Genomic DNA, 71,263 nt, shown 5'->3' on the forward strand with positions numbered 1-71,263 from the left:
TATGAACACTTACAGATCCAGAGCGGCAGACATAAACATTATCAGTGAGCTGACTAATCTTGTCCGAAGCACGGTTTGCCACATACATTCCTGCGAATTAAGACCAGGCAACAACACATATTACGTTAAGGTAATAATCCAGCGCGCAAAACAAATCAATGCTTGCTTCATTCAATTCAAGCATAAGCATTAAGACTTTGCAGCACTTAGGGAGGCATGGCGTCCAGTAACTCAGTAAGAAGGTACTAACAATTGAAAATGATACAAGGCATGGCTGGAGGCATGGTGTCCCTTTGCACATGTGCAGGTACAAACCATCCTCATCCAAAATCGTGTTTTCTGTTCTGATTTGCTATGCTAATGTGGTTTCAGGCTTGCCCAATATGTGATACTGTGTTTTGCAGCTCACCAATGGACCAATGCCTAATCTCCCCGAGGTACTAAATACTAATTTCTTCCACCCTCTCGATTCTACCTATGTGCTCTGTCAGACTGTTAAAACCCTTGGCCTTCGGTACAACTCAAACATGAGATGCAGTCTTAACCCTCCACCTAACACAGATCTTTCATGTGTTTTCTGAATAATAGAAGTATCAAGCATTTGGTTTACTGGTTGTAATTGCTGTTTTAGGTTGATGTTTCACTGGACTCGGTGAAGGAGTTGAGCAGAGTAACATCTGAGTGAAAATTTTGACGGGGCGCGTTTTGGTTGTGCTCTCAGGTATTTTCCACACATAAAACTTGAAGTGTAGTTGTTCGCGTATTCCCCCATTTTCTTCTTGCCGCTTGAGAAAACCAAACGATGCCTACAAATACACAGAGTTTTGCATCTCATAGTAAGTCCATCTCATGCACCCATGCTTCTGTTACACGGAAAAACACTTTTATCAGGTTGTCCAGCGTTTTAATTAGCATGTGTGTAACTGTGGATACCTGATACTCTAATATCCTTTCGACCAGGTTATTTTGCGAGGGTTGTGTGCACTGAACCCCATTTCTCTGGACCAAGGTGTTCTTCTGGCCCTTTTCCAGCAACTGACATGCGACATAGCCAACTACATATCCCTGAAGCTTCAATGGATACAAAAGGTTTACAGAATCTTCGCACGTAGTATTTGGATTGTATCTCCACTGCTTAATGTTTGATTAGCTGGTACTCCTTGATTGTGCAGTTCTCTTAAATATTTTGGACCACTAAGCATTTTGGGAAACTCTAGTGGTTGTATATGCACAATATATCTGACAACATAAGTATGAAAAATTGAATAAATTGTATAATTTCAGGTAATTTGTGTGTCATACTTAACCACAGATGCTGCTTTGGGTTGTCGTTTTAGTTGTTCAAAAAAATTCAAACAATTTGTTGATAATTCCGACAATTGCACAAACCGGTCATTCCCAGGTTCAGTATATTTTTAGCAGAATAATGTACTTGACTAGATGCTACTAGCATAAATCATTTAATTTTATTGATCTTCTAGATGAGCTTTTGCAAAACCATGTATCTGTTTGTAGGAAAAATAAGTCCAACATGAAGATAATATTTTCAAGTATTCTGCATTTGTTTTATTTTCCTGCTAATTGATATCAAGGTGAAGGACAGATACATCACTCTGGATTATCTACATAAATCAGCAGCACTTGCTTTTCAAATTGGCGAATCATGCCTTGTCTATTTCCTTGTCCATTACTCAACATTTCAAAATGCTTGAAGGTTTTAGTATACTCAGTGCCCTTTTATAGAGTTGCAATGAAATTCCTGTTAGATGTTAATGTCCTTTAGGAATTGTACATTGAACTACTGATGCATTATCATGCAGGTCATTCATCTTGGTGCACAATTATACAAAGATCAGTGGCAAAACGCGAGCTGCAAAACTGGTAATGTAATGCTAGAATCAAGTTTCACTTATATATTTCAAAGTGATTCCATGATTTTGTTTTCTGTGTACTATGGCTGTGTTGTAACACATACCCTGAGATTTCAAGTGTGCGAGCAGTTGGTTTGAGTAACAAATTAGTATTATTTTCATGTCTATCCATTGAAATATAGTATGGTTTCCTTGATACCATTGACAGATTATCTGTCCTTGTATCACTTCTACTTGCATTTGCTCTACTCGCAATGAAAAAACGGCTTCTGGTTGTACTAATTTTGTTTAGAGAAATAGCAGTTTTATTATTTTAGAGAAATAGCACTTGGAGAGCTCTCGCCTGCTGAGCTAGATGGTGGCGCCCCTACACCTAAAAGGCGCATCTGCCCTCTAACAGTGGTGTTAGATAGGTTACTCCCGTCGACTGCAAACACGGACGATTTCCCCTGATCTCGCAGCTAGATTACCAAGGGGGGGAATACTGAATCAGGAGAGGCGTCACACAAAACATTGCAACCACAGCAGCTACATCCCTCGGTTTTTTCCCCGCGATCTACTAGCCAAATCGGAGGCGCGACGCGCCGTCTCCGACACAGACCTAACCGCTACTGCATCCACGGGATAACCAAAGCGAATCAAGAGGGGGGGCGTACCGGTGCTGGTCCTGGAGTCGGCGGCGAGGACGACGCCGCCGGCGTAGCAGACCCCGACGATGGTGGTGCCCATCCGGTGCTCGCCGTCGGTGGGCGCGTCGGCGGAGGAGGGGCCGCCCATGAGCGGGGAGGCGGCGGACATCGGCGACAGCGGCTTCCGCGGCGAGCGAGATGCGGAGCGGCGGCCTCAAGAAAGAAAGGAAGGAAGGAAGAGGAGGCAAGACGCGTCGGGGGTTCACTTCGCCACTTCGGGGCCGAGGTGTCTGTCTGGGTCGGAGTCGGTCCGGTCCGGGTCGGGTCGCGGTGCGGCTCAGCGGGCAGGCGTTCCCAGTCCGGCTACAACCAAACCTCTCCGCGGTGCGGCTGGACCCAATCAATCGACGGGCGCGTCTGCAATCCAACTCGATTATGTTTTCTTCCTCCTCCATTTATTAATTAAGAAAAAAATGAGCTGTCCCTGCAAACAAATACTCCCCGAGCAAGCGATTTCGATTTCGCTATAAAACAACTACCGACCAAACCAACATCGCAAAAGGCCGTTAGAACTGAGAAGGCACATGAAGACCCATTCGTCGCCCGTGTCGACGACAGTGCATCTCGATTTTAAAAAAAACATTGTTGTTGTTGTTGTTGTTGCCACAGAAGTCTTACAACACCACCGACATGACAACCCCATCACCCCACACACCCACTGCTCCCTCCAACCGGTGTCCATTACAAGAACGATACCTCCAAGGAGGAGCATGACACCGGAATGCCGCCATCTTCCGATCCTGAGTGAAAAGTATTGTTCATCAAGTATTTCCTTCTCTGGTTGCAATCCAGGAGTTACCCTTCCCCTTTGCAACTGCCAATCGCCGCTTCCCTCTACATCGATGGTCTGGTGGGAGGCGTACGTCCCCCTTTTCTTCCTCTCCAATGCCTGCTTCTCCACCCTGTTTCGACGGTGCCCCTGCTCGGTGCTCCAACACCCAGCGCCAAGGCTTCCAACAGCAAGCCGGCCGGATGGCCAGCGTTCTATTGTTGGGGAAGCAAGTGCTGACCACTTCGCCGCTGCCTGACTGTAGCTCCCATCATAGCGATTTTAAATCACGGAAAGGAATGACCAGTGTACGTAGGCTCATGTTTTAATAAAAGGGCCGTATGCATTGTTCCGATGCAGAGACCGGGGTAAACCCTCTTTTCAAAAAAAAAACGTAGGCTCATGTGTTTGGTTCACTGCAGCCAAGAAAGAATGCGACGAGGAATAAGTCAGTAAGGATATATACCACCAGGCCAAGGATTTCACAGAGACTCACGAGTGTGCACCACACAGTTCAAGAATCATTTCTGGAACTGCATGCGTCTGCCGGGCAGAACCACGTTTGCATGGCTGTGCGTAGTGGTAGAAGACTGCCTGAACCGAACACATCTTTTGCTTCAAAGGAGGCTGATTTACAAAACTAAGGTTTTTTTTTTGAAAAGGGGGGCTCCCCGGCCTCTGCATCAGAACGATGCATACGGCCACCTTTATAAAAATTAAATAAGTTCAACAAGGTCTTGCAGTCTTGAAAAAGTAAGTGAAAGCTCACAAAGAGTCAATAAAAACGGCCACAAAAGCCACAACCGGCTCGCACAAAAAAGATAGGAAAACTAATTGCCTATCCTATTACATGACCGCTATCCAAACCGGTTGAATATATCCCGTGCTACCATCTCCCACCGGATAGATCCAGTAACCAAACGCTCCATGGCCTCCGTTGGAGTGAGTAGCGACCACATACGGATCAAAGCAGTGGCCCGGAAGATAACCTGCAAAAAATGAATATTTGATGTTCTGTTAAAGCCGAAATCATTTCTGCAATCCCACACAGCCCATAATAAAGCACATACTCCTATGCGAATATGGCACGCCGTTTCAAACTCTATCCCGTTAAGCCACGTTCCAAATAACGAGCTGACAGAGCTCGGAGGAGTAATATTAAAAGCTATGTGCACTGTCCACCATAGAACCTTAGCCAACGGGCAATCCAGAAAGAGGTGTTTGATAGTTTCATCCCGATAATAAAAGCTACACCTAGTAGGTCATGTCCAGTTACGCTTTACCAGATTGTCTTTAGTTAAGATGACTTGTTTATGTACAAACCACAAAACGCTTTGATTTTCAACGGAACCTTGACTTTCCAGACATATTTGGAACTAGGAATGGAGCTAGAATTGATAACATCAAGATACATTGATTTAACTGTGAACTATCCAGTCCTAGTAAGGTTCCAGCGCAACTGATCGGATTGTTGAGACAGCTGAATCTCCATCAGTCTACTCACTAAATGAATCCATGCTTCCCAACGATTGCCAACTAGCGTCCTTCTGAATTGAATATTAAGGGGGACGGACTGGAGTATTGTTGCAACGTAAGCCTCGCGTCGTTGAACAATACTATAAAGAGACAGGTATTGAAGCGTAATAAGGGGTGCCTCTCCTAGACAAATATCCTCCCAGAATCGCGTGCTAGCGCCATTTCCGACAATAAACTTTGTCCTATTGAAAAATGCCGCTTTAACTCTCATGAGCCCTTTTTAAAAAGGCGAATGCAGCGGCATCGCTGTCACCTGGGACAATGTGTTGGATTGGAGATACTTACTACGGAGAATCTGCACCCATGTGGCCTCAGTCTCAACAGATAACTTATACATCCACTTATTAAGAAGACATATGTTCTTAACTTCAAGGTTTTCAATCCCAAGACCCCCTCGGTCTTTTGGTCGACAAATGATATTCCATGTTTGGCACCAGCTCGACTAATAGTACAGTGTCTAACAGAAATAGGGAAAATAATAGCAAGAGTACTGAGAAACTAATTGCAGATCCATCACTCGTTGGGCAAGATTCGCATGTAAACAATTGTACAGCAAGTCGGAATTTAGTGGCATCCTAATTTAGTATAGGCTCATCATAATAAAATGCACTACATTGTCTTAAACATGAAGTGGCCGATACCGATAGCAAGGTAGCAATGTGTGAATAAATGGCTAACCTCAATATCAGTAGAATGATCCAATGGTCTCATTTATCCCGTACTTATTCAGTGGTATGATGATCCTGACACCCAAACTAGCCGGGTAGACTACCAGGTCGCGATAAAATGAAGATAACCCAAATATGAATGCAAAACTTTGGTCCTGACAAAAATGAACTAGCTAGGACCTGCATAGAGAAACAAGATAGATGGTGATTGCATCACAGATTTCGTGATTTTCATTTAGGTAAATAAAAAATAGAAACACTCAAAAAGCACTAGCTGATAATTATGGTGGTTTTCATGAGTTGTGAGAACACATGGGGTGTGGAGAAACATATCTCAAATAATGCTTTAGTAGAACTATTTCCACTACTGTTAAGAAGAAAATGGAAATATGATACTGCAGGAACATAAATGGAAGTTTGTTTTCTGGTGACTAGTATAAGTGGAAGTTGATATGATTTACACTATACCGGAGTAAAGGCTCCAGTTTATCGGAAATTGGCAATGGCTCCTAGGTGCATATGCACCTATTGTCTAAATACACATTCTGAAAAGTTGAAAAATTCCGAACAAAAATCTGGCGTGTATATTCGGACATTCTATGCGCGTGCACAAAGTTTTCGGTGAAAAACAAGGTTTTTTGTGGCTTGTGTAAAAAAGACAATTTCTGATGCTTCACTACAACTATTCATTTCACATTTCTTTATCCTTTTTACACAAGCCACAAAAAACGTCGTTTTTCACCGAAACTTTGTGCATGCACATAGAATGTCCGGATATACCCGCGGGTTTTTTGTTCCAAATTTTTTAACTTTTTAAAATGTGTATTTAGACAATGGGTGCATATGCACCTAGGAGCCCCCAGTTTATATATATTATGCATTTACCAGATTTATGTACAGGAAGGAAGAAGGTGACCACAAGGTCGGCATGCCATGCAAGTACGTGTCTATGCTCCACAAGGCTAGAAGAATGGACAAGGGCCAAGGCAAATGCCTGCAGCATAGTAGATGGAAAGCAAACACTGCAAGAAAAGGGCGAGGTGGGGAAAAAAGCAAAGAAATATATTTGTGTTACCTTGGATCAGCCTAATTGATTTTTGGGATGGTTCCCGCTAACCCCCTGCACTGCTGTTTTAGCTCCTCATTGTTGCAGAGCCAGACGTCTAGCTGTTGCAGTGATTGGGGAGGCCATCCTCGGGCAGCGACCGGACGCACGGACATGAGCGGACCTCTAATCGTTTGAGGCTGGTCAGCTACATCGAAAACTCGAGCTCCTGGAGGGAGGCGAGGAGGTAAAGGGCGCCCTCTTGCTCCTTGGTGAAGCACTTCATCTTTTGGTTCCCATAAAGATGCAGGCGGGTGAGAGAGGAAGACAGGAAGCTGTTAGGTTGATCTCCTCCGTGTGGGCCCAACGGCCCACCGGACCCTTAGATCCGCGCCCTGATCGGGGGCGCCCAACCCTCAATATGGTTGGTGGGCCCCTGTGACCCGCGCTATATAAACAGAGGTGGGGTCCAGGGCACGAGTTACGAGGTTAATCGCTGCCACAAACCCCACCTACAATCCCTACCGATCTAGGGTTAGCGTGGTGCTCACGGGAAGCTCCACCACCGCCACCATCCACTCTCTGCCATCACCGGCCACCGTCACCATGACCGGCACCGGGAGTTCCTCGCAAGGCAAGGCAGAAGGTAGGTTTACCGGATCTAATCTAACCTAGTGATCCAGAGGATTTATCAATGGTATCAGAGCCATGCTAGGCTATGATTTTCGGTGCAAAGTATAAACAGAGAAAGAAAAAAGATCCCTTCCCCCAAAGAACCCTAAAAGAACAATAGGGGCAAAGGGCAAAGAAATCGCGCCGCCGCAAGGCCGCGCCGTTCCTCTCGATTCAGACGCGCATTGGCAAGCCGAGGCATCCGGAAGAAGAACCACCGGAGCTAGCAATTGCTCGCCGAAAAAGGAAGAAAAAAAGGGGAGGGGGTTAGCACCGCAGCCAAATCCCTCGACGGCGGCGCGCTCACCGCTAGGGAGGACACGCGACCGGCGAGGAGGATGACCACGGCACGATATGGCCGCGCTCCTCTTCCACTCGCTGAAAAGGAAAGGGGGAGCCTCGATGCTCTTCTCTGTCTCTCTCTCTCTCGCGCGGAAACGGAGCGGGGAGGGGGAGGCGGAAGGGGCTGGCTAAAAGGACGCCACCCTGGCTCGCTCTCCGCCCTTGCTCGCCGCGCGGGCGTGGCTCACGGAGCCAATACCGAGCGAGCGGGCGAGAGAGGAGCGAGCGGCAAGAGCAGCGCGTAGACAGGAGGGAAGAGGAGGCTCGCGCGGTGCGGTCGTTTTTGACGCCGTCGCCGGCGGCCGGACGTAGCCTCGCCGGTGGCTGGGGGCGCAGCCCCTTGTTTCCGCCGTCAACGTGAGAGAGACAGGGGTGACGCGAAAAGAAAGAGAAGCTAGGGTTCGGGATCGGGGGCTCTCCCCAGTTTTGATCCAACGAGAAGGGCGTCGGACCGTCCGATCTGATCGGACGGCCACGAGAGAAACCCTAGCAGCAGACCGGGCCAAGTGGGCCGAAAGTGGCCTCGCGGCTGGGCTCTGGCCGCTGGCGGGCGCTGGGCCGGGCCGTGCTCGGCTAGGAGCGACGCGCTGCTGACGCACAGAGCGCGTGCGAGCAGGCCGCGGGCCAGCTGCAGTTCTTTCAGTATTTTATTTTTTGTCCTTTTTTGGGGCAAATTTTCTATAGTTTCTCTATGCAAATTTCATCCAAGGAAAATTTGTTTAGACTTTCGAAAAGTAAAATAAAATGTTCTGAAAAGTCAACAGAAATTTTTTATGAAAGTGAAATAGAAAATTTTCAGAAAAAGATATATTCATGAATTTATAAAGAAAATAATAAAGTTCATGATTTTTTATTTAGTCAAAAAAAAGTTTCTGTAAAAAGTAAAAAGTTCATGAATTTTTATTCATGCTTTCACTAATAGTGCTCTTTTACAAAGAAAATAAAAGTTTAGATAGAATTGTGTTTTTTAAGAGCATGTTAAAGTGAATAGCATGTTAAAGTAAATACTTTAATGAATATGATTATGTTATTTTTATGACCAACGTTGTTAATAACATGATCATGTTTTATCATTGAAATTTAAAGGTGCTCTTTTTTAAAACTGAATAAAGCTAAAGTAAAAGATTAAATTGTTGCTTCTCTAATGCATTTTTGAACCAACTGGTTAAAATTGCTTAGCGAGTAAAAGAGTACAGAATTGTTTTTGAATAGAATATTGTAAAGTTTCCGCTGCAAAGTAAAAGTTTTATCCTCCAATTAAATTGGAACCAACGGGAAAATTTAATTGGAAGAAATGTTCTTAGCAATGTTTTTCCCCTGTGGGTGAAATAAGATGTAGATAGTTTCCACTATGACAAAAGAAAGATATTTGTTTTAAAGTTAAAATGTGGTATTGTTATTTTCTGACCAACGTTGATGATAACAATGCTATAATTCTATGAGTCTTATGTTCAAAGTTTAAATCTCTGATAAATTTTGTATCAAAATGGTCAATTTTCAGAGAACGTATAAAGATCAAGAAATGCTCTTGAACTAGAGAATTGTATGTTTCTTGTTCCCGCTACAATAAAGTTGATGGTGATGATTAATTCTTAGCAAAGTTGTTTAATAGAAATACTATTATCACATTGTTTATGAGTTATATGCATTATTTCCATTTCCGCCCAACGGTGATATGGATTTAATGTATAAGGATGATGTTTATTCCAATTCTGCCACAATGGTGATTTAGAATATAAAAGAAAGGTTCAAAAGTTTAATGTGTATTTCTTTTAACCAGACCAACGTAGGGTTATTTTTTACGCCCATTATTGTTGATTATTGGCTAAGTTTTCTCAGACTGAAAGTTTTGCATGCTTTCATTCGTGAAAGCGAATGACTGGGTACTTGTGACCCAAAAGATGACCAAGAAAGGTCATAACATGAGGGAGTATGTTCTCTCTAAAGAGTGGCATAAAAAGAAAAGAGATAGATCATTGAGAGTCTTGGTTGATGAATGTCTTTCATGTACTCTCTATGAAGAAGTTTTTTCAGTCAACATGATTTGAGATGAAACAAGCAACATGCGTGTTTAATTTGACCAATGTCAGATCAAGCATGTCAAAGAGCATTCGGATTTATTCCTAAATTTGATGATTGAATATGCAGTCAAAAGAGCCAATTCTGGCATTTATGTTCCCTTACAGGGAATTACCCGCATGGCGGGAAAAGATGATTATGATAAAACCTGCATGGCGGGAAAAGTTTGGGAAAATACCTGCGTAACGGGGTAAAGCTGACATAATATTATGTCAAAAATCCTGTATGGCGGGAGAAATTTGGCAAGAGAAAGATATGATAACTCACGTGCTTTTAATGTATCCCACTCTGGGAGAAAATAATGGAGTAGCCGAAAGGCGCAACCATACACTTATGGATATGGTACGCAGCATGATGAGTTATTCCAACTTGCCATTGGGATTATGGATGGAGGTGCTTAAAACCGCCATTCACATTCTCAATAGAGTACCAAGCAAGTCGGTGCCCAAAACATCGTACGAGCTATGGACAGGAAGGATGCCCTCCCTACAACACTTCAGTGTGTGGGGGTGCTCTGCTGAGGCCAAAATGTTTAATCCAAACATTGCAAAGTTAGATCCCAAAACAGTGAGTTGCCACTTCATTGGTTATCGAGACAGATCAAAGGGTTTTCGTTTCTACTGCCCAGACAAATATACAAAGTTTGTAGAAACGAGACATGCAGTCTTCTTAGAGGACGAAATGATGAGGGGGAGCTTGGTAGCTCGGAAAATTGATCTTGAGGAGAAGAGGGTGCATGCACCTAATCCGATGATTCAGGAGCCATTTTTCTCACTACCAGTTGCAACTCTACCCATGACAACCTTGGGGGTAGACCCGGAACCTGTCCGTCAGGAGCCGACTGAACCCGTTGTTGAGCATGAAAGGGAGGTGCAACAGCAAATTTTAGAAGAAGTGCCAGAAGTTGAGGCACAGAACATGCCAGAAACTGAGGCCCTTAGAAGGTCTACAAGACCAAGAAAGTCAGCTATTTCTACTGGCTTTAAAGTTTATAACATAGAAATGGTTCATATGGAAAAAGATCCCACCTCATATGAAGAAGCCATGAGAAGCCCTCATTCATCGATGTGGATGAAGGCAATGGAAGACGAGATGAAATCGATGAGTTCCAAAGATGTTTGGGGAGGAAATTCCTAAAGGAGCCAAAACAGTAGGCTGTAAATGGGTCTACAAAATTAAGTATGACTCTAAAGGGAATATAGAAAAGTATAAAGCATGACTCGTGGCAAAAGGATTTACACAAAGAGAAGGGATAGATTACAATGAGACATTTTCTCCAGTCTCATGTAAGGATTCCTTCAGAATCATAATGGCATTAGTTGCTCATTTTGATTTAGAACTACATCAAATGGATGTTAAGACGGAATTTCTGAATGGTGATTTAAAAGAAAATGTCTACATGAAATAGCCTAAGGGTTTTATCATGGAAGGCAAGGAAAATATGAGATGCCGCCTGAAGAAATCCATTTATGGATTAAGAAAAGCCTCTCGGCAGTGGTATCTAAAGTTTAATCAAACGATTAAAAGTTTTGAATTTAAAGAAAATATTGAGGATAATTGCATTTATGCAAAGTTTAAAAATGGGAAATATATTTTCCTAATCTTGTATGTGGATGATATCCTGCTTGCTAGTAGTGATGTTAGTCTACTACAAGAAACAAAGAAATACTTATCCTCAAATTTTGACATAACAGATCTTGGTGAAGCATCATATGTTTTGGGCATAGAAATTCACCGAGATAGGAACAGTGGAGTCTTAGGACTATCGCAGAAAGCATATTTAGAAAAGGTTCTTAAAAAGTATAACATGCATGCGAGTAAAGCCACACCTGCTCCTATAGTCAAGGGCAATAGTTTTGGGAAATTCCAATGTCCCAAGAACCAGTACGAGATCGATCAAATGAAAGCAGTACCATATGCTTCGGCAGTTGGCAGCTTACAGTATGCACAAGTGTGCACTCGCCCTGACTTAGCTTTTATCACCGGGGTACTCGGTAGATATCAAGAGAATCTAGGCATGGAGCACTGGAAGATGGTAAAGAAAGCATTGCGTTATGCGCAAGGCACGAAGGACTACATGCTAATATACAGGAGAAGTGAATCCCTAGAGATAAAAGGGTATTCAGACGCAGATTTTGCGGGGGACAGAGATGATAGAAAATCCACGTCAGGATACGTCTTCACTCTCGCTGGGGGAGCTATTTCGTGGAAAAGCTCCAAACAGTCAATAGTTGCACCATCCACGATGTATGCAGAATTCATAGCATGCTTCGAAGCCACGGGGCAGGCGATATGGCTAAAGGAATTTATACCCGACTTGAAAGTGGTAGATTGTATTCACAAACCACTAAAGATGTACTATGACAACTAGCCCGCGGTATTCTATGCTCACAACAACAAGTCGAGTAATGCTGCCAAAACAATAGAAATAAAGTATTATGTTGTGAAAGATAAAATCCAGGATCACACTATAAGACTCGAGCATATAAGGACAAAGGATATGCTTGCGGATCCGCTAACGAAAGGCTTACCACCCAATGTGTTCAAGGAACACTTAGCCGGCATGGGTTTAAGGGAAAGCCTTATGATTCCTGGATAGGCCCAAAAGGAACATAATTTGTTTCTGAACAAAACGTATGTTGTAGCTATATGATTCTATCGGCAATTAAGCTGTGATGATGAAACATGCTCTATGTACCAATATGTGATGAAACAAATAAACTAGAAAGTATAAGGTTAAAAGTAAAGTTGAGATCAAGGGGGAGAATGTTAGGTTGATCTCCTCCGTGTGGGCCCAACGGCCCACCGGGCCCTTAGATCCGCGCCCTGATCGGGGGCGCCCAACCCTCAATATGGTTGGTGGGCCCCTGTGACCCGCGCTATATAAACAGAAGTGGGGCCCAGGGCACGAGTTACGAGGTTAATCGCTGCCACAAACCCACCTACAATCCCTACCGATCTAGGGTTAGCGTGGTGCTCACGGGAAGCTCCACCACCGCCACCATCCACTCTCTGCCATCACCGGCCACCGTCACCATGACCGGCACCGGGAGTTCCTCGCAAGGCAAGGCAGAAGGTAGGTTTACCGGATCTAATCTAACCTAGTGATCCAGAGGATTTATCAGAAGCTGCAGATGGGCGCAGCAAGGAGTCCCATGGCCTCATTCGTACAAAGCTCCTGCAGTTTGGATGAATTCGGGGAGGAAGCGAGCAGCTCATGCCCTTCTCCTCCTCCATCCTGCAGCACCCGCCTGGGATTGGGATCCCATCCAACAAAGAATCTAGGGCTGCCATAGACGAGTAACTCCCTGAGCTGTCCCCCGGCGGCAAGGAGAGGCCCTAGACCCTTGCAGCTTTGATCCTCTCCACAGTTCTCCAATACTAATCGGGTGAGAGAGGTGAGGTTTGAGAGCGGCTCCAGTGTCCCCATACCTTCCACACCGGAGATAATAAGGTATTGCAGAGAGGGCGGGAAAAGGAAGCAGCAAGGAGAGGAAAACGAGCCGGCGGATAGCATCAGCTGCTCAAGACCTGCCAGGTTATTGAACGCTAACACCTGATCTAACACCTGTAGATCACCCTTTCCAACAACCTCCAATCCTACCCTGTAGGATGATTTTGAGTACTCAAGCTTCTCCAGTAGATTTACGCCTCGTATTTTTACAGAATGAAGAGTTTCAGTCCAGGGGATATGAGCCACTGACAAGAATTCCGGACAGTTCTCTATCTGAAGCTCTTGCAATTTGGGAAACCAATCAATGTTCCGGTCTTGATCTAGTGGGTACACAATGCGGTTTGAAAATGGCAACTCCAAGAGTTTAGGGCAGTCTCTAATAACCAGTACTTGCAAAAGAGGAAACATATGATGAACATCCTCTGATGGTATTGGTACCCACTTCTCAAAATTTGCCAATCCAACAAGTTCAAGCCTTCTTAGCCCACAAAAGGTTTGCTCTATAACAAACACCTTCATTGCCGCAATATGCTTCAATATTAATGTATGAAGATCCCACATCTTCCCAAAAGAAGGGAGACACTGCCAAGAAACGCCGACGAGATGAAGAGATTGAAGAGCTTCAACAGTGAGCTTATCACCCAGCCATGTTGGACAAGAAGGGCATCCATGCTGTGACGCCCTTGATTCAATCGTACACTAATCATACACGCAAATGTGTACGACCAAGATCAAGGACTCATGGGAAGATATCACAACACAACTCTAGACACAATTTAAAATAATACAAGCTTTATATTACAAGCCAGGGGCCTCGAGGGCTCGAATACATCAGCTTGAATACAAACGAGTCAGCGGAAGCAACAAAATCTGAGTACATACATGAGTTAAACAAGTTTGCCTTAAGAAGGCTAGCACAAAACAACAACGATCGAAAAGGCAAGGCCTCCTCCTGGGAGCCTCCTAACTACTCTTGGTCGTCGGCGTCCGTCACGTGGTAGTAGGCACCCTCGGGGTAGCAGTCATCGTCAAAGGTGGCATCTGGCTCCTGGACTCCACCATCTGGTTGCAACAACCAGAAAGAAGAAAGAAGGGGGAAAAGGGGGAGCAAAGCAACCGTGAGTACTCATCCAAAGTACTCGCAAGCAAGGATCTACACTACATATGCAACATTATCAAAGGAAGGCTGTATATGTGGACTGGGCTGCAGAAATGCCAGAATAGGGAGAAGGCCTAGTCCTATCGAAGACTAGCATCTTCTGGAAACCACCATCTTGCAGCAAACAAGAGGGAGTAGAGTAGCATAAAGTAAAGCGGTAGTAGTGTTATCAACCTCGGCCAGAGATCCTTTCTCGACTCCCTGCGAGAAAGCAATCCCAGAGCCATACTATCCAGTTATAATCACAATCAAATCCTCATCACCATCCAGTTCTCATCACAAGTATCCAGTTCTAGTTGTATCGATCGGGATACAACTCCAAGTGTCCGTTACCGTAGGACAGGCTATGCATAGATTAGTTCTTCCCTGCAGGGGTGCACCAACTTACCCACCACGCTCGATTGACTCCGGCCGGACACACTTTCCAGGGTCATGCCCGGCCTCGGCCAAACAATACGCCGCAACCCGACCTAGGCTTAATAGAGAGGCCAGCACGCCGGACTAAACCTATGCCCCCAGGGGTCATGGGCCATCTCCCCGGGAACTCCTGCACGTTGCGTGGGCGGCCGGTGAGCAGACCTAGCTACCTCCCTAAAAAGGCAGGAGCTTACCAGTCCAACCCGGCGCGCGCCGCTCCGTCGCTGACGTCTATTAAGCTTCGGCTGATGTACACGACGCAGAACGCCCATACTATGCCCACGTGCTGGTTAGTGCTATCAGGCCAGAGGCCCCTCGGATCAAATATCCAAATCGTAGTGGATTAGGAACACGCGGTAACAAGCAGAGACTCACGAAAGATGTGACCCCGTTGCCCCGTCTCGAGGACTTGCGGCAAGGGCTAAGAATGCCCGGCCACGCCTCGTAATTATCTCACGGGCACCTTCCAGGTCAACCCGTCTCCACATCACTTTCCAAGTAACAGTTGTAAAGTCCAAGTATCCGTGTGTCCAAACATCAAGAGGAAAACCCAAGGAATCACCCTCGGTGGGTTCCACTCAATGTAATCATCAAGGTGAACGTAGAGGAATCACCCTCGGTTCACACTTGAGGGGTTGCACGACAGAGTCGTATCGGAAGTGGTTAAAGAGGAAATCACCCTCGATGACCACGACCGAATAGCTACACTACAGGGTTAACATCAGAAGTGTTGTAGAGGTCTCACCCTTGGCACTCGATAGTAACCCAGTAGTGTCGAGCAACTAAGGGGAAAGTGATGTGCGGTGTCGGGGCCTGGTCTTCGATCCCGTTGATCGGGTCTTCAATGATGAAGCAGGGGCAACAAGGACAAGGTGGGGGTCACTGATGGATCACTAACCAACCTATACTAAGCAGTTTAGGATAAGTAGGTAAGGTAACAATAAGCAGGTTACAAAAGAAGGCTATGCATCAGAATAGGAGCAAACAATAACAATAGCAAAATCTAATGCAAGCATGAGAGAATGGAATGGGCGATATTGGGATGATCAAAGGGGGGGCTTGCCTGGTTGCTCTGGCAAGAAGGGGTCATTGTCGACGACGTAGTCGATCACCGGGGCATCATCGGCCTCGGGGTCTACCGGAGAGAAGAGGGGGAAGAAACAGTAAATACATAGCAAACAGAGGTAACACTAAGCATGACATGACGATACGTAGCGCTAAGCGTGCTCTAACGCGGTCCTAGACGTTATAGGTGAAGGGGGAAAACAACCGGGAAGGTGTTCCCGGTTCCGGACCTGTGTCAGACAGATGACCGGAGGAGGAAAGTTCCATGTTCAGCATGCTAGGGGCATGTGACAGATGAACGGACCGCATATTCGGATTCGTTGGATTTTTCTGAGCAACTTTCATATAGAAAACATTTTCATCCGAGTTACGGTTTAAAAGTTACGGATTTTCAAAGTTTAAACCAATTTCTGAATTATTTTAAAAGCAGAAAAGGTTTATTGCGCCAGTAGTGACGTCAGCATTGCGTCAGCTCTGCTGACCAGTCAAACTGACAGGTGGGACCCACCTGTCAGCCTCTCTGTCTAACAGAGGCTTAACTAAGCTAACAGGGTTAGTTAGGGGGCGTGGGCCCCAGCAGTCAGTGACTGGTTAGGTTAACTAATTAGTTTTATTTATAAAACCGGTTTAGTTAATCTAATTACGTGGTGGGGCCCGCACGTCAGTGTCACAGAGAAGCCCAGTCAGCATGTTGACTGGTCAAACCAGTCAACAGGGTCCCGTGGGGCCCAGCGTGAGTGACTCAGGTGATGGGGCCCACACATCCATGTTGGTGGCTACGCCGGGGAGGGCTCCGGCGACCAAGGCGACAGCGGCGCCTCGCCGGAGTTGGCCGGAGCCGCGCTACAGGGGGCCTCCGGACCTACGGCTTGGACCTAAGGGCGCGGCCCGGCAGCGCGCACACGATGGTGACGATGACTGGCGTCGGGGACGACCGAAGCATCGCCGGTGACGGAAAAGGCGGCGACGACCTTCGGGCGTGTGATGGCGAAGGCGAAGCAGCGTGCTACGGAACGAAAGGAAGGGCTGGGGAGGATCCCCGTGGTGCGGCGAGTCCAACGGGCTTGAGCCCGTGACCAAAAGGTCACCGGAGTCTCGCCGGCGACGAGCTCCGCGGCGCTGCGTTCGGGCGCACGTGGGGAAGCAGCTAGGGGGCGCGCCAAGTAGGCAAGGAGAGGGAGAAGGTAGGAGAGCTCACCGGGGAGGCACAAGGTGGCCCGGTGTAAGATTAGTAGCAGCAGCAGTTGCCGGAGACGACGGAGTTCGCCGGCGACAGAGGCGAAAGGGGGCGGCTCGATCCGCACCCCGCAGTGGATCCCGGCTCGCGCTCACAGACGGGGACGGGGTAGACGACGACGGCAGAGACGATGGGCACGATGGCGAGGCGAACGGCGCTCGATGGCCGCGAGGACGGGCGAGGCACGGTGGCGACCGCGTCGGACTCCTCTCCAGAACGAAGGAGTGGGAGAGGGAGAGGCGGAGAGGGCGAGGGGGGTTCGAGGCGTGGGTGGGGTTCGTGGGGGGAAGTGGGGATAGTGGTTAGGGTTTCTGTCGGGTGGGGGGATAAGGGGCGACGGGTGGGCCGACCTGGGGGGCGACTGGGCCGGCGGGGTTGAGGTGGGCCGAGGCCCATAGGGGGGCACGGTGGCCAGCTGGCCAGTCGGCCCAGTTGAGGGGGGGGGGGGTTTCCTTTCCTTTTTTTTTGTAAACAGCTTTTGCATTTTCTTTTCTTTTTCTTTTAGCCAATAAAGACTTTGCAAAAAATTATGCCATTGGACAAAATAATCTCAAAGAATTATTAGGCACTGCCAAAAAAGATTGTGAGGCTTTAGAAATAGTTTGCCATTTTCATAAATTAAAAAGGCATTTAATTTATTTCTTAGGCCACTGTTTGAAGTAGCTTAGGCCACTCAAACCTTTTTGCAAAAATGTTGGTTCACCACCAATATTAGTTGTGGAATATTCTGCACATGATGAACATTTTTGTTTTCATGTCTGAGCATTTTGAATTTCAGACAAAAATTTGAATTTGAATTCAACTGGAATGTGAAAGAACATGAGACAATAATGATCAGGCACATGTTTAGCAAAAAGATTAACTTAACCCCAGGGGTTACTGTAGCATCATTACACCGGGGTGTTACAACTCTCCTCCTCTAAAAGAAATTCTCGTCCCGAGAATTAAGAGGTAGAAGGGAAAAGATCGGGGTATTCAGCCCGGAGGTTATCTTCGCGTTCCCAAGTGGCTTCCTCTTTAGTATGATTCGACCATTGCACCTTGAGGAACTTAGTAACCTTCTAGCGGGTTCGACATTCAGCTTCTTCAAGAATGCAGATCGGATGCTCCTCGTATGTGAGATCATCTTGAATTTCAATCAATTCCGGATCCACTTCACGTTCCGGATCCTTGAAGCATCGACGAAGTTGCGACACATGGAAGACGTCATGAACGTGAGAGAACTGAGGTGGCAACTCCAGTTGATAAGCCACCAGTCCACGACGGGCGAGAATACGGAAGGGACCAATGTAGCGAGGAGCTAACTTTCCCTTGACTCCGAACCGATGAGTGCCTCTCAAAGGAGTGACACGCAGATAAGCTTGTTCACCAGGTTGATAAGTTGAACCCCAGTGTTTCCGGTCATAGTTGCTCTTCTGGCGGGATTGGGCCGCCTTGAGATTATCCCGGACAATGCGAACCTGCTCTTCAGCTTGTTGAATAATGTCCGGACCAATGAGTGCTCGTTCCCCAGTTTCTGACCAATTCAGAGGGGTTCGGCACTTACGTCCATAAAGCACTTCAAAGGGTGCCATCTTCAAGCTGGCTTGATAGCTGTTGTTATAAGAGAACTCCGCATAAGGGAGAGATTCTTCCCACTTCTTGCCGAAAGAAATAACACAAGCTCGAAGCATGTCTTCAAGAATTTGATTGACTCGCTCGACTTGGCCTTGGGATTGGGGATGATAAGCAGTGCTCCAGGTAATATGAGTTCCCATTGCCTCTTGGAAACTATCCCAGAACTTAGAAGTGAAAATACTGCCGCGGTCTGAACTGATCTCCTTCGGAATGCCGTGGAGTGACACAATTCGGGAGATATACAAGGTTGCCAATTGACTAGCAGTGATAGTCTCCTTGACTGGCAGAAAGTGAGCAACCTTCGAGAATTGGTCAATGACGACAAAGATAGCATCGTTACCTTTCTGAGACTTGGGAAGGCCAGTGACGAAGTCCATTTGAATCTTATCCCACTTCCATTCAGGAATCGGAAGCGGTTGCAGAAGTCCAGCCGGTTTCTGATGTTCTGCTTTGACGCGACGGCAAACGTCACATTCTTCGATATATCGGGCAATGTCTTGCTTCATTTTAGACCACCAGTACTTCTGACGGATGTCTAGATACATCTTGGTACTTCCCGGATGAATAGAGAGAGGGGTGTCATGCACTTCTTTCATCACCTTCTCTGTCATAAGCTCGAACCGGGGTACGACAATGCGATGTCTGAAGTATAAGGTTCCATCTTCACCAAGTGAGAAATCTCTGGATTTCTCTAAGGCAAGATCCTTTTTCATCAGATCAACATGAGCATCTTTGGCTTGAGCAGACTTGATTGCTTTCAGAAGAGTTGGTTCCAAAACAAGGTTATTCAGAGAACCCTGTGGAACTAGTTGAAGGTTCAGCTTGCATAGCTCTTCATAAAGGCGGGGTTGAGCTTTGTAGACCTGGTGATTATTGCAATAAGACTTTCGGCTTAGGGCATCGGCCATTACATTAGCCTTGCCAGGTGTATAAGATATACCGCAGTTGTAGTCAGCAATAGCTTCCATCCATCGCTGCTGACGGAGATTCAGATCTGGCTGAGTAAACAGGTACTTCAGACTCTGATGATCAGTGAAGATCTCACAACGATTACCGAGAAGGTATTGTCGCCATAGCTTCAATGCAAAGATAACCGCTGCAAGCTCAAGGTCATGAACCGGGTAGTTTTCTTCGTGAGGACGCACTTGACGGGAGGCATAGGCAATCACCCTGCGCTCTTGCATTAGAACACAGCCTAATCCTTGACGTGAAGCGTCACAATAGATGACAAAGTCCTTGCGAGAATCAGGGGGAGCAAGCACTGGGGCAGAAGTCAGTTTATCCTTGAGTGCCTGGAAACTTTCCTGACATTTGTCTGTCCAATCGAACTTAACGCCTTTGTGAAGCAGATTAGTCAGTGGCTTGGCGATCTTGGAGAAGTTCTCGACAAAGCGGCGACAATAGCTGGCCAGTCCGAGAAAGCTTCTGACTTGCTTGACAGTCTTTGGAGGGGTCCAGTCAAGAATAGCCTGAACGCGCTCTGGGTTGACGGCAATACCATCCTTGGAGATAACATGACCAAGGTAGGTGACTTCGGGTAACCAGAATTCACATTTGGAATACTTGGCATAAAGTTGATGCTCTCGAAGCTTCTCCAGAACAAGACGAAGATGTTCAGCATGTTCTTCTTTATTCTTCGAATATACCAGTATATCATCCAGATAGACTACGACGAACTTGTCGAGGTAATCCATGAATATATAGTTCATCAGACGAGAGAATGTAGCTGGAGCATTGGTTAAACCGAATGACATGACGGTGTACTCGTAAGAACCATAACGAGTCACAAATGCGGTCTTTGGAATATCCTCTTCACGAACACGGATCTGGTGGTAACCCAACCTCAAGTCGAGTTTAGAGAATATTGATGAACCAGCCAGTTGATCATACAGATCATTGATCCGAGGGAGGGGATATTTGTTTTGAATTGTAGCTTGGTTGATAGGACGATAGTCTTGGACCAAACGGTTCGTACCGTCCTTCTTCTTGACGAAGAGAGAAGGTGCTCCCCAAGCAGAGGAACTTGGACGAATGAAACCCTTGTGAAGAGATTTGTCGATTTCCTCCTTAAGCTCAAGGAGTTCATGAGGTGGCATCTTGTAGGGTCGTTTTGCAATAGGAACGGTGCCTGGTTTCAAGTCGATGACGAACTCGACAGCCCGGGCAGGGGGTATTCCTGGAAGTTCTTCTGGAAATACGTCTCGGAAGTCGCGGACGACTGGAATCTTTTCAATTCCCTCAAGAGGTGCCGCGTTCAACGCATTCAGCACATAAAGTCGTGCTTCAGCGTTTCGAACCAGACGAGCATTGTAGCTTACTATCTCATCTGAAGGGTGTAGAAGATGGACGGTTTTAGAGGCACAAACGATAGAAGCCGTATGTGCTTTCAACCAATCCATTCCCAGAATTAGGTCAATATTGGAAGACTTCAGAATAATGGGGGATGCAAAGAATTCCAACCCTTCGATTTCAACTGAAACGTTGTGGCTAATCATGGAGGTTTGGCATTGGCCCGCAGGGGTTTTTACCACTAGTGGAGTGTGCATCTCTTCGTATTTAATGCCATGCATGAATGCAAAATCTTCTGATACGAAAGAATGCGATGCTCCTGTATCGAATAAAACAGCAGCTGGTACTGAATTAACGAGAAGAGTACCCATCACAGTGGCAGGCTGGTCTTGAGCTTCATTCAGATCAACATGATTAGCATGCCCACGACCATAAGGTCTGGCATTGTTGTTATAGGGCTGATTGTTACGGCCATTTGAAGGTAGAGCCAGCTGGCTCTTTTTCTGAGTGCACTCTTTAGCAAGGTGGCCGGGGCGGCCACATCTGAAGCACAGACCATCATTGGGATCAGGAGCAGGAGCTTGGGATGGTATAACTCGAAGAGGCTGCCTCTCTGGTGGAGGAGGCAGACGAGGTGCAGCATAGGACTGTCTTGGCGTAGGTGCAGTTGGACGATACATGTTGTGGGGAATCCATATCCGACGCTTCTGCGCTGACGGGCCCGAAGATGGGCCAGCATCACGGCTACGCCTGAGGGATCCCTGGTGTTCCTGAAGACCAGTCTCAACCTGAATAGCCTTGTTCACCAAGGTGGCGAAGTCGGCAAAGTCATGAACGAGTAATGCTAGCTTAATATCAGGGTGAAGTCCATCACGAAACTTCTCTTGCTTATGAGCATCAGTTGCAATGTCTTCTTCAGCATAACGTGACAAGTCCAGAAATTCCCGTTGATAAGCATCTACAGTCTTGTTGCCTTGGGTGAGGTTGCGGAACTCTCGCTTCTTCCTGTCCATGGTTCCCTGAGGAATGAAACGGGCACGGAAGGCAGCTTGGAAATCCGGCCAAGTAATGACCGTTCCAGCAGGTAGGGTACGCCTGTGGCTGTCCCACCATTGAGCAGCAGGACCCTTCAGAAAGAAAGATGCGAAGGTGACATAGCTGGCAGGGGCAACACTAGCAGACTCCATTTCATATGTGATGTCGCGGAGCCAGTCATCAGCATCAAGGGGTTGAGTTGAGCTGCGGTAGATAGATGGGTTGAGGCGCATGAAGTCCTGCAGAGTTACTCGGGTTGGATGTTGATTCATGTTCGGACGAGGAAACTGAGCCATCATTCCTTCCATGAACTGGCGAGTTAACTCAAAATGTTGCCTCATTCCAGTAAAGAATTCAGCCGGTGGTGGGTCGTTGGCACCACAGCCACGACCAGCGGGTCTAACCATCCTGCTAACATGTAACAGGGGTAGTTCAGCATTGAGCATTTGCAAAGATAAGGATCATTCATGATGAAAACATGCATAATGAAGGAGGTACGATGGATTCCACTCCGTAGTCAACACAACAGGGTGTGCACTACTCAAAAAGCTATTCTAAGGAATAACTATGGCTTCATCCAACTTCGGGGTGAATGTGGTCACGGGATCCTAATGTTAGTAAATTCATTTAACCCGAGTAGAAGAGAGTTCAGAGTCCCAGAGTATAGACGAGGAGTAAAAGATCCTAATACCACCCAATGGCGACGTGGGCCCGTAAGCCACACAGCCAATGTTAGTAAAAGTTTTCAGTGACTAGACTCAACGTCGGCCAAGGAGTTGGAAAGGGGGCTACCTACAGGCAGTCGGCTCTGATACCAACTTGTGACGCCCTTGATTCAATCGTACACTAATCATACACGCAAATGTGTATGACCAAGATCAAGGACTCACAGGAAGATATCACAACACAACTCTAGACACAATTTAAAATAATACAAGCTTTATATTACAAGCCAGGGGCCTCGAGGGCTCGAATACATCAGCTTGAATACAAACGAGTCAGCGGAAGCAACAAAATCTGAGTACAGACATGAGTTAAACAAGTTTGCCTTAAGAAGGCTAGCACAAAACAACAACGATCGAAAAGGCAAGGCCTCCTGCCTGGGAGCCTCCTAACTACTCTTGGTCGTCGGCGTCCGTCACGTGGTAGTAGGCACCCTCGGGGTAGCAGTCGTCGTCAAAGGTGGCATCTGGCTCCTGGACTCCACCATCTGGTTGCAACAACCAGAAAGAAGAAAGAAGGGGGAAAAGGGGGAGCAAAGCAACCGTGAGTACTCATCCAAAGTACTCGCAAGCAAGGATCTACACTACATATGCAACATTATCAAAGGAAGGCTGTATATGTGGACTGGGCTGCAGAAATGCCAGAATAGGGAGAAGGCCTAGTCCTATCGAAGACTAGCATCTTCTGGAAACCACCATCTTGCAGCAAACAAGAGGGAGTAGAGTAGCATAAAGTAAAGCGGTAGTAGTGTTATCAACCTCGGCCAGAGATCCTTTCTCGACTCCCTGCGAGAAAGCAATCCCAGAGCCATACTATCCAGTTATAATCACAATCAAATCCTCATCACCATCCAGTTCTCATCACAAGTATCCAGTTCTAGTTGTATCGATCGGGATACAACTCCAAGTGTCTGTTACCGTAGGACAGGCTATGCATAGATTAGTTCTTCCCTGCAGGGGTGCACCAACTTACCCACCATGCTCGATTGACTCCGGCCGGACACACTTTCCAGGGTCATGCCCGGCCTCGGCCAAACAATACGCCGCAACCCGACCTAGGCTTAATAGAGAGGCCAGCACACCGGACTAAACCTATGTCCCCAGGGGTCATGGGCCATCTCCCCGGGAACTCCTGCACGTTGCGTGGGCGGCCGGTGAGCAGACCTAGCTACCTCCCTAAAAAGGCAGGAGCTTACCAGTCCAACCCGGCGCGCGCCGCTCCGTCGCTGACGTCTATTAAGCTTCGGCTGATGTACACGACGCAGAACGCCCATACTATGCCCACGTGATGGTTAGTGCTATCTGGCCAGAGGCCCCTCGGATCAAATATCCAAATCGTAGTGGATTAGGAACGCGCGGTAACAAGCAGAGACTCACGAAAGATGTGACCCCGTTGCCCCGTCTCGAGGACTTGCGGCAATGGCTAAGAATGCCCGGCCACGCCTCGTAATTATCTCACGGGCACCTTCCAGGTCAACCCGTCTCCACATCACTTTCCAAGTAACAGTTGTAAAGTCCAAGTATCCGTGTGTCCAAACATCAAGAGGAAAACCCAAGGAATCACCCTCGGTGGGTTCCACTCAATGTAATCATCAAGGTGAACGTAGAGGAATCACCCTCGGTTCACACTTGAGGGGTTGCACGACAGAGTCGTATCGGAAGTGGTTAAAGAGGAAATCACCCTCGATGACCACGACCGAATAGCTACACTACAGGGTTAACATCAGAAGTGTTGTAGAGGTCTCACCCTCGGCACTCGATAGTAACCCAGTAGTGTCGAGCAACTAAGGGGAAAGTGATGTGCGGTGTCGGGGCCTGGTCTTCGATCCCGTTGATCGGGTCTTCAATGATGAAGCAGGGGCAACAAGGACAAGGTGGGGGTCACTGATGGATCACTAACCAACCTATACTAAGCAGTTTAGGATAAGTAGGTAAGGTAACAATAAGCAGGTTACAAAAGAAGGCTATGCATCAGAATAGGAGCAAACAATAACAATAGCAAAATCTAATGCAAGCATGAGAGAATGGAATGGGCGATATCGGGATGATCAAAGGGGGGGCTTGCCTGGTTGCTCTGGCAAGAAGGGGTCGTTGTCGACGACGTAGTCGATCACCGGGGCATCAGCGGCCTCGGGGTCTACCGGAGAGAAGAGGGGGAAGAAACAGTAAATACATAGCAAACAGAGGTAACACTAAGCATGACATGACGATACGTAGCGCTAAGCGTGCTCTAACACGGTCCTAGACGTTATAGGTGAAGGGGGAAAACAACCGGGAAGGTGTTCCCGGTTCCGGACCTGTGTCAGACAGATGACCGGAGGAGGAAAGTTCCATGTTCAGCATGCTAGGGGCATGTGACAGATGAACGGACCGCATATTCGGATTCGTTGGATTTTTCTGAGCAACTTTCATATAGAAAACATTTTCATCCGAGTTACGGTTTAAAAGTTACGGATTTTCAAAGTTTAAACCAATTTTTGAATTATTTTAAAAGCAGAAAAGGTTTATTGCGCCAGTAGTGATGTCAGCATTGCGTCAGCTCTGCTGACCAGTCAAACTAACAGGTGGGACCCACCTGTCAGCCTCTCTGTCTAACAGAGGCTTAACTAAGCTAACAGGGTTAGTTAGGGGGCGTGGGCCCCAGCAGTCAGTGACTGGTTAGGTTAACTAATTAGTTTTATTTATAAAACCGGTTTAGTTAATCTAATTACGTGGTGGGGCCCGCACGTCAGTGTCACAGAGAAGCCCAGTCAGCATGTTGACTGGTCAAACCAGTCAACAGGGTCCCGTGGGGCCCAGCGTCAGTGACTCAGGTGATGGGGCCCACGCATCCATGTTGGTGGCTGCGCCGGGGAGGGCTCCGGCGACCAAGGCGACGGCAGCGCCTCGCCGGAGTTGGCCGGAGCCGCGCTACAGGGGGCCTCCGGACCTACGGCTTGGACCTAAGGGCGCGGCCCGGCACTGCGCACACGATGGTGACGATGACTGGCGTCGGGGACGACCGGAGCATCGCCGGCGACGGAAAAGGCGGCGACGACCTTCGGGCGTGTGATGGCGAAGGCGAAGCAGCGTGCTACGGAACGAAAGGAAGGGCTGGGGAGGATCCCCGTGGTGCGGCGAGTCCAACGGGCTTGAGCCCGTGACCAAAAGGTCACCGGAGTCTCGCCGGCGACGAGCTCCGCGGCGCTGCGTTCGGGCGCACGTGGGGAAGCAGCTAGGGGGCGCGCCAAGTAGGCAAGGAGAGGGAGAAGGTAGGAGAGCTCACCGGGGAGGCACAAGGTGGCCCGGTGTAAGATTAGTAGCAGCAGCAGTTGCCGGAGACGACGGAGTTCGCCGGCGACAGAGGCGAAAGGGGGCGGCTCGATCCGCACCCCGCAATGGCTCCCGGCTCGCGCTCACGGACGGGGACGGGGTAGACGACGACGGCAGAGACGATGGGCACGATGGCGAGGCGAACGACGCTCGATGGCCGCGAGGACGGGCGAGGCACGGCGGCGACCGCGTCGGACTCCTCTCCAGAACGAAGGAGTGGGAGAGGGAGAGGCGGAGAGGGCGAGGGGGGTTCGAGGCGTGGGTGGGGTTCGTGGGGGGAAGTGGGGATAGTGGTTAGGGTTTCTGTCGGGTGGGGGGATAAGGGGCGACGGGTGGGCCGACCTGGGGGGCGACTGGGCCGGCGGGGTTGAGGTGGGCCGAGGCCCATAGGGGGGCACGGTGGCCAGCTGGCCAGTCGGCCCAGTTGAGGGGGGGGGGTTCCTTTCCTTTTTTTTGTAAACAGCTTTTGCATTTTCTTTTCTTTTTCTTTTAGCCAATAAAGACTTTGCAAAAAATTATGCCATTGGACAAAATAATCTCAAAGAATTATTAGGCACTGCCAAAAAAGATTGTGAGGCTTTAGAAATAGTTTGCCATTTTCATAAATTAAAAAGGCATTTAATTTATTTCTTAGGCCACTGTTTGAAGTAGCTTAGGCCACTCAAACCTTTTTGCAAAAATGTTGGTTCACCACCAATATTAGTTGTGGAATATTCTGCACATGATGAACATTTTTGTTTTCATGTCTGAGCATTTTGAATTTCAGACAAAAATTTGAATTTGAATTCAACTGGAATGTGAAAGAACATGAGACAATAATGATCAGGCACATGTTTAGCAAAAAGATTAACTTAACCCCAGGGGTTACTGTAGCATCATTACACCGGGGTGTTACACATGCCCTCTAATAGACAACTCTTGAAGATATCTATGTGGTTCAAGGCTCTCGAGAACCACCCCTTCCACATCAGACTCGTTATTAGACCGCTCAGTATCCCAATCTAATGTTAACCTCTCCAAGTAGTTTTTTTCAATCAGTTTTGCTTTGGTTGCTTCTTCTTTGGTGTGTATATTCTCAAGGTTATACATGCCAAACTCCCTTAGTTCGGTCAAATGCTCTAGGTTCTCTGGCTCAAATCCTTCACTTTCTTTATTGACTTTAAATACCTTCAACTCTTCTAAGAGTGTAAGTTTCCCCACATTATAAATATGAGAATGAAGCTCATCACTTGGGGTATAAAAACGACGCAATTTTGCAAGGTTGCTCAAGTCTTTCGACAAATCACAACAGCCATGCCACCATCCAAGATCTAGAATCCTTAAATGATAGAACTTAGAAATGGCAAGTGGTATCTCCCTCGTATACTTTGTCCCCAGACAAAGGTACCGTAGGTGGACAAGTGCTGAATTGTTAGGTAATATGGACCCCACAAAAGACGGCATGTCAACCAAACGGATAAAGCGAAGGGCATTAGCTTCCTTGAACAAATAATCCAAAATTTGGGCAAAGCTTTCATCCATTTCTCCAAATAACATCAAAGTATGCAATTCTTTAACCTTCAATCCTGTCTTCAACTTTCTCAATTGGCTCTTAAAGCTTTCATCAGACATTGTATGATCATCATCAATGATTATAGACAAGTGAAGAATGGATGGCTTAATTTCTACTGACCCCACATTAGAATGATGTACAGTAAGACATTCATGAGACCCAACCTTTAGTGCTAAATCATGTAGCAGGTCATGCATTACATAACGCACACGGCCATTAGTTTCCTCTTCTTTGAAAAATCCATGTGTGACCAGATCATTCAAATTCATTAAACCTACATCTTCCAATGTTTGATTCTGAGTACCAGGTTGTAAAATATCTAGTCCTATCCACAAATTGATTAGCTCAGTGGTACTATACTCGTGATCTTCTGGAAATAGTGCAGAATAGAAGAAACATTGTTGTTGATGAAAAGAAAGATAGTCATAGCTAAGCTTCAGAGCAGGCATAATGTCATTGGTACCGGTCCGTCTCTCCCATTCTTTGCTTTCTAAAACTCTTCTCCAATGATGCAAATTAAGGCACTTTCTCAGTAATGTACCAACAGTTTTTGCAGCAAGAGGGGAGCCTTTCAGTTTTTCCATTATCAGTGTCAAGCAAAAAATTATGATCACTTCTAAAGGGCTCGTCAGCAAAGATAAATCTAAGGAATAACTTTCTAAATTGTTCGGATTCTAATCCTTCCAACTCTATATGATCAGTTGTTTCAACCATCTTTGCTATTATTGGAAACCGAGTTGTGAGTAGGATCATGCTACCTTTTTCTTGTGATGTTTTGAGTGGCAGCAATAACCTTTTCCAATCATCCTCGTCGCTAAACTCCCATATATCATCCAGCACAAGCAAAAACCTTTTAGATCTTAATCTCTGCTCAATCAGCTCTTCAACTCTGCCATATTTTTCCCCTTTAACATGAGGGATGTATGTTTCGATCTCTTCCAAAAGCTTATTCAAATTGAATTTGAGTGACACGCATACCCAAATAACGACTTGAAAGTGATTTCTAACTTGTTGGTTTCTATATGTGTGTTGTATCAGAGTTGTCTTCCCTATCCCCCCTGGACCGACAATCGGAAGCACGGTTAGATCCTTGCTCTGGTATTTACCCTTGGTCATGTCATGCATGATGCTATTCATGATACGGTCCCTCCCATACAGCTTTGGCTCTATGCTCTGGCCGGTGGTGATGGGACGACTCTTGGCAATATCTGGGACAGTCATACGGCCACAACTCTGCAGAACCTTGGTAACCTCTGTACGCACAGGCTGCAGTTGCTCTATGATGCGCTTCATTCTTTCAGAGACATCAACCCTATTAAACCCCGGCATTGGTGTTGCTCTCTGTGGCGCGCCGGAGTGAGTTGGCTGGCCAGAATGATCATCACGAACATGCGGCAAATATGAGCAAGGGAGGAGTTTACTGAGCTTGAGCATGCACCCGCCGTCCTCATCAACTTGATTGGTGCTCGGCGTTGAGGAAGAATTACCGTGATACCTCTGCCTACTACCACATGGCCAAATGCAACAGCTGACCTGTCGTCCGGCACCTTCCACTTCCCCAGGTTCACCAGGACAACAGGCAGCAGATGAGCACGCGGATAGACCAAGCACAGCTTTGGCAGTGTAGAGAGATAGGTTATGGGCTGTGCAATCGCAATACATTGATCGGTGCACCAGGCACGTATATATAAGTACAGAGGTGGGCCACAACCTCAACTATACAAGGAAACAGGAGGTGGGCCCTACACGCACATATACACGTACACAATATACTCAACACCCCCCCGCAGTCGAAGCGGCGCCAGTGACGCAGAGACTGGAACGGAACTCCTCAAAGGTGGAAGTCGGCAGTCCTTTCGTCATCACATCAGCGAACTGCTGAGCGGTCGGCACATGGAGAACCCGCATGCGTCCAATAGCCACCTGCTCACAAAGTGAATGTCCAGCTCGATGTGTTTAGTCCGGCGATGATGAACGGGGTTGGCGGAGAGGTACACCGCAGAGACGTTGTCGCAGTAGACAACCGTAGCCTGGGAGACATCGTGATGTAGCTCTTGAAGTAACTGTCGAAGCCAGGTGCACTCGGCGACAGCGTTGGCCACAGCTCGGTACTCAGCCTCCGCGCTAGAGCGCGAAACCGTGGGTTGTCGCTTGGACGACCACGAGACGAGAGAAGGACCGAGGTAGACGCAGTAGCCAGAGGTGGACCGACGAGTATCCGGACAGCCGGCCCAGTCTGCATCGGAGTAAGCCACCATCTCCAGAGAAGTGGACGTCGTGAGTGTCAACCCAAGGGACATCGTGCCGCGGATGTAGCGAAGGATCCGCTTCACGAGAGTCCAGTGAGAGTCACGAGGGGCGTGCATGTGGAGACACACCTGCTGAACAGCATACTGAAGATCCGGGCGGGTGAGTGTCAAGTACTGTAGAGCGCCGACAATAGACCGGTAGAATGGAGCATCCGACGCAGGCGAACCCTCGAGAGCAGAAACCTTGGCCTTCGTGTCAACAGGAGTAGCAACAGGATGGCAGTTGAGCATGCCAGCGCGCTCAAGAAGCTCATGGGCATACTTCTGTTGATGAAGAAAGAAACTGTCCGGACGCCGAACGACCTTAATGCCAAGGAAATAATGTAGAGTACCTAGGTCCTTGATAGCAAACTCGTCACGCAGCCGGAGAGTAATCTGCTGGAGAACGGCTGCAGAGGAGGCTGTCAGGATGATGTCGTCGACGTAAAGCAGCAAATATGCAGTCGTGTCACTGTGGCGATAGACAAACAGTGAGGCGTTCGAGCGAGTGACGCTGAAGCCCAGTGTCTAAAGAAACCCGGCGATCCGCTGGTACCAGGCGCGGGGGGCCTGCTTGAGCCCATAGAGAGAGCGCGACAGCAGGCACACATGGCCGGGAAATGAAGCATCGACGAAGCCGGTGGGTTGCTCACAAAACACCTGCTCCTCAAGATGGCCGTGGAGAAAGGCGTTGGAGACATCCATCTGGTGAACAGGCCAGCCGCGAGAGACGGCGAGCTGGAGGACAGTGCGGATCGTGCCCGGTTTGACAACCGGGGCGAACGTCTCCGTGAAATCAACTCCAGCGCGCTGGCGGAAACCGCGGACCACCCAGCGAGCCTTGTAGCGCTCAAGTGAACCGTCTGAGCGGGTCTTATGGCGAAAAACCCACTTGCCGGTGATGACGTTGGCACGAGGAGGCCGGGGAACCAGGGTCCAGGTGCGGTTCCGTTGGAGAGCGTCGTCGTCGTCGTTCACCACGGTGTGGAAGATGTCGCTGGAGATGGTGAGATAGAACCAACGGATGATGGTGGCGTCGAGGATCATCCACTCCTCGTGGTGGATCATGAGCGCGGAGTCCACGGTGCCGTCCACGTGGCCGTGAAGGAGGTACTCACGGAACACGAGCGAAAAGTACCGCTTCCACGCGGAGTAGGAGGCGGTGGTGTGGTCAAGCTTGACCGGGACGCGCTCATGGATGTTGAGGTCGCGGACGAGGGTGACATCGGGACCAGCGAACGGGTTGGAGACGGTGGAGGAGGAGGAGCTCATGGTGGCAGGGAGGGATGAGGCGCGGCGCGGGTTGGGAGGAGGGAGAGAGGGGCGGCGCGGGTAGGAGGCAGAAGCGGTGTTGGGCGGCGGCGGCGGCCTCGGGACAGGAGGCGGCGGCGGCGGCGAGCGGGGCGGGTGGGCGGCGGCGGCGGTTACCAGGGCGGCGGCGGCGGCCGAGGGTAGGGCAGCGGCGGTGGCGGCTGGTGACGGCAGCGGGAGGCGGCGGCGGCGGCGGCGGCGCAGAGGCGCGGCGGCGGCGGCGGCTAGGGTTAGGACCTTGCTGCGATAGATACCATGTAGAGAGATAGGTTATGGGTTGTGCAATCGCAATACATTGATCGGTGCACCAGGCACGTATATATAAGTACAGAGGTAGGCCACAACCTCAACTATACAAGGAAACGGAAGGTGGGCCCTACACGCACATATACACGTACACAATATACTCAACAGGCAGTGTGACGAGCGTTGAGGGCAAGGTCATGGAAGCATCCCTTGGCATGCTGGTCTGCAGCGTCGTACGCGTCGTGGAGCTCGTCGTGGATGCGGAAGTAGTCCAGCTCGTCCAGCAAGTCCTCGGCGGAGTGCGCCGAGCGCCCCAGCTTCCCCAGCAGATCCTCCATGGCCCGGCCGTCGATCTGCTTGCGGCTGGCGGTCTCGAGCGTGGCCTGCACGAGCAGCAGCTCCATCCTCAGGGCCTCGATGTTGAGACCCAAGCGCTTGCTGGCATCCCAAGCCTCCAGCAAGCCGTCGGCCACAGGGGCCAGCGCCTTGCCCACCACCCACTGCGCCGCGCTGAGGGCCGCGAGCATCCTCTCGTCCCCGGCGACCGTCGTCTCCGCCCACCGCCGCACGTCGTGGAGACGGTCGTCGCTGGTGAGGTGAGGGGTGTCGCTCGCCTGCCTGAGAATTGTGTTGGGTTGTGTTGCTCAGCTGAGGGCAAGAGGGTGGAGCTATGCTGCTTGGCAGGAGGGAAGATGATTACAGGAGAGGAGATATGTATCTTTGTTCGGGTTGGAGTCTCCGCCAAACCGTCCCAAAACAGATGAAATAAATTAGGGTGTAGCCAATGTAGTTGTTGCGTGTGACATGCACTTATCCTCTAATCTGATCATTTTGCCGCCCTAATGTCTGCTCTTCTGGCCCCCATGCGCCAATAGGCAGTAATAACAATGCTTGTTCTGATTCTTGCATTCATGCATCCATTTCATGGCAATTGCCAACTAGACCAGGAGCTAGCTAACCATGACAATGACAAACCAAGGTGAGATCAACATGTACCCACTCTAGAGTCTTTTTTCTTTCTTTTTTTGCATTTTCACCCACTCTAGAGTCTACGACGCACAATTAGTCGAACAAGCGTAGTTTCATACCAGTTTTGTAATAAGATGCGAATGCCGTCACCTGAATTAATTATGAATGCTCTATTGACTCTGGGATGTAGATGCATTTTGTGGAGCAACTAGATATGTTTGTACTTGCCGACCTTAGGTTGTTTAATAGTTTTAATGAAAAAAAAGAAGCCGTAGGTATGTATGTACTACCTCCGTCTTGATTTATTAGTCTTCATTGTAATCTGTGCAAATTTTTAATCATAAATCTAACTAACAAAATGTTCATGCATGTCACCAAAAAATATATCATTGAAACTATGTTCAAATACAAATCCAACGATATATTTTTTGTTGACATGCGCTAATATTTTGTCAGTTAAATTTTTTATTAAAATTTAGCACAAATTACAAAGGGGACTAATAAACCAGGATGGTGGTAGTACTAGGTAGCAACCCCAGATGGACAGGTGAAGTCGATGCCCCCAAAATCAGGTAGCCATCCAGTCGGGAATTTAAAAGATGCCAGACCGGTAATCCTTCTGAGCCCCAGGCTTAATTGCACCTGCCCTGACAAAAAAAATCAAAATAAGTAGTAGAAAAATTCTAAAAATTCCAAAAAAAATTATGTGGTGGATAATTTGATGCATGAGGTTCACTCCAAATTTCAAATCATTTATACATCTGAGTAGCTCTCGGCAAAAAAGACAAATTCAGGGTCTGAAAATGTTTACTGTTCTGATTTGTCTTTTTTGTTGAGAGTTGCTCAGATGTCTAAATAATCTAAAAATTGAAAGGGACCTCACACATTAAATTATCTACCACAAAAAAATTGATTTTTTTTTGAACTTTTTAGTATTTATTTTGAATTTTTTTCTTACCGGGTGCAGATGAGCCTGGGCATCGAAACGCCACGACAGCTTAGTTTAATGTCTAATCACTGCCGGCAAAGCATCCCATGGAGCAATGCTACAAAAACAGTGAAGAAACCGCTGCCAGTAAAGCATCCCGTGAACTGACACTAGAAAATGCTGGGCTTGTGGATGGATCAGCTACACTGACATGCATATACGCAAACTCAAGTAATAACTCAGCCTGGCAGCTAAGCCAAGAAAAAGAAGTCACATGACCCTGCATCATATGAAAACTAAGCATTAGCTGCATCTGCTAACCGTTGTTGCTTCGAATGCATTCTAACCCGAATCCTACAGCAAGCAGTTAAGGGAACGGGCATTTCAACATTGTGTAGCAGCAGAACAACACTGCAGCACACAGCACCTAGCTTGTCTGGCAACAAATTAGGAGAACACCACACAGCATCATCAACTTATGAAGTTCCATACGCTCGCAGCCTCATGCTCGGCACAAACTTCAGTTTGTCCATCCTAGCAGCGGAGTAAAATTTGCGGTCGCTTTTTTCATGCCAACGAATGGTTTCATAAAATTGTTTCGCAGGACAACTATTTCTGGTTTATTTTTTAGTAACCAACGGCAGGAACTAACAGCAAACAACAATCATGTGTACATTCAACCAGAAAACTTTGCGCCGTTCAGAAACAGCATGCTGCCGTGACTAAGTCAAGGTCTTGCTCCAAACACTTCTGACCACAACACCCCAGAGGCAAAGAGCGATGTGCTACTAGTCTAGTACAACATACATATAGCCACTGTTTTTTGCAAATGTACAACTTGAACCAGGAGACTTGTTTCTGTGGGGTTTCTCTGATTCGAATCGTCTTGGGTACGCGTAATTCTGACGCCTGCCTGCCAAAGCAGACGGATGCTACTCCTTGAACCCGAAATCGTCAAATATCCCCTGAAAGTGGAAGAGAGAACCTGTCAGTCCTTGCGGATTGCACTTTGAGCCTCGCAGGAGCAAGATCGAATAAAACGTATATATCCCAAAATCATCAGATATGCCTGTGCGCATCTTTCCCTTTTAGATAGGACAGTTGGGTGCTGAAAGAATCAAAAGCTATGCCTGTGCACATCTTTCCCTTTTAGATAGAACAGTTGGGTGCTGAAAGAATCAAAAGCTAACCTCGGGGTCGTTTATCCCATATGCAACACAATAGTGTTCCTGAAAACAGAAAATATAATGCACAGAAGATCAGAAGAGCGCATAAATTAGTATGATATTTGTATGGGAAATGCGATCCCTCAACTGATAGGCAGTTGTTTGCACATAATTACCTGCATCATATGCCACTCTTCAAACTCATCAAACAGCTCTAGCAGCTCAATCCTGCAACCATACAGCTCCGTGAGTTATGGCGGCAACAAAACCAGCAAGTGCAAAGTCACATAAACCGGAACTTAACCCCTTTTGTCAGTATCATATTTGAAACACTATGGACAGATAAAATTTATTTTTCACAGGCTATTGGAAACATTACCTACGCCTTTCTCCACCGTCAATGAAATCATTGTATATTTTCAGCATATCCCAGGCAACAGCTCTCTGAAAAAAACAATCGTAAGATCCCAGAAAAGAATTGCTATATTCTAGTTTCAGTGTTAGTCAAATGTATACCTTCCATCCATGATCGAGAAAAAGTTTTTCCTTGTGACTTAAGGTTGGTGTAGCATTTATGCCAAGGAGGGGGCATCCTCTACTCTGCATTAGTAGCACAACAGGAAGTGTTAAGTTATGAATCAGTGCTACAGATGAAGTGGCAGATACCTCAGTGATTAATATATATATATCTGTACAGCAGAGAAAAGAACAGGTGCTACCCAACAGCAAGAGCACCATCTATTTTCATTCATACAAGTAAGATGTACTCGGTCAATTGAGATACTAAAACAAATAGATTCAGATCGCACACTCAACATGGCAATTGACTTTAGACCGAACAGTTTCCATCATGTTGCAATTTTAGTTTGCCTTCTCACTCTTCAGTTATGGATACAATAACACCATATGCTCTCTCCTTTAATTGCCATACAGCTACCGACCAATCTTTCCATAGTTTTAAAACGATTTAATAGCCATTACATAGGTTGTGGTGAATGAATCACAGCAAAGGCCACAACTTACATTTGTTCAAGTGAGATCCCTAAATAATCTACCTGACAACTTCCACACTCAGTTGCAGACCTCATTGAGTGTCAAGATATCAATTAACTGATATGATACTTCCTCCGTCTCAAAATAAGTGCAACAGATTTAGAACAAAGTCAGTACAACCTTGTACTAAATCAGCAACACTTACTTTTGGGACGGAGGGAGTACTTCTTATTATAAGATATATGTTCCTCTTATTAATAAAAAGGAGGTCTCTTGATCTCTGGAAGCACATAACTGAAGTCAAGCAATTTCTTTGGTGTCATCAAATTAGCTGAACTTTATCATAGAAATAGAAATGGTATTCAAGTATATATTTCCTACATAAGACGGTATACCAAAATTTTCAACCATTCCTCAAGACAAATGGTCCATGCACCACAGTGAAAGTGTGTGACACAGGTAAAAAGGTACCTCAAGATTCCTAATCATTTGCTCCCCAAATGCATCATCTGGATGGATCTGCATCCACATAGGAGTCAGCAGTGCCAAAAGCTATCAAATATAATGGTGCAAAAGAGTACATCAACGAGAGAATTGTTCAACCTGCTCATATAAGAAAAAAATTGCACTGGAGAACTTCTCGGATGCCCAACTAACAATAGCATCAGTTGAAGCTGGATCTAAGTAAATTAGAACACACTCTGCAATTATAAAGGTCGGCAAGCTGATGACAACAGAAAGATTTATCAAAAGCTTGAAAAACTGGCTTGTGATTCAAGTCAACAATGGAAATAACTCTGCAGCATAACTTCAAGCCAATCAAATTATCATTAGCAGATAAAATAGATTCTCATCCAAAATAATCCAAAAGTGAACCAAGATATGTTCAATAAACGACAATAGAAACCCCTATTTTCAGTTGATGTGGCATTACGACTGTACGTTAATATAAACATGACATAAAATTTAGTTATAACATGTGAGCATCATGCAGGGTGGAAAATTTGATTAAGGTAGCAGAGAATGTGGCCACTTTGTGCAGCATAAAGAGAATAAAAAATGAAGGAGAACACAGGATGCATATAACATACCTTGGGTCCATTTCAGCCATGTGAATAACTGCATCTAGCTTCGGTATATCACGAATATCAGCAGAAAATAGCTTGTAATTTGTACTCGTCACTTCGCCTTTTTCTGAAATATTTGGCCACTGTCAATTTTTGTGCAGGCACATGGAGAACGGAGAAATAGCAAATTCAGTGACAAGGAATGATCACTTCAACAGTTCAACTTACAATTGTTAGAACTAAGACTGATACATTTTCCGTTTAAGTTCTAACAAAGGGAATTTTTCTTGCAGACAGAATGGAAGATGGAAGTATAGCAGAAACTTTCTACTGCAATAACCAACAGGCTATGCTTCCTACCATAAATCTAACCCGCTATAAGCCAACACACATCATGTTATAACCAACGGGACTGGCTAATTTGAAAGAAACCTGGGTAAATAAGCTCTGTATAAATAAACCAAAAAAATCAAAGCTGTCAAATTTGGTATTGACTACAAAACAAAACAAAAATCAGTCTTGCTTGTTGTTAACAACATTATGTTTCTGCAAAATATACATCAACCAAGATAACATGCGCACAAGATATGCATAAAAAGGAATTGTAGTGGCATTAGTGGACAAGTCTAGAACACGTTTGGTTCAAGATTAATGCGCCACAGCTAAGACCAAGCAGTGTGTAGAACGTGACAAACAAAATTGAAGCCACACGTATGGAAAAGGTTGGTAATGATTGTGTCGGTGACATATGAACCATATGAGTAGCCAGCCACAACCATGACAGGAACCAAACACATGACGCAGAAATTGTGGCAAATTGAATGCTCTTAGATGCACATAGGGCTAGGCAGGCGGTAGAAAAAAATTAGAGTAATGAGAGAACTACCTATTGAAATAGAAGCATCAGGTCCTAATTTTTCCTTCATGTCATTATAGTGGTTGATGATGGCAGCCTTTTTGCTGGTTACCTGCAAAACATCAGAAGTTGTCAGAAATTACTTGCTTGTACAAAGATAAGAAGCTGGTGTTCAGAAGGAAGATACAATACATTAACGAGCATAGTAAAAAAATTACACAGAAATGATACTGTGTGGAGTAGTAAGATACACTTGAATACATAAAGCAAAAAAAAAAATCCATACCTCCTGAAAATCCAGCTCTACATAAAGGTATGGAGCAAGCCCTTCATCCTACAATAAAAATACAAGGCAGAAATAGAAATGGGTAAATCAATACTATAAAAGCACCATCTCAATTTATGTATTTTGACCTTCATCGCTTCCTCCAACCAAAACAGAAAATAGTTCATCCACATGAATACTGGAACGCAGTCAGCTAGTTAATGACAATGAAGGGCACAGCGGATTTAGGTTTAGCTTAAATGTTTTGTGATGCATATTAAATGGGCCAGTAAATGGGTAGTAAGCAGCAACTCGTGAAGTACATGAAACATGGAGTTAGGAGACTAACCTGCAACTGGAAAAATGTCGTGTCAAAGCCAGCGCCAAGAGATAATATCTGTTTCCTCTTGTGATCATCACTACCACTCCCAGCATTGAGGAACTGGAGCATAAGTTTCCTAAGAACAGACCAGCGGGCATAGTAGCCTTTGCAAAGTCATTTGAAGATAAGAAATTAGAACCTTAACATGATTTAAATTCAGAGAACCGTATTAGAAATATATGGAGGCACTACGATACCACGATTGATTATTGGAGCCCTTTTTGTTGTCCGCCTAACAAAATGGTGCACGTAATCATCCTTCATGTACCCTTTGGTAACACAGGACCTGCAAACGAAGATGATCATGTCACATGGGTAACATATAAGTCAGCCCCAAGTCTGCTCTGCACCTCAAGCACTTAACTACGAGGTGTCTACTATCTGCTATCCGCAATTCAGGCCATCAATTGACTCGATCAATAACGATCCATAGCACAAACAGAGTTTTACTTATATATAATGACATTTCTGTCTCACTGTATAATCCCTTGCAGAAAGGGGAGTGTGAGAACAGATAAGCTAAGAGCAGATTTCGTATGGAACTAGGAAACAGCATGGCGCACGAAGCAAACCCTGGCTGAAACGTTCCCGTGGCCTCGATCTGCTGCGACGGAAAGCGCGCAAGCACAGGAGCTGAGCATCCGACGAGGTAGCCGAGCTCGTTCCCGCAAATCACAGCCGCTACTACAGTAACGGAGAACGCACACGCGTGCTGGAAAGCAGTGGAAAATGAGGCGGAGCGACGCGGCGGGGTGGGGAAGGAAGGAAGGGGAGGGGACGAGGCGGGGGCGTTACAGCTTGCTCGCCGCGGCGTCGTCGTTGGTGGCCTGCACGGCGGCCGGGCTGCTCCTCGCGGCGGCGATGCCGCCTCCCGCCTCCACCTCCGCCGGCTCCATTCGGGCGGTGCGCGGATCGTCGGATCGGTCGGGCGCCGGCGGCAGGACGCGTCGGCGACGGGATGGGAGGGAGGGAGGGGAGAGCCGGTGCGGTGCGGTGCTTGCACGAGAGGCGACAGGGGCCGGAGGAAGAGGAACACGGCGACTGGTGGAGATGGGCCCCCGACCTAGCCTCCTGACGGATGTGGAGTTGGGCCGAAGGTTTTGCCCGTGTGCGGCCCAAATAACAGCACAGGCCTCTGGACCAGACAACCACAGTAGTCTTTGGACCAGAAATCTTCTTCTCCCTTCAGCGCCTATTAAGGTGAAAAGACCCCTCAAAAAAGGTGAAAAAAAAAGGTCAAATCACTAGTTTTTTTTTAGGGGAGGATCAAATAACTAGTTAAGAGTTATCCCTTGCAACAATCACTCTCCACCTTCAGAAGCTGACAAAATGAGCATACATATGTGCCACTCGTCGTAACCTAGGAGTTCTTTTTCCTTGTAGATTCCTCTATTTAAAATGTTTTTATCTCTGAAACTGTGAGTCCAAATAGTGAACCATTTCCACTGTTGAATCGCGTCTAGATCTTCAAAACTTTTTTTCCATGGAAAATCAGAAAAAGAAAAATCGGTAACCAAATGAATATATGAAAGAACAAAAGGAAGCCCGGAAGCACGGTTGCGGTTTTCGCTTTTTTTAAGCACAAGTTGTGCTCACGAATCAAAATATGTGTTCTTTTTGCGGAAGTAGATGTTGTGTTTTTCCCCTTTTCACGAAAGCACAATTGTGCTTTTTCCTTTTTAAGAAGCACGGATGTACTTCTCATTGAGGCACATGCTATTCTTATTATGGAAGCTCAGTATGTGATTCTGGCAAAAACAAATATGTGCTTCTAATGTAAGTGTGGCATGTGCTTCTCGTGAAAGCAAATATGTGCTTTCACGAGAAGCAAAGCTAGGTCGTGCTTCTCACGGAAGGAAATCAATGCCTCCACGAAAAGCAAATCACAGTTAAGTTTGCTTCGTACGAAAGCAAATATGATCGAGTGAGGCGTTTAGGAGGCCAAGCTCCATGGAGCCCTTTATTTTGGAAAAAAGAATTCAAAATTCAAACTTTTCGGTTTAAAAAAAAATAAAAAATATATGCAAGTATACACGGATGAAATGTATATGTGTGTAAAAATTTAGGATGAGATACCTTGACATACGATTTGTGCAAAAAAGATAAATTCATTGACTTTGAGGATTCATGTGTTTAAAAGCCTCGGTTTTTTCTTTTTTGCACAACCCTCATTTCAACGTCTTTTGTCTTGAAAATTTACACCTATGTACATTATGCCTTAATGTATATGTATATTTTTTCACAAATTTTTGAAATCTAGAAATATGAATTTTGATGAAATTTGAAAAATGCTTTTGGAGGCCTCTATGGAGCTGGGCCTCCAAATGGCATTTTTAATATGATCGAACTATATAGAAATAAGACTTTGGGACCGTGTATGTTGAACGGTTGCCACGTGATCGACTCGCAACACATACCCGTCCAACTATCCAATCCCCGAAGCTCTTCCATCGCCATGTGAACATCACCTCTGTGGTTAAGTATTTAGTCTTCCATGATAATACAACAACAATAATCGAATTCCTTATTTGACGCATTAAAAGCTCAAACTACCGATTTTTTAGTCTTCCATGATAATACAGCAGCAATAATCAGAATTCCTTATTCGACGCATTAAAGGTCAAACTACCGATTTTTTGCACATGAGAGGGGAAACAAACAATCGGTTGGGCCGGTCCATTTAACGTGTAGTCTGGTTATGAATTGAAGGTTCCAACCCTAGTTTTTATCGGTTCTAGAAACTTTCTAGAAGGTTCCTGAAGCCTTTTTTTGTCTGTTTATTTACTGGTTATTCATTTTCTTCTACTTTTCTATTTTTATTTTTCGTTTTATGTTTATTTTCTTTTCTATTCTTGCTTTTATTGTTCAAGTCTATATTCATTTTTTTGTTCAGAAATTTCAAGAAATCCATTTTTCGAAAGTTAAATAATGTCGTTTTGCAAACATTTGGAAAATTTAAATAGTTTTTTTTATCAAAATTGCATTCTGGAAAAAATATTTAGGATTCAAAAAAATGTTCCCAATTTTAAAATGATTTGTTCTTACATTGAAAAAAAAATGGGAACTAAAAAAATGGGAGCACACGTTTGCGGCCTGTGGCATGCCTGGCACACACCTAAACGGATCATGCCTGGGCCGTGGCATGCTTGGGACCATTTATTAGGGGGTCGCCCAGTCACGACAGGGGAACGACCCGTTAGACACGCGTGGGGGAGTGACCCATTTTAGCCTCTCTTTTCTTTTGCAAAATTTCAGCCGTTGGAGAGGTAAATTGGTTGGAAATTTGTCAAAATTTTGCTATAAATAGGGCTGCCCACCTCCCTCATTTCCCACTGTCAAACATGGCTGATCACAACCAGTTTTCCCCTTCCACGCATGTGATTTCGATCTTGGCATACCCGACTATGTCCCGAGACTCGGCTGTGTCCTGTCAAATATAAGCGCCATCCGATGCGGCGCTTATAACATTTGTGGAGTTAAACTGGATAAGGGTTCGGCTAGGTCTGGTTTAACTCCTCAAAACAAAAAAATTGAGGAGTTATGTGGTTTTGAGGATCAGCTAGAGATGCTCTTACGCATATAAATCGCTGTGAAACGACCAATAAACCTGCAAGGAGTTCGTGCATATAAGCAAGTACCCAAGCTCAGGCACAGTTTGCCAAACATGATTCATAAATAGTCTGGACACTTACATAGCAACAGTTTGGACACTTGACCAAGCATGTCTTGTTAATGGACATAATTAGCTCTACATCTTAAACACACTACTGGGATGGGGACACTACATAGTAGATGCACTTCAACTCAGTTGCCAAAGTACATCAGATCAGACTTCGTTGCCATTGGGGACCAACCAACAATGAACTGCACCGTACAGAATCCAAGGTTGCAAATACCGATACTTGTGAGAGACTTTTTGGGCCTGAATTCAACAGAATCTGCATAACAAATACCTGCCTTTGAGTAGGCTTCCATAGAAACCGTGAGCATCCCCTGACGTTCCACGCAAACAACGCCTCTTTGAAGGGTAACACGACCGTCTGGATCCACTTTCAATGGTTCTTCTCCAGAGTCAAGCAGCAGAATGTCCTTATCTATGGCAGCAGTACGGGCAACCACACGACCTCTAGAATCATCATGCCATGACCCTTCAATAATATCAGCAGAGATAATAGTTGCTACAACCGTTCTGGCAAGTAGCGCAGAGGTGACCTCTATAGTGGAAAAATTGCCGTCCCAACGACGACAGGCAAGCTCACCATAACATCCAAAACCATGTGAATATTCAAACCATCGCGCCATCAGTGTTTCATCTTCACACTCTGTTGTGCCCTTCACTTGTAGTTGAATCTCAAAGTCAACAGGGTCGATCAGCACAATCGGGCGACACGGGCCAGTCAACTTCAAAATGAATCCTGCAAGCCCCATTTGTTACAAGTCAGTGGAACATATCCAAATAGTAATCGACCATCCTAGAGTCAGTATCTTTTCATATTTGGACAATGTAACCACCACCTGGAAGCACTCATCCTAGTCAGATGCATGTGTCCATGTCTGAGCAACACAGGCACCACCACCTTGGATAAAACTGGGGTGGATTCAGCATTACTGTTTTGTGTACACGCTTTAATAGGTAGAGGATGCACAGTAGGTACTTTGGTAGTTCATGGTTGAAATTATACACTATTCCATAAAGCATTGCAAGAGAGACTGTCATAAAAGGTACCACGTCACTCTGTAGAGGAAAGCGAGGTAGACTAGACTAACGTTAGCACATAAGCATAGTGGAAAAGCTAACCTAGAAAAAGCTACCATAAGCATTTCCTAGATCTTGAGGTAGGCGTAGGAATGAATCCTGGAAGCAAACAGGAAGAATGCAGGAAGCAACTCACACCATTTTAGCCATATATGGAAACCATTTCGCACATTAACCATGCGGCCTGTATTTTAAATTTGAAAATGAAACAGAGTAACCGAATTAACAAGCGACCACCCATCCCTTCTCCACCCATATGCAGGCAGCCAAAAAGGTTCTCAGCTTGGCCTGAGTCTACACATGCAGGTCAAGTCTTGATGAGGGAGATGCCCTTAGTATGGAAAAGATATGGAAGTGCAGACGGCAATTTTTATTTTAGTAACAGTAGCAAGAGAACCAAGAAAAAAAAAACCTGTTGAGTGAGAATTTGGGGGTCATCCCTTGTACGGCTGAACAGAAGGTTGCGATTGTGATCCACGGTGTCTCGAGCGGCAATGAAGCCATATACCTCCACTGGCCACCTGATTTTCCACTCTTCATTCTCCATGACTTGGATGGAGAAGATCTGCAAGAAAGCGCAGGGACCAACATGTGCTGGGATGGTTCCGTATGTATAAAGTATGGGAGTCATAAACGCTGCAGACAAGCAAAGGGAAAGATACAACTAATTAGCTCTTGTCACGTTAAGGCCAGAGATCTAAAACTGAGCAAAAAAAAGATCTCCTTTCTAGTTTATGACTAAGTACTTCCTCCGTCCAGAATTAGTTGACGCTCAAACGGATGTATCTAGCACTGAAATACGTCTAGATACATCCGTTTGAGCATCAACTAATTCCGAACGGAGGGAGTAGAAGACAAAAAATCCAAGGTACGCACAAGCAAGCTACAGGTAAGGAACAATGTTATTTGCTTGAGACATAATAGAGTAAGATGAAAAGTAGATTACTGTAGTTTTCCAAAGAACCACATGTGCGGCTCCAAAGATGTTCCCAGGAAGAACGGCATGTAGCCATGAACCTTTCCTCGTTCGCCAACATCTCCCTGTACGATCCGCCTCCAACTCGCTTGGGACTAAAGATTGTGTTGTTCTTTGCTTGTTTCCCGATCCCACCATGCATTGATTCTTGTATTTCTGTAGCATCAAGCTGTTGCTCTGAGAATGAATCAACAAGTTCTTGTACTGCTTGTGCTGATGGTGGCTGAGCAGTATCTCCGACATGTTCATCACACCTGAAAGGGGACAAGCTCGATGAGTAAGATATTGTATATTTAGCACTAAATATAGACTGTATTATTCTCGACGGTGATTCTGGTATGACAAGTTCAGTGCTCTCAGGAACGAAGGAAAAGGTAAGCGGGAGAGGAAGGAGGCGGGGGCGTTACAGCATGCTCGCTGCGGCGGCGTCCTTGGCGGCCTGCACGGCAGCCAGGCCGCTCCTCGTGGCGGCGATGCCGCCTCCCGCCTCCGCCGACTCCATTCGGGCGGGGCGCGGCTCGGAGAATCGGTCGGGCGCCGACGGCAGGGCGCGTCCGGGACGGGGCGGCGGGATGGGAGGGAGGGGAGCGCCGACGCGGTGCTTGCAGGAGAGGGGACGGGGGGCCGGAGGAAGAGGAAACACGGCGGAGTGGTGGAGATGGGCCCCCGACCTAGCCTCCTGACGGATGTGTAAAACTGGGCCGAGCGTTTTGCCCGCCTGAGGCCCAAACAACAACACAGGCCTCCGGACCAGAACTCTTCTCCCCCTCAAAAAAAGAAAAGAAAAAAGGACCAGAACTCTTCTCCCTTCCGTCTATGAAGTATGGACATATATTAACCTAAAAAAAAGTACCCATAAAAAAAGTCTATGAAGTATGGACATATGGCATGCTGTATGTGCGGAACCGCGGGTGAGATGAAAGTTTAGTGTTTGAGGAACAACCGCCGTCACCGAGATACCTTCAGTCCCTTCGCCTTTCCCTTCAACTATCATCTTAGCGCTGAGAGGTGAGGGACCTCATATAGTCTAGAATTTTATGGTCTTAGTTGGCATCTACCGGTGGTTGTGGGTTGTGGTCTTCGTCAGCATCTAAAGCATGGAGGCGATGTTGGAGAAGGTCATCATGGTGTACCCGGTGCCATGAAGATCTCATGTTGTCTCAGCGTTGCCCCGAGGATGTCGGCGAACGGGTAGGTGAAATCTCTAGCATTATCTTTGGGCTCGCCTTGCCGATGATGAAGCTATTCTAAGATGAGAAAAATAAAAATAAGATAATGTACGGTCTGTGCATGTCGATAATGTCACTCACCCTTCTTTGAACAATCGGATGGGGACGAAGTGGAGGACGGTGGTGAGCTGATGGAGGGTGAAAAGCATGAGCTAGTCAAGACCGTCGTCAATGGCCACCTTAACCAGCGACATCATCATCATCATCATCGTCGCACCACGCCGAGCCCTATCATTACCACCACCGGTAGAAACATATCGCTCCTCTTTGTTCACTCATGTGTCGCTCGATCTACGTGAATAAGGGTGACAACATGGGCGGGGGAGATCCACGCCAGCCTATCCACTTTGTCGACCACCGCCGTTGCATGAGCTTGACGGTGCATGCTCGGCACCTCTCCGCTTGTTTGCTATCGCCACCTCTCTCTCCTCTCATGTATTGCCGTCGCCTGCCAGTCTCCGTGATGTCCTAATGCTGTCTCTGTGTGATGTGTCATACTTATGTTTCGGTTAATGTTTTAATGGAGCTTACATTCTTAGTTTTCTCTTGCTAATGCTCCAAAATATATTTCGTGTTTTGCCTCCTGCCATGTGCGAACAAGTATCTTGGTGCCAGCTTGAACATAAGATGACACACAATGATAAGCTTGCCTTTGTTTATGTCTGAGTGTATGTTCTCTGTAGTGTTAATGCCTAAAAGCCAGGAAGCCATGAACCCTTTATTAGCATCCACACTTAGTCATGTTGAAGTATCTACCTGCTAAAACTTATTATCAATTTGTGATGTTGAGGCATCATTCTTTTTGTTGTTGTTGTATATTGTTCAAATGTTTTTTGTCCGCTTCCGATCCGCCGCCCCTCCATTACTGTATCATGTCTGTTTTCATTGTATTCCGGTATATTTGTATTTGTTTCCACAAATGTACCGCTTCTGATTCTGAAAAAATAAATATGGAATAGGATATGGTATGATCATTATTCATCCGAATCTGATCCGGTTTCGCCCCTACAAAACCCTAGAGCGAAGCACTTGAGTGGGGTGGTTCTTTTCAGAGAACGAAGGCTTTATTGACCAAACAATAATACTAGCTAATTGTATGTGCATTGCAACGTACGGGCCATACATATTCTCTAGTGGTTCAACACCAATCATGTCTAATAATTTTTTTGATCGAGCGAACACTTTTCTACGAGAGAGGAAACCTTATTCTTTTCTTACAGGTAGTATGCAATGGAGATAGAGATAGATATGGGACATTTAATCTCTTAGTGTCGAATAGAGTATCTGTCTAGTAGGATTAAATTATTTGAATGAATGGATGTAATGCATTCATACACTCACAGTGGAATGGATGAAGATGAATGGAGTATCTACCTGGTACGATTAAACAACTGATCCTTTATTGATTGATTAATTAGTGAATAAAACAAAGAAAGGTCCTTGTGGATAAAAACATTTCACGTATGAGCCTGAAATTACTGGAAAGTCTGTCAGTAAATATGGAAGTTCGCTAACGTTAGGCCTCCTTTGGTTCATAGGATAGGAATATTACAGGAATAGGAAAATCATAGGAAGTGAGATGACATGCATCTCAATTCCTATAGAGAAGGAGATGTCATTTGATGCATAGGATAGGAATTTTTTCATTGAAGTCTTATAGAGCTAATGTTTTTTTTCCTTCAAAATGTGAAGGATTGATTCCTATCCTACATAGGAATAGGAACCCGTTCCTACAAACCAAAGGGCTTCAAAGGAAATTTTCCTTTGCAAATCCTATTCTATAGAAATCCTATGAAATTCCTACAAACCAAAGGAGGCCAAGTGAGATCTAATGTTGGTTGTCAAGTGTATCACAGCACATTGGAATCTCGTGCGTCTCTGCGAACATTGGTGACCCATTTAAGGCCTCCTTTGGTTCATAGAGTAGGAAAATTATAGGAATAGAAAAGTCATAGGAAATGAGATGACATGCATCTCAAATCCTATGAGTAGGAATAGGAAAGGAGATGTCCTTTGTTTCAACTTATAGGATTTTTTCCATTGAGTCTAGGCTAATGTTTATTTTCCTATGAAATGTGAAGGATAGGAAGAGTTCCTCCATAGGAATAGGATTCTATTCCTACAAACCAAAGAGCTCTATAGGAATTTTTCCTATAAAAATCCTACCCTATGAAATTCCTACAAAATTCCTCCAAACCAAAGGAGGCCTAAAAAGGAGAAAAGACCGCATTCTTCCGTTGGCTCAAAAGGTTTTTCAGTTTCACAGAAAAAGGCGTGCTATAAAGAGGGGTTGCTATGATGAGGGAGTTGGGAAACACATTTCAATCATATACATTTTATTTCCCAAATATGCCACCAAATAGGAAGAGTTTTTCCAAGTTGAGAATGGAGAGGAACCCCACCACCTCTATGTGATCCCGATGCCTTGGGCCCCCGGGTGCCCGAAGTAGGGGCTCCTCCCTGTGGACGGTCTGGGTGGCCGGGTCCTTGCCCTCTATGCGGGAAATGGTCATTTTTCACTAGGTGGGGGGGGGGGGGGGGGGGGGGGGTATAAACCCGCCCCTCCCCCCTTCTTCCACCTTGCTCCTGAATCTTTCCCAAGCTTTGCTCCACCATTCTCAAACCCTAAAAGTTTGAGATCTCCTCCCCCATCCACCCAAACACACCGTTTCTTTGGGTATTACTACATAGAGGAGGTGGCCAATTCGAAGTACTTTTTGTTCGCAATTTTGGAAGGGCCGAAGGGGGGCCATGACCCCGTTCATGCTCGAGTAGAGTAGTAATTTTGGAAGGGGAATACTCGTGTGAGATCTCACACTAGGTGAGATCTATAAGATCGATTCTTTTAAAAAAAATACATGTCCAAACATTCTCAAATTTTTTGTAGACACGTATCAAAAAGTTTCAGCTCCTAATTCAACTTACATTAATAGAAACAAAAAAGACAAAATTGGAAGTGTCAAAGTACCATTCACCCAAAACTGCTACTATTCACATTTGAATCTGTCTTTTTGAATCTCTAAATGTAAGTTGTGTTTTGAGCTGATTTTGTTCGGCATAGCCCACATGAATGTTGTTAAATAATTTCAGATTATTTTGAAACGTCTAAATATGACATTTTGGAGTTGATCTCACGATCTCACCTAAAAGTGAGATCTCATACAAGTCTCCCCCGATCAGAGACTGGCCGCCACCTGCTAATATATGAGCAGTTTGCCAAAAGCTGAACCATAGTGTGTCACTTGGCACTTCACCAAACATGACATGACTTTTAAATAGTCTGGACACTAGACATAACATGATTTCTAAACAGTTTGGACACTTGATCAATCATAACTTGTTAATTAGCTGGACATCTACAGCATACTACTGGGATGGGAACACCAAACTGATGCAGTTGAACTCAGTTGCCATCGTACATCAGATCATACTTTCTTGCCATGGGGGACCAACCAACAATAAACTGCACCGTGCAGAAACCAAGGTTGCAAGTACCATTACTTGTGAGGGATTTTTGGGGCTTGAATTCAACGCAATCTGCACGACAAGTACCTGCCTCTGAGTAGGCTTCCACGGAAACCGTGAGCATTCCCTCATGTTCCACACAAACAACACCCCTTTGAAGGACAATACGACCATCTGGATTCACTTGCAGACGTCCTTCTCCAGAATCAAGCAGCACAAAATCCTCATCTATGTCAGCAGTACGGGCAACCACACGACCTCTATAATCAACAGGCCATGACCCTTTAATAACATCAGCAGAGATGATAGTGGCTGCAACCGTTCTGGAAAGTAGCGCAGAGGTGATCTCTAGTGTGCAAAAATTGCCGGCCCAACGACGACAGGCAAGCTCACCATATTCTCCAAAACCATATCCATATTCAAACGATCGAGCAATCAATGTTTCATCTTCACACTCTGTTCTGCCCTTCACTTTTAGTTGAATCTCAAAGACAACAGGGTCAATCAACGCAATTGGGCGACACGGGCCAGTCAATTGCAAAAATGAATCCTGCAAGCATCATTTGTTACATGTCCAAATTAGTAATTGACCACCCTAAAAAGTCAGTTTGTTTTCACAGTTACACAATGTTGTGACAACCACACCTGCCAGCACTCAGACACCCGCGTCTTTTTCCCTTTTTTGGATTTGAGATTGCTGTTCATGCCTGACTGACACTTGGGACACCTAAACGGCTTAATCCTAAATCAGATCCATGTGTCCATGCCTGAGCACCACCACCTTGGATAAAACTGGGGTGGATTCAGCCTATGGTTGTGCGCTCACACTTTAATAGGCAGAGGACGCACAATAGGCTCTTTGGTAGTTCATGGTTGAAATTATATACAGTTAAACAGTTGACAGAGTAGGATGTATTTATTCCAAAACATTATTTGTATTTTAAATCTGAAAATGAAACCCGACTTAACAAGCGGCCGACCATCTCCTCTGCACCCATATGCAGGCAGCCAAAAAAAGGCTTCTTAGCTTGGCCCTGTGTCTACAGATACAGGTCAAGTCTGGATGAGGAAAATAACCTTAGTACGGAAAAGACACACAGGTGCAGAGGACAATACTAGATTATGTTAAGTTAGTAACGGCAGCATGAGAATTAAGAAGAAGAAAAATTACCTGTTGAGTGAGAATTTGGGGGTCATCCCTTGTCTGGCTGAACAGAAGGTTGCGATTACGATCCAAATTGTCTCGAGCGGCAATGAAGCCATATACCCCCACTGGCCACCTGATTCTCCACATTTCATTCTCCATGACCTTGATGGAGAAGATCTGCAAGAAGCTGAAGGGGCCAGCATGTGCTGGGATGGTTCCATATGTATAAAGTATGGGAGTCACAAAGGCTGCAGCCAAACAAAGGGAAAGATACAAGTAATTAGCTCTTGTCACGTCTCTTAATTCAGGCCAAAAATATATAACTAACCAAAAAAGATCCCCTTTCTAGTTAATTACTCTACTAAGCAAGCTTTAGGTAAGGAACAATGTAATCTACTCAAGACATAATAGAGTAAGAAGAAAAGAAGAGCATGAGTCATATAAGTAGATTACTGTAGTCTTCGAAGAAACCACACTTGCCACCCCAAGTGTATTCCCAGAAACGACGGTATGAAACCACATCTTCTTCCTCGTCCGTCAACATCTCCCTGTATGATCTGCATAACCCAACTTGCTTGGGGCTAAAGATTGTGTCGTTCTTTGCTTGTTCCTCGATCCCACCATGCATCGATTTTGTTTTTGTGGCATCAAGCTTTTGATCTGAGAATGAATCAACTAGTTCTTGTACTGCTTGTGCTGATGGTGGCTGAACAGTATGTCCGACATGTTCATCACACCTGAAAGGGAACAAGCTCCAAGAGTAAGATGGTATTTTAGCCACTGAAAAAAATATAGCGAGGCCCTTCTCCAAATGCCACACAAGTTATAGCGCGCTAATTGCGTGCTATATTTCAAAATAGCGTTTGCAAAAAAAATGCTGAATATATCAAATATAAAGTATTTCAGCAACTAATTTTTCCTAGGAGCAATACATGCACAAGGGCCAAATCCAAGGCATGAACAGAACAAGTCAAATAGTTTGAATATACTCCCTCCGTTCTAAATTACTCGGCGTGGTTTTAGTTCAAATTTGAACTAAAACCACGACGAGTAATTTGGAACGGAGGGAGTAGTTTCTAACATCAACAACCACAATTTCAAGAGTCTCTAACATCAATAGCTCAGTACACTATCAATGCCTACTGAGAACTGAATGCCTACTAAGCAGAACTGAATGCCCACTCAGGCAACTTTGTTTCTTTTTTGCTTTCCGGTCAGATGATACAGGCTCACGTACATATGCTCATTTTACTTTTTTCTACTACAGTTTCAGGAAGCTGTGTTTTTTGTAGAGCAAGAACATCTGAGCTCCTTCCTTTGCATGATGTTGCTTAGTTAATAGGAGAGATCACACCTGCGCTAACAACAAATAGTAATACTGCCATTTAACCATGCTCAAGAGCTATTTACCAGTTCAACAGTTATGCTATCCTACTAATTTCACAGCTTGAGTTCAGTACAGAGTAGAGAGTATAAGTATAACACAAGCTACACTTTATAGAGAAGAAAATAATTAACTATACTGTACTTTTTTGCATGTTTTCCATTAGTGTATGATTACAAAGTCAGAACAAACTTGTGGCCTGACAGGTGACAACTCAGCTAGAGCAAATAGTGTATATACAGTTAATTGGTCAAAACCACAAACCATATTCAGGCTATCAGCATCTTTCTATGGATATGCAGGGGATCTCCTTCTGAAGCCCAGTTTCCTTTGGTGGTGCTCTTGCCGGCAGCCCAACGGGGGACGGAGATACCCTGCTTCTGAATCCCGTTATCCTTTGGTCTGGTGGTTCTCTTGCCGGCGGCACAGCATGACACGGGGAGGGCAGGGAGATGGCGCGGAGGAGAAGCGGGCACTACCTGGTGGCTGAATGCGTGGCTGACATCACCCACGCCCTGCTACTGCTAGGCTGGAGTCCAACTGCAGGAAGACGTCGCCGCGAGAGGGTGCTGCTGCTACCGTGAGAAGAACTTGCCGCCGCAGCTCCCGACCAGATTGTTGCCGCCGCCTCCGCTCCCGACCAGATTGTTGCCGCCGCCTCCGCTCCCGACCAGATTGTTGCCGCCGCCGCTCAGCTCGGGTGGGAAGGGGAGAAGTTGAGAGCGAGGGTTGCGTTGGGTCCGTTCGTGTGAGAAAAGGTTGCGGCCGAGTGGCGGCCTCGGCTTTTTGGGCCCGCTGGGCTGTGTTGCCGTGGTTTTCTTAGTTTTGAGCCGAGTGTACGCTAAAACGTTACACGCTACAACGTTATAGCGCCCCCTCATCAAAAAGAAAAGAAAAGAAACTACAACGTTATAGCAAGGTATAGCGTGCTAATCACACAAATAATGTCGTAGCGGCTAAATTTGCCAAACGTAGGGTTTTCTTTCCTAATACGCTATAACGACGCTATAACACTGAAATAGCACACTTTTTTTTGTTGATATTTTCCTTGATTTTAGCTTTATAGAACTAGATATACTTACTCCGTCCGAAAATACTTGTCATCAAAATGAATAAAATGGGATGTATCTAGACATATATTAGTTCTAGATACATCCCTTTTATCCATTTTAATGACAAATATTTCCGGACGGAGGAAGTATGTTGTTCTCGACGGTGATTCAGGTATGACAACTAGTACATCAATCAGTGGCGGAGATAGAGGGTGGACAACCTGAAATTGAAAAATAGCCTTTATAGTACTGTAGCAGAAAGGTTAAAAATATAAGAAAATAAATAAATTTATATGTTTTTTTGAGCGGTAAATAAATTTATATGTATAGTTGTACTTTTGGCCCATCCTGTTCCAGTGGGCTAGATCCGCCACTGACATCTATGAATAAAATCCAGTGCTCTCCAACACATCATTCCACACGTCCCATCAGTCTGCGCAATGTGCTTTATAAGATAGCTTCCAAAGTCATTTTTAACCGCTTGAAGGTAGTTTTACCTGATATAATTTCTGAGGAGCAGTCAGTGTTTTACCTGGCAGATTGATTACTGACATCATTATAGCCTATGAATGCCTGCTTCATGGAGAGGAATAAAGCAAAGAAACACCAGTCGTGTGCTCTGAAATTGGACATGATGAAGGCATTATAACCGAGCGGAATGGCCATACCTGAAAGCTATTATGCTCAGACTCGGTTTCACAGAAAGGTGGGTGAGTATCATTTGAGTCTTGTGACTACAGTCAAATTCTCAATTATGTTTAATGGCAAAAAGTTGGAGGAGTTCAAACATTCACGAGGAACCCGACAGGGGGATCCAATATCTCCATACTTCTTCTTGTTAGCAGCGAAGGGCCTGTCGTGCCTACAAGAGAGTCATCCAATCTGAATGGTCTACAAGTGGCGCCTTCGGCACCCTCGACCAACCATCTTTTATTCATTGATGACAACCTGCTGTTTTTCAAGGCAAATAGTGTGGAAGCCATGGAGGTGAACCATGTTCTGGACATATACTGTCAAGCGACAGGACAAAGGGTAAATCTTCCCAAATCCTCTATATATTCAACAAGGGTGTTCCGGACAACGTAAGGAATGATATTAAGGTTCTGCTAAACGTTCCAAATGAAACCCTGAACGAGAAATATTTGGGCATGCCCTCTGATATTGGGAACTCAAAAAAAGGTGCTTGCAAATACTTCAAGGACCATTGAAGGATCGTTTATGGAGCAAAAGTTCAAGGTTGGATCGAGAGGACCATGTCATCTGCAGGCAAGGAAGTTTTAGTAAAGTCGGTTGCGTACGCAGTGCCCATTTTTTCTATGTCTTGCTTCAAGCTTCCAAGAGGTTTGTGTGAACATCTCAATATGCTGATCCGAAAGTTTTGGTGGGGGAGCAAGGAAGGTAAAGGTAAGCCACATTGGGTATCGTGGAAAACAATGACGCAACCAAAGAGCATGGGCGGTCTTGGCTTCAAGGACTTCGAACTTTTCAACCTGGATATGTTAGCTAAACAGGCATGGAGATTGTTGCAACAACCTAACACACTCGGTGCTCGCCTGCTCAAAAGTGTTTATTTCCCATCTTCTTCAATATTGCATGCATAACTGGGAAATCATCCTAGTCAGGTATGGAGGGCAATCATAGAAGGAAGAGATACATTAAAACAAGGTCTAATCAAGAGGATATGAAACGGAGAATCAACCAACATCTGGGAGGAAAATTGGCTGCCACGAGATGAGATGTTGAGAACCTATGGGTGCCGAACCCAAAACCCCCTGTCCTCGTTTCTGAACTAATTGATTCTACCTCTGCTAGTTGGAACAAGGAGCGAGTGGAGGAAACCTTCATGCCTATGGATGTGAATATACTCTTGAAAATTCCTCTTTGTACACGAAATATTTAGGATTTCTGGTGTTGGAACTTTGAGAAAAATGGCAACTTCACGGTCAAGTCTGCTTACATGATGTTGGTGGCTACAAAGCAGCGGAGGGAGGCTTGGCTTGAGGGTATCTCGGGGTCTTCAAATTCATCTATGGAAGAAGGGGCATGGAAAACACTGGTGCAGGGCAAAATTCGCATGTTTTTATGGAGATTATCAAAGTATTCCCTACCAACAGAAGATATTAGAGCTCAGCGTCAAATGGCAAATGATAGTTTGTGTGGTCTTTGTGGAGCACCTGATTCCTGGAGGCACTCTGTGGTTAATTGCACAATGGCAAGATGTATTTGGGCTCTTGTGGATGATGACTTGGCTCAAACGTTGGTGGCATCGACAGAACCAAGCGCAAAGCAATGGCTTTTCTCTCTCATGGAGTCGCTACCACACAGTTAGTTTGTCCTTCTATCTGTTACACTATGGACGATTTGGTATGTGAAGCGACAGGCAATTCATGAAGGCATCTTTCAGACACCACAAGCTACTCATGATTTCGTCATTCAATTCATTGATGAGCCGGAGATTGTCAAGGAAAAACACCCAGTTAGGATGATGGGTGCGCCAGCTACCGCAACAGGGCATCTTCGCCCTAGGGCGCCACCAGAGGGTTTCGCAAAAATACATGTGGACGCTAGTGTCAGGTCAAACAGAGTTGGGGCGACTTCAGCGGTATGCCAAGATGAAAACGGGTTGTTTTTGGGCAGTTTAGCGCTTGTGATTCCAGCGGTGGACGACCCAACTACGCTTGAAGCTATAGGATGTCGTGAGGCTTTTGCTTTAGCTCAAGACCTACATATTCAGAATTTTGTCATCTCTTCGGACTCGAAGCAAGTGGTTGCTGATATTGTTAGAGGAACCAGAAGCAAGTATGGAGTCATCATCAGTGAGATTATGTCTTTAGAAAATATGTTTCAATATAATTTTATTTTTAAAGGTCGTGATGTGAACTACGAAGCACACAATTTAGCCAAGTACTCTCTTTCGTTGAGTCGGGGATGCCATGTCTAGTTTGGCCAATCCCATGACACTGCTTGTATCCCACAATTTGTGGTCCACGATGAATAAAACTTGGCTTTTCCTCTAAAAAAAATTCAGTTCTGTTTGAGCTACCAACCAGGAACTAGCCGTCGTAATATCGTCATTATATTGGCTCTTAATTCACAATTAGTATAACAGGACAAGCCACGAAGTAACAAAAGAGCAATTTCAGGAGAAGAGGAACACAAGAGAGCTGACCTTGTGTCGCCCTCAACGGCGATGGGTATACTTGCGGCAGACATCAAGCTCCTCGTCGATACCACAGCGAAGCTGTTCTTCATGACGGCGGCGATGCTCCTCAACGAATAGTACACGTGGAACCAATGGAGGGGTAGACGTCTCGTCCGTGGCGGGGCGGGGCATTGGGGAGTTTTTTGCCTACGGTTTGTTCTCGTCTCGCTGCAGGCTGCGGTTGTAGTCTACCACGGATTCAATGTCCTACGCCAAACCAGATTAGTACAACTAGCCTGCAAGCGAGCCGGGCATACACGTAAATACTAATTCAGTCTTAATAGCATATCCAATAGACGGTCTAAATATAAAAGTAACTAACTTTTGGACCATCTAAGACAAAAAGCGCAGCTTCAACAAACAGTTCATATGTTAAAAAAAAATTTTAGACCGCGGCCTCCTCGTGATGTAAAATACAACACCTCACGATGCAAATTTACATCACGAGGTGCATCTGGTCCAAAACCAGCCGCTGCTCGCGAACGCCCAACCGCCAGTTCCTTTCCTTTCCCGCCCGCCCGCCCGCGACCTCCCGCCCGTCCGCCGCTGCCCCGCCGCCTCCACAGTCCACACCCCGCCGCCGCCCCGCCGCACGCCGCCCGCATCAGATCTAGCCCCGCCCCGCCCTCGCCGCTGTTTCCACGCTGCCCCGCCGCCCGCTGCCGCAGCCCAGCCACGCCCGCCCATCCGCCGCCGCCCCGCCGCACGCCGCCCGCATCATATCCGGCCCCGCCCCGCCCCCCGCTGCTGTTTCCACGCCGCCACGCCGCCGCCCCGTCCACCGCCCCGTCCGCCCCGCCCCGTCCGCCGCAGCTCCGACCCGCTGCAGCTCCGCCCGGCCCCGACCCGCCCGCTGTAGCTCCGACCCGCCCCGGATCCGTCCGCCACCGCCCCGTATGCCGCCGCCGCCCCGCAACTCCGCCCCGCCCGGCTCCGTTCGCCACCGCCCCGCCCGGCTCTGTCCGCCACCGCCCCGGCCGCACGCCGCCGCCGCTCCACCGCTCTCACCGCTCTCCGATGGCGTCGAGAGACGCCGAAGGGCAAGTCGGGCTTCTTCGGCGTGAGGCAGAACCCCTCCGGTAACTTCGAAGTGGAGTTCTCCGACGCCGGGAGGCGTTGGTGGATCGACACATACCGCTCCGCCCATGAGGTCACGCGTGCCTACGACGTGGCGGTGTGGCGTGCCGAGAGGCCTCGGGAGTACGTCCAGGCCAAGCAGGAGTACTACTGAAAGCGTGAGGCGGAGCAGAAGAAGAAGGGGCGAAGAAGGAGGACGAGGTTGGTCCCTCGACGGTGATCCCCATCGAGTCCTCTTCCGAGGAGGACTGGGCAGACTTCTCGGAAGAGGAGGAGGAGGGGTGTGACGACCCGGAGAAGGAGGAGTTCTGGACGCAGTTCCGCAGCTCCGACGATGAGGAGTAGTTTATCTAGTAGTTTGAATAAGTAGTAGTTGAAGTTCACGTATGAAATTATGTTGAATTTGATGTTTGAACTATGTTGAATGGACTAGTAGTTTGTCGTTTTAAGAAATTTACATCTTCATTTTGGACCATCTATTGGAGTTGCTCTTTTGGACCATCAATTTGGACCATCTATTGGAGTTGAGCTTTTTTCAGAGCTTCAAAACGCACTTTTTGGCGGTCCAAATTTTACATCTCCAATTTTGGACCGCCAAATTTTGGACCATCTATTGGAGATGCTCTAAGTCCTAACACGAACTACTAATCAACCTAGTCGGGATGAGGTAGAAAGGCTCCGAAAAACTAGGAGCTCTTGTTAGAGGCGATTAGGGTTTTGGTGGAGACAGGTGGTGCTCGTTGGGATCTCGTCGGCAAGCTGCGCGATGATACGTCTCCAACGTATCTATAATTTTTGATTGTTCCATGCTATTATATTATCTGTTTTCGATGTTTAATGGGCTTTACTAAGCACTTTTATATTATTTTTAGGACTAACCTACTAACCCAAGGCCCAGTGCAAATTGCTATTTTTTTTGCCTATTTCAGTGTTTCGCAGAAAAGAAATATGATGGAATAAAACCTTCGGGAGACTTATTTTTGGAAAAAACGTGATCTAGGGGATTTGGAGTGGAGGTCAAGAAAGAAGCGAGGAGGCCACGAGGCAGGGAGGCGCGCTTGCCCCCTGGGCGCGCCCCCACCCTTGTGGGCCCCTCGCAGCTCCACCGACCTACTTCTTCCTCCTATATATACCCATATACCCCAAAAACATCCAGGAGCACCACGAAACCCTATTTCTGTTGGGTAACGTAGTAATTTCAAAAAAAATCCTACGCACACGCAAGATCATGGTGATGCATAGCAACGAGAGGGGAGAGTATGTCTACATACCCTCGTAGACTGAAAGCGGAAGCGTTTATCAACGCGGTTGATGTAGTCGTACACCTTCACGATCCGTCCCGATCAAGTATCGAACATACGACACCTCCGCGTTCAGCACACGTTCAGCTCGATGACGTCCTCGCCTTCTTGATCCAGCAAGAGGGCGAAGTTAGATGAGTTCCGGCAGCACGACGGCGTGGTGATGGTGTTGGTGAAGAACAATCTCCGCAGGGCTTCGGCTAAGCACTACGAAAATTATTACGGAGGATAAACTAGAGGGGACGGGGTTGCCGACACACGGCTTGGTGTTTCTTGATGTGTCTTGGGTGCTAGCCCTACCCCTCTATTTATATGATGAGCCTTGGGGTCGTAACTTGGAGTAAAAGCCTCCACAAAGTTGGTTTCACCCGAAAGGCAAGAGTCCTTCTCGGACTCCAGGGCCAGATGCTAGGGTTCCCGGCGTCTGGACGCAGACGCCAGGGACCCTGGCCTCTGGCCCTTGGACTCCGCAAAACTTCCTTTTGCGCTTTCCAAAAACCTTGTGGGCTTTCCCCTTTGGCCCAAATAAAGTGTTCTCGTACCCAAACATTTCAGGAAACATCCGGAACCCCTTCTGGTGAATTTCGGAACCTTTCCGGAGACCAAACACTATTATCCCATATATCAAACTTTATCTCCAAACCATTCCGGAGTTCCTCGTCATGTCCATGATCTTATTCCAAACTCCGAACAACATTTGGTTACCAACATACATAACTCATAAATACCATATCGTCAACGAACGTTAAGCGTGCGGACCCTACGGGTTCGAGAACTATGTAGACATGACCGAGACACTTCTCTGGTCAATAACCAATAGCGGAACCTGGTTGCCCATATTGGCTCCTACATATTCTACGAAGATCTTTATCGGTCGAACCACATAACAACATACGTTGTTCCCTTTGTCATCGGTATGTTACTTTCCCGAGATTCGATCGTCGGTATCTCAATACCTAGTTCAATCTCGTTACTGGTAAGTCTCTTTACTCATTCCGTAATGCATCATCCCGCAACTAACTCATTAGTTACATTGCTTGCAAGGCTTATAGTGATGTTCATTACCGAGAGGGCCCAGAGATACCTCTCCGACAATCGGAGTGACAAATCCTAATCTCGATCTATGCCAACTCAACAAGTACCATCGGAGACACCTGTAGAGCACCTTTATAATCACCCGGTTACATTGTGATGTTTGGTAGCACACAAAGTGTTCCTCCGGTATAAGGGAGTTGCATAATCTCATAGTCATAGGAACATGTATAAGTCATGAAGAAAGCAATAGCAATATACTAAACGATCAAATGCTAAGCTAACAGAATGGGTCAAGTCAATCACATCATTCTCTAATGATGTGATCCCGTTAATCAAATGACAACTCATGTCTATGGTTAGGAAACATAACCATCTTTGATTCAATGAGCTAGTCAAGTAGAGGCATACTGGCGACACTCTGTTTGTCTATGTATTCACACATGTACTAAGTTTCCGGTTAATACAATTCTAGCATGAATAATAAACATTTATCATGATATAAGGAAATATAAATAACAACTTTATTATTGCCTCTAGGGCATATTTCCTTCAGTCTCCCACTTGCACCAGAGTCAATAATCTAGTTCACATCGTTATGTGATTTAGCACCAATAGTTCACATATTTATGTGATTAGTTCACATCTCCATGTGACTAACACCCAAAGGGTTTACTAGAGTCGATAATCTAGTTCACATCGCTATGTGATTAACACCCAAAGAGTGATCATATTTTGCTTGTGAGAGAAATTTAGTCAACGGGTCTGCCACATTCAGAGCCGTATGTATTTTGCAAATTTTCTATGTCTACAATGTTTGCACGGAGCTACTCTAGCTAATTGCTCCCACTTTCAATATGTATCTAGATCAAGACTTAGAGTCATCCAGATCGGTGTCAAAGATTACATTGATGTAACTCTTTACGACGAACTCTTTGTCACCTCCATAACCGAGAAACATTTCCTTATTCCACTAAGGATATTTTTGACCGATGTCCAGTGATCCACTCCTGGATCACTATTGTACCCTCTTGCCAAACTTATGTGAGGTACACAATAGGTCTGGTACACAGCATGGCATACTTTATAGAACCTATGACTGAGGCATAGGGAATGACTTTTCATTATCTTTCTATTTTCTGCCGTGGTCGGGTTTTGAGTCTTTACTCCACTTCACACCTTGCAACACAGGGAAGAACTCCTTTGACTGTTCCATTTTGAACTACTTCAAAATCTTGTCAAGGTATGTACTCATTGAAAATATATCAAGCATCTTGATCTATCTCTATAGATCTTGATGCTCAATATGTAAGTAGCTTCACCGAGGTCTTTCTTTCAAAAACTCCTTTCAAACACTCCTTTATGCTTTACAGAAAATTCTACATTATTTACGATCAACAATATGTCATTCACATATACTTATCAAAAATGTTGTAGTGCTCCCACTCACTTACTTGTAAATATAGGCTTCACGACAAGTCTGTATAAAACCACATGCTTTGATCACTTTGTCAAAGCATATATTCCAACTCCAAGATGCTTGCACCACTCCATAAATGGATCGCTGGAGCTTTCTCACTTTGTTAGCACCTTTAGGATCGACAAAACCTTCTGGTTGCATCATATACAACTCTTCTTTGAGAAATCCATTAAGGAATGCAATTTTGGCATCCATTTGCCAGATTTCATAAAATGCGGCAACTGCTAACATGATTCGGACAGACTTTTAAGCATCGATACGAGTGAGAAAATCTCATCGTAGTCAACACCTTGAACTTGTCAAAAACATTTTTGTGACAATTCAAGCTATGTAGATAGTAACACTGCTATCATTGTCCGTCTTCCTATTGAAAATCCATTTATTCTTAGTGGCTCACCGATCAACGGGCAAGTCAATCAAAGTCCATACTTTGTTCTAATACATGGATCTCATCTTAGATTTCATGGCTTCAAGCCATTTTGCGGAATCTGGGCTCATCATCGCTTCCTCATAGTTTGTAGGGTCGTCATGGTCAAGTAACATGACCTCCAGAACAGGATTACCGTACCACTCTGATGCGGAACGTATTCTGGTTGACCTACGAGGTTCGGTAGTAACTTGATCTGTAGTTTCATGATCATCATCATTAGCTTCCTCACTAATTGGTGTAGGAATCACTGGAACTGATTTCTGTGATGAACTACTTTCCAATTCGGGAGAAGGTACAGTTACCTTATCAAGTTATACTTTCCTCCCACTCACTTCTTTCGAGAGAAACTCCTTCTCTAGAAAGGATCCATTCTTAGCAACAAAATATCTTGCCTTCGGATATGTGATAGAAGGTGTGCCCAATAGTTTCTTTTGGGTATCATATGAAGACGCACTACTCCGATTTGGGTTCGAGCTTACCAGTTTGAAACTTTTTCACATAAGCATCGTAACCCCAAACTTTAAGAAATGACAGCTTTGGTTTCTTGCCAAACCATAGTTCATACTGTGTCATCTCAACGGATTTAGATGGTTCCCTATTTAACGTGAATGCAGCTGTCTCTGATGCATAACCCCAAAACGATAGCTGTAAATCAGTAAGATACATCATAGATCGCACCATATCTAGTAAAGTGCGATTACGACGTTCGGACACACCATTACGCTATGGTGTTCCATGTGGCGTGAGTTGCGAAACTATTCCGCATTGTTTCAAATGAAGACCAAACTCGCAACTCAAATATTCTCCTCCACGATCAGATCGTAGAAACTTTATTTTCTTGTTACGATGATTTTCCACTTCACTCTAAAATTCTTTGAACTTTTCAAATGTTTCAGACTTATGTTTCATCAAGTAAATATACCCATATCTGCTCAAATCATCTGTGAAGGTCAGAAAAAAACGATACCCACCGTGAGCATCAACACTCATCGGACCGCATGCATCGGTATGTATTATTTCTAATAAGTCAGTTGCTCGCTCCATTGTTCCGGAGAATGGAGTCTTAGTCATGAGGCATGGTTCGCAAGTATCAAGTGATTCATAATCAAGTGATTCCAAGAGCACATCAGCATGGAGTTTCTTCATGCGCTTTACACCAATATGACCTAAATGGCAGTGCCACAATTAAGTTGCACTATCATTATTAACTTTGCATCTTTTGGCTTCAATATTATAAATATGTGTATCACTACGATCGAGATTCAATAAACCATTCTCTTTGGGTGTATGACCATAGAAGGTTTTATTCATGTAAACAGAGTAACAATTATTCTTTGACTTAAATGAATAACCGTATCGCAATAAACATGATCCAATCATATTATGCTCAACGCAAACACCAAATAACATTTATTTTAGGTTCAACACTAATCTCGAAGGTAAAGGGAGTGTGTGATGGTGATCTTATCAACCTTGGAATTACTTCCAACACACATCGTCACCTCGCCCTCAACTAGTCTTTGTTTATTTTGCAACTCCCGTTTCGAGTTACTACTATTAGCAACTGAACCAGTATCAAATACCAAGGGTTTGCTATAAACACTAGTAAAGTACACATCAATAACATGTATATCAAATATACCTTTGTTCACTTTGCATCCTTCTTATCCGCCAAGTATCTAGGGCAGTTCCACTTCCAGTGACCATTTCCTTTGAAGTAGAAGCACTTAGTTTCAGGCTTGGGTCTAGCTTTGGGCTTCTTCATGGGAGTGGCAACTTGCTTGCCATTATTCTTGAAGTTCCCTTTCTTTCCCTTGCCCTTTTATTTGAAAACTAGTGGTCTTGTCAACCATCAACACTTGATGATTTTCTTGATTTCTACCTTCATCGATTTCAGCATCACGAAGAGCTTGGGAATCATTTCTGTTATCCCTTGCATATTATAGTTCATCATGAAGTTCTAGTAACTTGGTGATAGTGACTAGAGAACTCTGTCACTCACTGATACGTCTCTGTCCTATCTACTTTTCCAAACACTTTTGCCCTAGTTTTGGACTCTAACTTGCATGATTTGAATGGAACTAACCCAGACTGACGCTGTTCTCGGCAGAATTGCCATGGTGTTATTTTTGTGCAGAAATAAAAGTTCTCGGAATGACCTACAAATCAACGGAGAATTATTTTGAAATATATAAAAAATACTGGCAAAAGAATCAAGGCCAGGGGGCCCACACCATGTCCACGAGGGTGGGAGGCATGCTTGCCCCCTAGGCGCGCCGCCTGCCTCGTGGGTCCCCTGGTGCTCCACCGACCTCAACTCCAACTCCATATATTCGTGTTCGGGGAAAAAAATCAGAGAGAGAGAGGATTCATCCCATTTTACGATACGGAGCCGCCGCTAAGCCCTAAACTCTCTCGAGAGGGCCGATCTGGAGTCCGTTCGGGGCTCCAGAGAGGGGAATCCGTCGCCATCGTCATCATCAACCTTCCTCCATCACCAATTTCATGATGCTCACCGTGGTGCGTGAGTAATTCCATTGTAGGTTTGCTGGACGGTGATGGGTTGCATGAGATTTATCATGTATCGAGTTAGTTTTGTTAGGGTTTGATCCCTAGTATCCACTATGTTCTGAGATTGATGTTGCTGTAACTTTGCTATGCTTAATGCTTGTCACTAGGGCCCGAGTGCCATGATTTCAGATCTGAACCTATTATGTTTTCATGAATATATGTGAGTTCTTGATCCTATCTTGCAAGTCAATAGTCACCTACTATGTGTTATGATCCGGCAACCTCGAAGTGACAATAATCGGCACCACTCCCGGCGATGACCATAGTTTGAGGAGTTCATGTATTCACTATGTGTTAATGCTTTGGTCCGGTACTCTATTAAAAGGAGGCCTTGATATCCCTTAGTTTCCAATAGGACCCCGCCGCCACGGGAGGGTAGGACAAAAGATGTCATGCAAGTTCTTTTCCATAAGCACGTATGACTATATTCGGAACACATGCCTACGTTACATTGATGAACTGGAGCTAGTTCTGTGTCACCGTATGTTATAACCGTTGCATGATCGATCGCATCCGACATAATTCTCTATCACCGATCCATTGCGTACGAGCTTTCCATATATTGTTCTTCGCTTATTTATTTTTTCGTTGCTACTGTTGCCATCACTATAAAACACCAAAAATATTACTTTTGTTACCGTTACCTTTTGCCACCGTGACCACTACTATTATATTACTTTGCTACGAAATACTTTGTTGCGGATATTAAGTTATCCAAGTGTGGTTGAATTGACAACTCAGCTGCTAATACGTGAGAATATTCTTTGGCTCCCCTTGTGTCGAATCAATAAATTTGGGTTGAATACTCTACCCTCAAAAACTGTTGCGATCCCCTATATTTGTAGGTTATCAAGACTATTTTCTGGCACTGTTGCCGGGGAGCATAGCTCTATCCTTTGAGTCACTTGGGATTTATATCTTCTTATCATTATGAAGAACTTGAAAGATCAAAGAACCAAGATTTTTCCCTCAACTACGAGGGGAGGTAAGGAACTGCCATCTAGCTCTGCACTTGATTCACCTTCTGTTTTGAGTAAGCTTGCGACACCTAAACCTGCTTTTGCTATTGATTCTGATATGTCACATGTTATTAATGATGCCACTTCTGCTATGCATGATACTTTTGATGAAACTACTTCTATGCTTGATAGTACTGTGCCACTAGGTGAATTTTTTGATGAACAACTTGCTAGGGCTAGAGAGAATGAAATTATTGAAACTGATAATATTGATGGAAGTGATGATGAAGATTCTCCCCCTAGATATGAATTGCCTATTGTTCCTGAAGGTGATGTTATGGATGAAGAAACTGCTAGAGACTTTCTTGCCTGCAATGATAGAAGTGATCTTAAGAAATTATTAGCTAAGCTTAAAGAAAAGTCTTTGAATGCTAGAATGAAATATGATCCTGCTTATGCTACTTCACCTATCTTTATTACTGATAAGGATTATGATTTCTCAGTTGATCCTGAGATAATTACTTTGGTTGAATCTGATCCTTCTTATGGCTATGAATCTGAAACTGTTGTGGCACATCTTACTAAATTAAATGATATAGCTACCCTGTTCACTAATGATGAGAAAACTCGCTACTATTATATTCTTAAATTATTTCCGTTCTCATTAAAGGGTGATGCTAAGACATGGTTTAATTCTCTTGATCCTGGTTGCATGCGTAGTCCCCAGGATATGATTTATTACTTCTCTGCTAAGTATTTCCTTGCTCATAAGAAACAAGCTGCTTTAAGGTAAATATATAATTTTGTGCAAATTGAAGAAGAGAGTCTCCCACAAGCTTGGGGGAGGCTTCTCCAATTACTTAATGCTTTGCCTGATCATCCTCTCAAGAAAAATGAAATACTCGATATCTTTTATAATGGACTAACCGATACTTCCAGAGATTACCTAGATAGTTGTGCTGGTTGTGTTTTTGGGGAAAGAACTGTTGATCAAGCTGAAATTCTATTGAATAATATGTTGACTAATGAAAATAATTGGACACTTCCTGAACCAACTCCTAAGCCAACTCTGAAGAAAAGGGGTATTCTATTTCTCAGTCCTGAAGATATGCAAGAGGCACAGAAATCTATGAAAGAAAAAGGTATTAAAGCTGAAGATGTTAAGAATTTACCTCCTATTGAAGAAGTACATGGTCTTAATTTGCCGCTTGTTGAAGAAACACACGGTCTTGATAACCCGACACAGGTAGTAAAGGTAAATTCTCTCTATAGATATGATAAAGCTGAAATCCTGCCTATTAAGTCTGCTAGCCAATGCTTAGATGAGTTCGATAATTTTATTGTTAAACAAGAAAACTTCAGTGCTTATGTTGGTAGACAATTGAAACATAATGCTTATATGATTGAACACTTGAGTGATTATACGGCTAGTGTTAAAGGTGAACTTAAACTTATTAGTAAACATGCTTCTATGGTTACCACTCAAGTAGAACAAGTACTTAAAGCTCAGAATGATTTGCTCAATGAATTAAATAGTAAGAAGAATGATAATGCTGTTAGAGTTGTGACTAGAGGTGGTAAAATGACTCAGTGTAACGCCCTCGATGCGGCTATATCTCCCATGTGTCAAAGCACGACTTAGAGGCATAACCGCATTGAAAGCAATGTCGCAAGTGAGGTAATCTTCACACAACCCATATAATACATAAGGGAAAGAGATACATAGTTGGCTTACAATCGCCACTTCACACAATTACATGAATAAAGCATTACATCAGACAGATACAATCAAGGTCCGACTACGGAACCAAAATAAAAGAAGAACCCCAAATGCGACACGGTCTCCGATCGACCCCAACTGGGCCCCACTACTGAACAACTAGAACGAAACAACATAAAGGACAAGATCTTCATTGAGATCCTCCTTGAGCTTGGTTGCGTCACCTGCTCGGTAACATCGGCACCTGCAAACTGGTTTTTGGAAGTATCTGTTAGTCACGGGGACTCAGCAATCTCGCACCCTCGCGATCAAGACTATTTAAGCTTATGGGTAAGGTAAAGGTATGAGGTGGAGCTGCAGCAAGCGACTAGCATATATGGTGGCTAACATACGCAAATGAGAGCGAGAAGAGAAGGAAAAGCACGATCGATAAAAGTATGATCAAGAAGTGATCCTATAACAACCTACGTCAAGCATAACTCCAACACCGTGTTCACTTCCCGGACTCCGCCGGAAAGAGACCATCACGGTAACACACGCTGTTGGTTCATTTTAATTAAGGTCAACTTCAGGTTTTCTACAACCGGACATTAACAAATTCCCATCTGCCCATAACCGCGGGCACGGCTTTCGAAAGTTCAAATCCTTGCAGGGGTGTCCCAACTTAGCCCATCACAAGCTCTCACGGTCAACGAAGGAATAGACCTTCTCCTGAGACATTCCGATCAGACTCGGTATACCGGTACAACAAGACATTTCGACAGGGTAAAACTAAACCAGCAACACCGCCTGAATGTGCCGACAAATCCCGATAGGAGCTGCACATATCTCTTTCTCAGGGCACACCGGATCGTCCAAACTTCCGGTAGGCCAGCCCAGAGTTGCCCCTGGTGGCCACCGGCGGCTGACAAGTTGGACCAACACTCAAAGGAGCACCGACCCCGGGGGGGGGGGGGGGGGTAAAATAATGATGACCCTTAGGAGCGCGACTCCCAAGGGAAAAGAAAAGGCTAGGTGGCAAATGGTAAAACCAATGTTGGGCATTGCTGGAAGAGCTTTACTTAAGGCGAACTGTCAAGGGGTTCCCATAATAGCCCAACCGCGTAAGGAACGCAAAATCCGGGAACATAACACCGATATGACGGAAACTAGGGCAGCAAGAGTGGAACAAAACACCAGGCATAAGGCCGAGCCTTCCACCCTTTACCAAGTATATAGATGCATTAATTAAATAAGATATATAGTGATAACCCAACAAGTAAACATGTTCCAACAAGGAACAACATCTCCATGTTCCAACAAGGAACAAACTTCAATCTTCACCTGCAACTAACAACGCTATAAAAGGGGCTGAGCAAAGCGGTAACATAGCCAAACAACAGTTTGCTAGGACAAGGTGGGTTAGAGGCTTGGTTCACAATATGGGAGGCATGATAAGCAAGTGGTAGGTATCGCGGCATAGGCATAGCAAAAGAGCGAGCAACTAAGCAAGCAAAGATAGAAGTGATTTCGAGGGTATGATCATCTTGCCTGAAATCCCACAAGGAAGAAGAACGAGTCCATGAAGAAGACAAATGGACGTAGTCGAACGGTTCCTCACAAATGCGACATTATTGGAACCAACCCGAAGAAGCAACACCGGAAAGAAGCAAACAACATGGTAAACAACCATCACATAAACATGGAAAGATGCACAACCAAGTATGATGCATGTCCGGTTTAATTATGCATGGCATGGCAAAGTGCACAAACAATACTACAAATTAAGTGGAGCACAATATGCAACGGAGTTGCATATTGCCAAAACACCACATAACGTATTTAGTTCGATCTTGTTTATGTACCCAACAATATTAAATGTTGATTAATATGGCAAGAGGTGAAACAAATGTAAACTACCTATCTAGTCAAGGTTAAATGAGGCCGGAATCAACGAACAACAATTCCGGTAAGTCCCCATATGCATATATTAGGTTTGGTAATGTTCTTCCCTAAACACAATTTTAGAGTTGTTAAACATGCAAAGAGATGCCACCATGTTAAACTAGGCAAAATTCTACCCCATTTACATATAAAGTTTATTAGAAACTGAGCTACGGTTATTTAGTTATGAAATAAATCATTTTAGCAAGTTATAGGAGCAAAATAATGCAAACATCATTTTAAACATTTTAACATGGCAAGAAATTGGCATATTATTAAACTAGCCAAATTCTGAGCACATTTCATATATAAATCATTTTAATCCGATGCACGAATTGTGAGTTATTATATGCATGAACATGAGGGTCTTTTCTGTAAAACTGTAATACTCTGGATAATTGGACAAAAACACAGATCTAGAAAAAAACACACTGGGCCGAATCTGCTGGCTGGCCCAACAATGCATAGGGGAGGCTGGGCGCGTCCTCACCTCGCTGGGCCGGATCTGGCCAGCGGCTGGGCCGGGAGCTGGGCCTTGGGGCGCATCTGGCGGTAGCTCGCGTGCGAGGCGCAGTTAACGCGAGCGTCGACCGCGTCGTCCTCCTCTCGAACAGAGGCGGCAACTGTGCAGGCGGGTGTGGACTCCAGGGCGCGGGGAGGCGATGTAGGGACCAAGGCGAAGCAGAGGAGGTCCAGCATGGGCGCGGGACTCCGGGACGGCGGATCTGGCCAGGAACGGGCTGAAGCTGCTGCTAGTTCGGGCGACGGAGACAGGCGCACTTATCCTGGACGAAGCAAAGGACTTGGCGATGCGATGCAGGCGAGGATCAACGGCGACCAGACGCGGGAGCGGGTGAGGGAGGCGTCTGGGTTCGGATCCGGTGACCGACGCGGTGGCCTGAAGCAGAGGAGGCAGTGGCGTGACGAGTCGCCGGCGCGATGAGGTGGAGGTGAGGTCGAGGCAGGAGCGCCGGCTCGGGACGGAGCACGACGCAGGGGCTTGAGCCCGCTGGGGTCCTGGTGGCGCGGTTCCGTTGGAGCTCGAGGGGGAGGGCGCCGCAAGGTGGCTGGCTGCGGTGTGGTTGGATGGATGGATCGAGGGGAGATGATGATTGGCCCGGGATGGATTTGGGAGGATCCCAAAGTGCAAGGTGAGTGGGTAGATGCGGCTGATCCGAGGAGGGGGAAGGCTGTAGGTGGCGGCGGCTAGGGGGGACAAACAGCCTAGAATTTAGGGTTTGTCCAAATTTAGACTAGGGAGTTTTTATATAAGGAAAAGAGGGGAAGTTTAGGGGCTAACTCGTCCCTCCGATCGTAATCGGACGGTCGCGAAAAAATAGCTAGGGAGTCCAAATAAGAAAACGGTGACGTTTTGTAGACGTTTGGGGATGATCCGGATCCAACGGTGACGACTGCCCGGGTCGGGTCCGGGACAATTTCGGACGCACACGTGAGGAGGTCAGCGGGCTGACGAGAGAGGTTAGGTAGGACCTGGCGGTGAGAGGTAGTGCAGAAGGCAAAGGTCTAAGAAGAGAGAAAAGGAGAGGCCCGGCGACTATTTCCGGAGACCGAAAGCGTCCGACGATTTGACCGACTATATTGCCGCTATAGTTATCCGTCGGGGCGTCAAACGGCCTCCGAACGCGATGATACTTGACAGGCGGTCTATCTACACTATAATAAGACCGCACGCCAACTTTCATCCCATTCCGAGAACATTTTCCGGCCACTTATAAAATACTATTTCGGACATGCCGCGGGCGCGTGCAAGTGTGTCTGGGCTCAGAACGGACAACCGAGAGAACGAGGAGGCCGGGACGGATGCAAGTTTTGAAAACATGATGATGCAATGCATATGATGACATGACAAGATGCAACACGCAAGCGAATGACAAGGAAACAACAACGAATAACTCGAAGACAGCTGGCACATCGGTCTCGGGGCGTTACAACACTCCACCACTACGAGTGGATCTCGTCCCGAGATCTAGAACGGCACCGGAGGGAAAAATGGAAGAGAAAGAGAAGAGGTAAAACTAAGTTGCTTCTTTGACAAACGAGTGAAACCAAGGAACCTTGAAGAGGTTAATCCATATCGAGAAAAGAATACAACGGAGATGAATGAAGTTGAAAGCACTCCGGTAGGGAAGAGGAAAACATGGAAGAGCAAATTCGGACAGCACTCCGGTTGGAAAGGGATGAAAGACTTGATAAAATGAAAAGAACTTGAGCGAAAGGGCACAACACTCCGGTTAAATGGATAGGCATGGAAAGAACATGATCTTTGACAAAACGAGATGATGGGTGAAAATAACAACATCGCAATGCCTCCGGAACGAAAGAATAGAAGATAGATAATTGAAAGAAAGGAATGGAGAAGAAAATGCCAGCTTCTGCCACAAAAGAGATTGAAAATGCATCCTTAAGAGAAGGGTCAAACGGAGTTGTTGGAAAAAACCAACAACGAAAAGAGTAAGCTTGAAGTGGGCTTATGGAGAACAACTCAAAACTATGAGATGAAATTCTGCCACTCACGGAAAAAGATTTGGATTGGTAAGAAGAAGGGGACGAGAAACTTATTTCACCGGGAGGATAAATGAAGAACTTGGGTCATTTATAAGCACCATAACTAGCAACAATCCTTAGGAAAGGCTTTGGTGAAATATAACCCAAGATAACTCCAGAGAAGAGATTGATGGATTTAAAAATACCTCATTCTTAATAACATGTGAAACATGAACTCAAATTATCAAGAATGATGTAAAACCACCTCCAAAGATACGGTAGAAAGAAATGCACTCCGGATTACAATATGAAGAAAGCTTGAGCTTCTTAGAAAAGAATGTCGATGAACACTTCAAGAAGGAATTAAATCCTTGATGAACCCATCATGAAGAACCTCCATGAAGAACTCCAGTAAACAAAGAATGATCAAACGAAAGAAAGAGAAGTTGAAAATACAAGGTGAAACCTTGCGATGATTTAGATGGAGCTTCGTGGTGATATAATTGCGAGAGCTTGGATCTCCGGGAAAAGAAAGATGAATCAAGTGAAACCGCGAATTTGATGAACCTCCGGAATAAGGAATTGAATTCGCTCGATGGAATAAGAATGAGAATTACTTTATGGTTATCCTTCATCAATTAAATTGATGATAAACAATGGATTTGGCACACTACTTATTCTCATAGAACAGATTAAGATAGATATGGAGCAAACTTGAGAAGGTCTTCAACGAACCACCGGAAGGATTGAAAACAACGAATAATTGATATGATAACAAATGACGAGAGCTCTTGAACGAACCACCATAAGAATTAAAAATGAACGAAGAGAAGATAAAGAAACACCAGGAAGAATTAGCAAATAACCGAAGATGTTTGAGAGAATTTAGATCCATGAGAACGAAGAGATTACGTGCTGATTAGAGAATCCTTGATTTAAGCACCGGTATGATTTGGAGAATGATTGCTGAAAGATGAGAATGAATACTTCTGAGGTGATGGCCTTCAGAGAATCAAACTAAAAAGACTCCTGAATTACTCCGGATGGGTGAGA

The 71,263-nt window shown here is 45.5% G+C and overlaps 4 protein-coding genes and 1 pseudogene across 5 annotated transcripts in view; all 5 read right to left on the reverse strand.

The window, feature by feature from the left end:
* The window catches only part of LOC123150260 (proteasome subunit beta type-6), a 5,018-nt gene extending 2,232 nt beyond the window's left edge, over positions 1-2,786 (reverse strand). The window contains exons 1-2 of the mRNA XM_044570093.1: positions 2,528-2,786; positions 14-90 (exon numbers count right to left, since the gene is read on the reverse strand). Coding sequence (XP_044426028.1) covers positions 14-90; positions 2,528-2,669 — 219 coding nt within the window. The 5' untranslated portion in view covers positions 2,670-2,786. The remainder of the gene's footprint in view (positions 1-13; positions 91-2,527) is intronic.
* Positions 2,787-12,792: 10,006 nt separating this feature from the next.
* On the reverse strand, positions 12,793-32,015 carry LOC123152979 (putative disease resistance protein RGA3; annotated as a pseudogene).
* A 1,905-nt stretch (positions 32,016-33,920) lies between these two features.
* Positions 33,921-39,030, reverse strand: LOC123150831 (leucine carboxyl methyltransferase 1 homolog). Its single transcript, XM_044570649.1, has 13 exons — positions 38,797-39,030; positions 38,199-38,287; positions 37,969-38,105; positions 37,641-37,688; positions 37,385-37,466; positions 36,523-36,625; positions 36,035-36,155; positions 35,903-35,950; positions 34,955-35,038; positions 34,818-34,882; positions 34,615-34,666; positions 34,463-34,501; positions 33,921-34,237 (listed from the first exon to the last, which is right to left on the reverse strand). Exons 1-13 carry the CDS (start codon positions 38,895-38,897, stop codon positions 34,205-34,207), a joined length of 1,002 nt encoding a protein of 333 aa, XP_044426584.1. The 5' UTR covers positions 38,898-39,030; the 3' UTR covers positions 33,921-34,204.
* Positions 39,031-41,635: 2,605 nt separating this feature from the next.
* LOC123151025 (uncharacterized) lies at positions 41,636-44,368 on the reverse strand. Of its 2 annotated transcripts, XM_044570812.1 has the most exons (4): positions 44,141-44,368; positions 43,704-43,987; positions 43,170-43,393; positions 41,636-42,416 (listed from the first exon to the last, which is right to left on the reverse strand). In XM_044570812.1, exons 1-4 carry the CDS (start codon positions 44,233-44,235, stop codon positions 42,405-42,407), a joined length of 615 nt encoding a protein of 204 aa, XP_044426747.1. In that variant the 5' UTR covers positions 44,236-44,368; the 3' UTR covers positions 41,636-42,404. The 2 variants fall into 2 exon arrangements, with proteins under 2 accessions (XP_044426747.1, XP_044426746.1); XM_044570811.1 differs by lacking the exon at positions 41,636-42,416 and having other exon boundaries at positions 42,431-43,393.
* A 3,667-nt stretch (positions 44,369-48,035) lies between these two features.
* Positions 48,036-51,740, reverse strand: LOC123151024 (uncharacterized). The gene is made up of 4 exons (XM_044570810.1): positions 51,438-51,740; positions 50,028-50,311; positions 49,599-49,822; positions 48,036-48,977 (listed from the first exon to the last, which is right to left on the reverse strand). The coding sequence occupies exons 1-4, from the start codon at positions 51,461-51,463 to the stop codon at positions 48,366-48,368; spliced, it is 1,146 nt and encodes a 381-aa protein (XP_044426745.1). The 5' UTR covers positions 51,464-51,740; the 3' UTR covers positions 48,036-48,365.
* Positions 51,741-71,263: the final 19,523 nt, after the last annotated feature.

The sequence above is a fragment of the Triticum aestivum genome, chromosome 7A, assembly GCF_018294505.1.
Source record: "Triticum aestivum cultivar Chinese Spring chromosome 7A, IWGSC CS RefSeq v2.1, whole genome shotgun sequence".
In the NCBI taxonomy this organism is placed as follows: Eukaryota; Viridiplantae; Streptophyta; class Magnoliopsida; order Poales; family Poaceae; genus Triticum; species Triticum aestivum.

What these genes read in the sequence shown, in the direction of transcription:
- LOC123150831 (XM_044570649.1), bottom strand. Translation starts at nt 38,897, where the DNA reads ATGGAGCCGGCGGAGGTGGAGGCGGGAGGCGGCATCGCCGCCGCGAGG. An exon ending in TGATGCTTCTATTTCAATAG is followed by an intron (nt 36,626 to 37,384) that starts GTAGTTCTCTCA and finishes CAAATATTTCAG; the next exon opens with AAAAAGGCGAAGTGACGAGT. An exon ending in ATGGGATAAACGACCCCGAG is followed by an intron (nt 34,238 to 34,462) that starts GTTAGCTTTTGA and finishes TTCCACTTTCAG; the next exon opens with GGGATATTTGACGATTTCGG.
- LOC123151025 (XM_044570811.1), bottom strand. Translation starts at nt 44,235, where the DNA reads ATGGAGTCGGCGGAGGCGGGAGGCGGCATCGCCGCCACGAGGAGCGGC. An exon ending in GCCGCCGCAGCGAGCATGCT is followed by an intron (nt 43,988 to 44,140) that starts GTAACGCCCCCG and finishes GTCCCCTTTCAG; the next exon opens with GTGTGATGAACATGTCGGAG. An exon ending in TGGTTCTTTGGAAAACTACA is followed by an intron (nt 43,394 to 43,703) that starts GTAATCTACTTT and finishes GCTTGTCTGCAG; the next exon opens with CGTTTATGACTCCCATACTT.
- LOC123151024 (XM_044570810.1), bottom strand. Translation starts at nt 51,463, where the DNA reads ATGTCAGCCACGCATTCAGCCACCAG. An exon ending in TGGTTTCTTCGAAGACTACA is followed by an intron (nt 49,823 to 50,027) that starts GTAATCTACTTA and finishes GTTTGGCTGCAG; the next exon opens with CCTTTGTGACTCCCATACTT. An exon ending in CCCAAATTCTCACTCAACAG is followed by an intron (nt 48,978 to 49,598) that starts GTAATTTTTCTT and finishes TGATGCTTGCAG; the next exon opens with GATTCATTTTTGCAATTGAC.